Source organism: Eschrichtius robustus, chromosome 8 (genome assembly GCF_028021215.1).
Source record: "Eschrichtius robustus isolate mEscRob2 chromosome 8, mEscRob2.pri, whole genome shotgun sequence".
Lineage (NCBI taxonomy): Eukaryota > Metazoa > Chordata > Mammalia > Artiodactyla > Eschrichtiidae > Eschrichtius > Eschrichtius robustus.
Window position 1 is genome coordinate 118,879,231 of NC_090831.1, and position 72,089 is coordinate 118,951,319.

Here is a 72,089-nt window from a genome sequence, read left to right on the forward strand (position 1 = left end):
GGGAAGTCCTTCTTTTTTTAAATATAAGTTTTCTTTTTCTTTTTTGTTTTTCTTTTGGTTTTATTGAGATATAATTGACGTGCAGCACTATATAAGTTTAGGGTGTACGGCATAGTGATCTGACTGACATACGTAAGGAAATGATGACCACAGTAAGTTTAGTGAACCTCCATCGTCTCATATAGATGCAAGGTTAAAGAAATAGAAAAAAATTTTTTTTCTTTGTGATGAGAAGAGTTAGGATTTACTCTCTGAACAGCTTTTGTGTATCAGGTACAGCATGTAAATTATCTTTATCATGTTGTACCTTACATCTCTAGAACTTATTTGTCTTATAACTGGAAGTTTGTACCTTTTGACTGCCTTTCTCCAATTCGCCCTCCTCCCACACCCAGCCTCTGGTAACCACGAATATAATCTCTTTTTCTAGGAGTTAGTTTTTGAAGTATCATTGAGCTACAACACTGTATTAGTTTCCTGTTACATAACATAGTGAGTTGATATTTCTATACGTTTAAAAATGATCCCCTTGATAAGTCTAGTTGTTGTCTACCACTGTACAAAGATATTACGTAATTATTGACTATATTCCTCACACTGTACGTTTCATACCTGTGACTGATTTAGTTTGTAACTAAAAGTTTGTACCTCTTAATCTCCCTCACCTCTTCTGCACCCCCACCCCCCTCTGACAACCACCTGTTCGTTCTCCGTGTCTATGACTCTGTTTCTGTTTAGTTTTGTTTGTTCATTTGTTTTGTTTTTTAGATTCCACATGTAAGTGAAATCATACAGTATTTGTCTTTCTTGTCTGATTTATTTCAGTTAGCATAATACCCTCTAGGTCCATCCAAGTTGTCAAAAGTGACAAGATTTTATTCTTTTCTATGGCTGAGTAATACTCCATTGTGTGGGGCTGCAGGGCCTTGGTGGTACCAGGGCTAGTGCTGGCCTACTGGCAGGTGGGGCTGGGTTCTGGCCTCTCTGTGGGCAGTGGCGTGTCCTGGGGTGACTGGAGGTTCAAGGGGTCCTATGGTAGCTGGCCTGCTGTCTGCTGGGGCTGTGTTTCTACCCAGCTAGCTACTTGGTCTGGGGTGTCTCAGGACTGGGCCTGGCTGGCTGGTCGGTGGGGTCAGGTCCCAGTTCTAATAAGCTAGAGGACAGGTCCCCAAATCGCACTTGCCAACCCCAGTGCTTCATGGTGGGATGAGCACCCCAAAATGGCTGCTGCCAGCATCTGTGTCCCCAGAATGAGTCCCAGTTGCCTCCTGCCTCTTTTGGAGGCTCTCTAAGATCAGTAAGCAGGTCTGACCCTGGCTCCTTTCATATTACTGCTTTTGCCTTGGGGCCCAGAGTGTGTAAGATTTTGTGTGTGCCCTTTAAGAGTGAAGTCTCTATTTCTTACAGCCCTTTGACTCTTGCGAAAGTAAGCCCTGCTAGCCTTCAAAGCCAAACATTCTGGGGCTTGTCTTCCCAGTGCAGAACCCCCAAGGCTGGGGAGTCCCAGTGTGAGGCCCAGACCCCTCGCTCCTTGGGGAGAACCTCTGCAATTTTCATTATTCTCCTGTTTGTGGGTCACCTACATGGGAGTATGGGTCTTGATTGTACCGTGAGTCTGTCCCTCCTACCCCTTTTGTTGTGGTTCCTTCTTTATATCTTTAGTTGTAGAAGATCTTTTCTGGTAGATTCTGGTTTTTCTCATCAATCCTGGCTCTACTATCCTTGTAAATAGTGTAATTTTGGTGTGGCCGTGAGAGGAGGTGAGCTCAGAGTCTTCCTGCTCCACCGTCTTGGCCAAACTCCCCTCCAGGGGTTTTCTTTAAGGTTGCTCGATGTGCAAAACTCCCGCCTACCAAAGTGCAATTTCCTTCTCCTAGAAAATGACTCTTTTTTCATATCTTAGCTCAGTCATCACTTCCTTAGGAAAGACTGTCCTAACCTCCAGACTATACTAAATCCTCCTTCTGATAAACCTACACCAAATACCTCTGCTCCTCTGTTCTTACCCAGGTTGTAATTTTACATTTATTTGTATATTCATCTGATTAATGTTGTTCTCTCTCATAGGCTCTCATGGTATGAGTGTAGAGTCTGTCTCCTATTTGCCCACCATTGATTTTGGTTCATTTCTGGAATGTAGTCTCTTAATAAATACATAAATGTAGGTTGAATAAATAAGTATATAGTGAATGTTCAAGAAATGTCTATTGAATTGGTGAGTAAATAACTAAGTCTTTGGAGGATTAGTGCAAACCTGTAAATAACTAAGTCTTTGGAGGATTAGTGCAAACCTGATTGGCAGAGAACCAAATGCAGTCATGTTTCAGAAAGAAGGAGCATGGCGAAACCTATACAAGGAAGACAGTTTGGATAAAACAGCTCAGAATTTCCGAATACTTCAGGATGGAAACCCAGTGTGAGGTGAAGTTAGTTGAGTTCTTGGTCTCATGCCAGCGAACAACTGACCTTTGAGAAGCAAAGTGGGAAACGAACACTGAGGGAGGGTCAAGCAAGTTCCATGTCAGTGCTGAGCTCAAGATCTCTTTTGTGAGTTTGTGCTCTTAGGTTTTAACCGGTTTCTACCTACATCAATCTCAGTCTTTATGGTAAAATACCATATTTACTTTACCATATTGTTCTAAAAGAACGCCTGAGACTATTTCAGTGTTGATCTAATAGAAGAAGGGATTTCAAACAAAGGTGATTTTTCCAGGGTCAGAGAGAAGAAGCAGACCCACCATCACTAACGTACCTGCCATTTGGCAGCAAGGGTTGGCTAAAGAATGGAAACAAAGCAACATACGGCACAGCATAAGGGTCCATTTAAAAAAACTGGGAAATGAAAGATGGTGACCAGCATGGATGTGACAAAGGATCATTGCTCATGTGAAGGTGTGGACCCCCAGGCCTTTCCTCCTACCCAGGAGAACACAGAAACTAGTCCACGAAAGTCAGCATATTTTCACGGGGCACATATTCTGTGAGGCACTCTGGGAGATTACGGTGATACTGTGGTCAGTAAGTCGAGAGAAGAGAGGAGACACGAAACAACTATAGTATCAGATGGATTTATGTAGGTGCTGAATTGGCTGCAAATTAAGTGCAAGGGAACAGAAAGGAAGAAGCAATTATTTCTAATCAAGATATCAGAGAAGAACTTACAGAGGTAACACTAAAACTTAGCTTTGGAGAAATATGTATGGTCTTTGTGGGCAGATGAGAGTGGCAGACATTACAAAGTGAGGCTATGTCATAGTCTGCAGCATGAAGATGTGAGTGTGAAAAGCTTGGTTTGAGAAAGAGAAAATGTTCATTGTGAGTGAAGCTTGTTAACAAGACTTGTATATATAGTGCTAGTTCTATGAGGCATTTGGGCCAGATTTTAAGGGACTTTGGCTGGTATACTAAGGAGCTTGGATTGTAGTCTCCAGTTTGTAGAAAGGTTTTTAAGAAATGCCATGTAGGAAACACTGAGGTTACCTCCTCAACATCTATTTTCTACCTCACCTCTCTTGTGCTTTCTAACCAAATCCCAATTTTGTTCAGATAATTTACCTCTCCCCTACGAGATTCAGGGGGAAATGAAGCCATTTCCAGTTCCAAGGGTAGATATGAGCCAAGCATGCTAATCCATATCCTTTGTACTGCAACGACGGGCTCTTTTTGAGTTATAAATAATGTAATAATTGTTTAGCATATGCGGTAAGCTTACACAAATCAGAATTTTCATTGTTACTAGTGGTACATCAGTCCATTTTTGTCAAATAGAGGAAAATCTCTGCAGTAATTCCAGTTTTTCACTAAGCCAAATGCAGGGGTTACTTTATACACATGCTTTCCAACTGTGGGCTAGCATTAATAGTCACTGGCCTCCTTCTTCAATTATTTTTAGTTATGAGTTAAACTTAATGTGGTCCCATATAGTCTTTCCCTAAGGGGCCTCAAGAATCTGGAAAGGATTAGCCACACTCTAATTTAGGAATAGAGATGGATGAATCCACCTATGTGCCTGTACTGGTATGAGTCACTGGTGAGGTTACCTAAGTCACTAAGATGATCCAGAACAGGTGTCTACAGCTGTTTTAAGAAGGAGTGTTTTTGTGGCTATGAAAATGCTCGGCTCAGATCTCCAACTGCAGGGAGTGGGTATGCAGCTGACAGACGGACCCAGCTGCTGTGCTCTAGAATCCTTGGCGCCAAAGCCACGCGGCCCAGGAGCTTCTGCTGGCCAGTGATTAAGTATGGTGGGGGCACTAAGGAGACATGGGACTTTTTTGGTGGGGGATTTTGGCTCACGGACTCTCCAGAGGCCTTGACAAAACCTTCTGAGACCTACAATGCAAGCCATTCCCTCTTTCACTCTCTCCTTCACAAAGGTTAAAACTACATCGCAGTCTGATGGCTCTTCCAGCCCCCTCTGGGTCTCTCTCCATTTTCTCTCACAAGTGTTTCCCTTAATAAACCTCTTGTACACCTGACCTCATCTGGCTTCTGCCTCTTGGAGGACCCAGGCTAATATAAGTACCGTTATAATTATATCTCCTAACATTAAAATGCTCAAGTGTATTCATTAAAATTGTGTTGTAGTGGGAGTAAAGAGCAAAGTCATCAACTTGAGAGTATTTAGGGAAGACTCATCCACATTTTTCATTCTGTAGTACATGTATGATAACCTTTGTTCAAATTATGGCATGGTCTATTTCCAGGGGCAAGTTCCTGCCTGCATATTTATTTAAAGCAATAAGCTGGAGTTTGCTGGCCATCTCGACAGGTGGCCAGCCCTAATTCAGAGTTATAAAAGTTTTCATATTCTCCTTTGGTGTATTTGTGAAATTAATGTGGGGTGATATTTTCTTTTTTGGGTTATAAGTGTATGGAATATATATGGTAGGAGCCAGTAATATTCCAACCACAGAAGATGTCTTGGAAAAAATCACTGCCACTCCAGAGATTTCCAGGCTGAAACTCTCTCCCTCCATTGATGAACGAGGGAGGGGGCTTCTTACATTTTTAAACTCCTCCCATTTCCAGGTCAGACGTAAACTTTGGTTTCGTACCAAAGATTTCAGCCATCTGGGAACCAGTGGAGCTGACTTAGCCCAAGGCTGAGTGGATGTTCTTCCTCCAGCTCTGAAATATCAGACCCAATGGGTAGGCACACAACAGATCCAAGTTCCTATAATTGCACCTACACCAGTGTGGTTTATACATCTTCACACACAATCCCACAAGGGTTGCAAATATCAAGATGCCAGAGGGGCTGTTGTATGGGGACTGGGAATCATGGAAGGTCACATATCTCCATAACAAAATTCCTACAGAGGAAGAGTGTGTCAAAGTTCCTAGTCTTATAAAGACCAGCAACATAATTTTTTTTTCCTGCAAATGTAACATTATTTTTTTTTCCTGCAAATGTTATTTCAAAATTTATTCTGAAGTTCCTGTGACATGAAGGCCTTCCTTTTTAAGTCTTTCCGTTATATATTGAGACTTGTGATCCAAAGTGTCTTTTAATTTGAACTGAGGTCGAATGGACATCATTCAGCTTGGGCAGGTGGGGGAAAGGGGGAAGGGTGGATATAGAATGAGAAGCCAGGAATAACTGAGTCTAAGGTTCCCACTACTCTCTACACATTTGTCGTGATGGGCATCAATATGTAAGACTAAAACTTTCATTGCTATGCAAATTTTGTCAGTTGTTTCCAGATCAATTTTCTCCGTATGAATTTGGTTCCAAATTCTACTTACTGGATCCATCGGGTCATTGACAGGGGCCCAGAAATTAGTATAGAAAAGTATAGAGTCATGTCTCCATTCAATCCCTTTGGTAGAGGCCATAACAACTACTGAGATGAGCCCCTCTTTCTTTTTAGTCAGAGAAATTTCAGAGGGGAGCAGCTGCAAAATTTATTGTGAAATGTGGCTTGACTTTGAAGTTTGAGGACAGACATTCAAAAGTTACAAGTGTCCATTAGGTTAATGGCCCCTAATATAATGTTAAGGTCAGAAATCTGTGGTCAAGACTTACATCTGAGAAAGTAGCTATTGACTATTCTAGGGATGAAACTCATGTCTGTCTTGCTGCTCTCAATATGCCAAATATAATTTTACCTCTCTTTGCCGTGAATTATCTGCAAGGTTTGCTCCATCATTTCCTTTAAGAATTTGCTCAAATGTCGCCTTATCAGAGAGGCTTTCCTGGACCCCACTATCCGTTGTCTGCTCCTCTATCCCAGAACACTCTCTTCCCCATCCTTAGTTTTATAATACTTCACAGGACTTATCATACCTGATACATGCTTATTTGTTCATTTTTATATTCTAACTGGAACATGGGCAGGAGCTTTATTATGTTTACCTTGTATTTCCAGACCCTGTAACAGTAAGTAGCATTGCAGTCGGTGTTCAATACATGTTTATTTAATGAATTTTTAGGTGACTTGATGGCTAGACTAGAAGAGGATGCCCAAATGTGGGAAATGCATCTTTCAGAAACCAAAATTTTATACTGGTTTTATGAATGTTTAAGAAACATGTTATGAATGTTTCTTAAAAGAGGGCAGATAAAACAAGAAGGTTTCTAATTTAACTTGGAGAAGTGTTTCTCTAGTGGCTTCATCTAGTTTAGTGCTAAAAAAATATTGAAAATCTGGGTGAGGCCATGGACCTTTACTACCTTAATCTCCTATCCCAACAGAGATTGTAAGTTTAGCAAGGGAAGTTTGAGCACTGGGGAAATGGTTTCTGCTACACTTTCATCCAAGCTTTATCTATCTAATGGAAAAGCATCTTCCAGTTTCTGTTTTAACTTTCATTTCCTTCTGTGTGCCCCAATTATAGCAGTTAGCAAATGAATTTACATGAACTGTAAAGGTATATTGTTATCCCTCCTAGGTAAAAGCAAACTGCTACTCTCATGACTGCTTTCTATTCCTCCTAGGGATGGCCCAGAATCTACATTTAAGGAGTGGGCATGTTTCAGACAATAAGTGAGTGCCCCTTGAGTATTGAGCATGGTCCCAACTTCATTTTGGTTTATAACCAAGACTAACACCAAGTCTAGGGGATCATTAGGGAACCATCCTTTCCCAGGATATCTCTTGTGATATTAATTGTGATATTAATTTTTTTCTAACTTATCCCTTATGCTCAGTCAAGAGAAGTACAGTTTTGAATTTTCTGTAAGAGAAATAAAGGCTCTTTCTCTATTCTTTTGCATTAGGAAAGAAAAAAAAAAAGCAGCCCCTGACACCCAGGAAGTTGTCTGACACTCACAGCTAGAACATGGCCATGTTTGCCCTGTCGGACATAAACAATTTCACAGAACACTGACGTCAGACAAGGTCACTCTGAGACTATGATAAATAAAGTTAGATGGAAACAAGATCTCCGGGCAACCACAAAATACCAGACACATCTCTCTCTTGTCTAAAGTGAGTAACTGCTGTTTTTTTTAAAAAAGCCAATTCCAGCTTTAAGCTCACTTTAGTCAGCCCTCCTTAAGAGATGAGATTTATTGAGAAAGTCAGTCATAGACGTGCCACTGCTTCTTGAGAGCATCCAATCCAGAACAAAGCCTTGCTTCCTTAGACCCTCCCTTAAACTACCTACCCAAGCCCAAATCCTGTAACAGGTTCTTTCTAACACTCTTTTACTGAGACTCGCACAGTTCCCTATGGTGTGCATTTCCCACAGCTGCAATAAGTAATACATCCAACTTGTTCAACTACAGGTGTGCTCCTGATGGTCTTTGGCTGGAGGGCATTAACACCATCACCTGCTATACCTGAGGATATTCTCTCCTCCCCACCCCATCAAAGGCCCTTCTTTATCCAGTACCAGAGATCCACTAGGTTTTATCCAAAGGTCACTCAAACAATACTGATATGAGTCAGCTCTTTGCCCTTTTATAGTTTATCTCAAAGTTTCCCTGTGAGGACCTGAGATGTAAGTCTGCTCTAAGTTTTGATTAAGTTTGTCATCAATAAATAAGCTTATAGTGCCAATCGTCCTGTGATTAAATGTCAAAAGCCTTAACTAAGGCTTGTTATTGTTTGCTTTGTAACAGTTTAGTTCCAAGGCTACACAGATAGCAAGAAAGGGAGAAACTATTAAAAAAAAAGTTGGAGTTTCCTCTCCTGTCTCTATTAACCTTGACAAAGGGTGAGGAATGAGCTTATGATCTTTTCAGGTTCTTGGCTCCTGTTTAAATCACAGACACTTCACAGATGAGAGGACTAGGCATAGGTAGAGCCTGCTATATTGTTGAGAAGCGGAGAGGGGTCTTCTGTGTCTCTGGGGCCTCTTCCCAACCACTTGACTTGTTTTTATACTGCACATTTGATCATTTTGCCCTCCCTCCTACCCCTTCAGCACTATCTCAGTTCTCAGATTATACTAAATAACTTTGGCAATCTGTGAAAGTGCCTATTATGTCCAAATTTAGGTAGTTCATGCAAAGAAATTTTTAGTACCTCCACGTACATATTTCTTAACCAATTATATGAGTTCCTATATAGTGCAGATGAACAGGATTAACTTTCTGATGGCCCTCAGGTGCACATATTTGTATTAACATAATCCTTGGCTCCTGACACTGTCATCACTGGTCAATGCATACCTTGTTTTTAACTTACTCATTCATTTATTTTATTTATTTCTAATATAATGAGCACCTATGAAGCCAACCACCGAACATGCATGACACTAGAACATTGGAAATAAACTGCTCAAGCTTTCCTATCAAAGAAACGCTTCTTTTTATAGAATTTAAATCACAAGAATCCAAATAAGTAACATTTCTGTAACTCTTGAATTAGATGTGGAATTGTTTTTGTGTATCTGTAGCTAGATGTCTAAAAAGTTAAGGATAACCTCCACCCCTTCTCTACCACACTTGGAAGACTGACTCCAATTATGTGGGTCAATGAAAGAAATCTGTTTCAAAATGGAAGCCAAGTAGGGGTCCAAAATCTTTGAAGGAGTAAAGAACATAGGTGTGAATTAGTCTTGAAAGAAGGGTGTGTTACTTTTGTCAGCAAGAATAGTCAATATCTAGGGCAGTATTTGATTACTTACTGGCCTGTTTAGTACATATATTAGGTGAGGTTGTGACACTGGGTGGGGACATTGGTTTAGGGACTAGGTAAATCAGAGAGTGATCTTAAGAGGAGATAGGAAGGATTTCCAATAAATGCAGTTGTTGAAGATTGGCAGTAAGGTCAATCAATACTCATTAGAGAGCTCCAGTTGGCCTTGGAAGGTAGACAATAGAAGAGAGTAAATTAATGAAGAAGGAAGAGCCACCCAGAAACTAGGCATAGCAGGACACATGAAACTTGGGAGCCTGAAGATGTCCACTAGATAGCTGGCTGTTTCTCCCAACTACAGGGAAAAAATAGCTGAAAATCGATTATGATGTTGAGGCAATTTGGCAAAGAACATACCAAAGAGACTAACAGATGGATAGAGATCCTCTGACATCACCTGGTCTCGTATATGACTAAAACTTATCAAAACTGTCAAATGAATAGTTCAGGAAAGCTTACATCACGGTCTTGAAATGCTCCTGGAATAGAGACAAACATCATGTGCCTTCTTGGGAAAGAACACTAGTTGGTGATTTTCATTTTCCTGTTGCACATTCATTCACTCAACAGATACTGAAAACCTGCTAGACAGTAAGCTTAATCAGCAGACACATGGTGAGATCAGGACAGGATTTGTTTTCTGTGGAACACCTGTAGAAACAAGAGAAGGGGAAGTGTGTCTGAATAGCTGGAGGGTATTTAGTGTGGTTAGAACTAGAGAGTAATGGGGAGATGCGATGAGCCTTGGACACACTGGGTGGATCCAAATACTTGAGGGCCATTTTATGTGTTTTGATTGGACTGTATCTTAGTCAATATGAAGCCATTGAAGGGTTTTTATTTAAGTTTATTAAAAATTTTTCAAAGTAATACATGCACAAGGTAAAAAATTAAATAGTACAGAAGGACTTAAAATGAAAAACACAGTTTCCCACCCCACCCTTTTAACCCTAGTCCCATACCCTAGAGGCAATGCATTTAACAATTTCTATTTTTAGATATTCTGTTAACTTCCTAACATTAAATAATATGTTTGAACAATAATTTTTTGACTTATTAACTTTAGACAATCTTTAATAATCCCCCATTACAAAAGATAAGGATTTAACTTACACTATTCCCACCTTTCATTTGCCTATCCTTTTCCAAATTTTTGACAGATGTCATTTTTAATACTTCTATTGGTTTAGAGTTTTGAACAGTAACAATCCTTTAGTCCTTGTTCCATTAACTGTAGACTTTATGTTTTCATCCCCATTTTGAATAGGTAAGTAATTCTACTCTTCCTTCCACCTCTCTTCCCCCAACTAATTCTCAACCTCTTTCTGCTTTCTTTTTCCTTTTCAGGATTACTTACTTTCCATTTCATTTCTGAATAAAAGATTAAGCCTTTCATGTTTTATCTGTAGGCTGATCAGAACACTGAATACCAATAAATAGTATCTACATTATTTTGGCTTTGTAAATACTGTTTACTGGGAGCTAAGTAGAAGCTAGGATATTTTCTTCTAAACATATCCAATGTCATGATTCCTGTGTCACTTGAAATGAAATGTACCTACTGCCAATGTCAAAACGAGTCTCTTCTTACATTCCATGAGTATTTTTTTATTATTGTCTCATAACTGAACCTGAATTTGACATTTTTGTTTTCTTTTTTGTTTACTAAAGAATGTATCTCCTCCATATTCTCAAACATTCCAGCTTCTCAAGGATAATATCTACGGCACAGAATGCATATGCTCCCCAGAGAGCCTGAGACTGTGTACTCTCATCTGAAGTGGGTCTCTTGGATAACTGTCACCCTAGAGTGAGCCATCCTATTGGATAACGTCACTCTGGAGTGAGCCATCCTGCTGGATAACTGTCACTCTAGAGTGAGCCTTCCTGTTGGAGAACTGTCTCTCTGGAGTGAGCTATCCTATTGCATAATGGTCACTCTGGAGTCAGCCATCCTGGGTGAGGTCCACTGTTTTCTGGATTCCATTTCTTTCTCTTTCCCGATTTTCATTCTCATTTTGCTGGAGAACTTACTCAGTAGGTGAGAGAGAACTTCCTTTCCAGGTGCTAAGAGGGTAGACTTTCTGAAAACTTGCATGTCAGAAAATTTCTTTCGACTTGACTCTTGACAGTTTGGCTTGCTATGGAATTCCGGGTACAAAGATTTTCCATGTATGAAGACACTCCTCTATTGGCTTCTAGCATTGTGTTGATGATGAAAAATCCACTCCCAGTCTATTTCTCATCCCTTTTTAGTTGAGCTAATTATGATGACCTAATTTTATTTTTTTCTCTTGGCACTTTCAATATCTTCGCTCTATCCTTAATATTCCAAAATTTCACAAGATTATGTCCAGATGTAGGTTGTATAGGGTCCCTCTCAATCTGGAGACTTATTTCTGTTCTTTTTCTTTTTCTTCACAACATTTTCTGTGTTCTCTCTTTCAGAAACTCCTAACAGTTAGATATTGTCTATGTCTCTTTCCCCTCTTTATATATATATATATATATATATATATTTTTTTTTTTTTTGCTCTATATCTAGGGAGATTCCCTCAACCTTATTTTACAGCCTGTCTACTAAATATTTTTGGCAGTCTTATTTCAATTTAAGGGCTCCTCTTATTTTCAGGGTTTCCCCTTTCTTTGTAGCATCCTGTTTTTATCTTACAAATGCACCTCATATGTCTCCGAAGATACTTAAGTCATTTTCTTCCATGTTAACTGTTTCCCCTAGAGTTTGTTATATTTTTCAAATCTCGTGGTTCTGATTGGTTATTTTTCTCACATGCTGCTCCCCTGGTCCCTCCCCCAACCCCTACCCCTAAGGCTCAATGTCTGGGAATTCCTAGCTGACCATTTGCATTGAAGAATCAGTATAACTGTTTTTATAGGAGTTGTTGTGGCTTCCCTCTGCCATTGTGTGGTCTGTTTGCTTCTGCAGTAAGCTTTTCTGTGACTGAAATCACTTGGTTACTTGAGTAGGGATCTTAGCCATATGTAGAGAATTAGCTAATAGGCTAGGGGCTCACTTATTTCCACAAAAGAGAGAAATTTATTTTGGAGCACCAACTCCTGCCTCTCCTCAAGCAGTTTATTCGATTCCTTTACACACACAACAACAATAACAACAGACTTAACAGAAACCAGTGGTAGGTTGCCTGTATTCTGTGCAAAGGTTGGGGTAGAATGAGATTGGGTTCAATTTCACAACTGACATAATTCTTTAGTAGACAGACTTTTCAGGTGCCCAAATCTCTTTGGGGTTACGTGTTCAGATCAGCTTATATTCCGTCTGAAAGGAGCTGCACTCTTTCATTATCACTTCTTCCACTTTCTCTCTTCCAGAAATGTGTTGAGATCTTCTTCACTTATAACCAAATTCCTTCAGTTTTCTTTGCTGAGATGTGTCAATTCTCTTTTACGTTGCTTGACTTCGGTTTCAGTGGGGCCTGGGGAGGGAGGGAAGTAAACTTACATGTTCAGTTCATCATCTTAAATTCAAAGTCCCATTGGAAGCTTTTAGACAGGGGAGTGACATGGATAACTCGATATTTTTAAAAGGTCCCCGGGGCTGTACTGCTGAAAATGGACTAAGGAGGGCAAGAATGGATATAAAAATTGTTCTAAATGACTGAGGATCTGATTTCCTTTCTGAAAACATGCAGTGTCTGAGACTTTTGGGAGTCAGACACTTTACCAAAATAGCCCATCGTTCAAAATCCAATAAGCTAGTAGAATGCTTTCATGGTGCCCTGGAGATAAGGACTGAAACCCAAAGATCCCGGAACCCAGATGACTGGGACGATACTAAAGGGATCATCCCAGCACTGTCCATTGGGAAGCACTTCAGGAGCCTACCTCAAAGTCTTCCTTTGAACTGGCATTTGGGGTAAACAAAAGGACTTTCTGTTCTGATAAAATTAGATGAGGGCTAAGTAAAAACAGCCAAAGTGCTGGCAAGGAGGGACATAAAGGTCCTTCTATTTGCTGGTTCATTTCTTCATTTACTCATTTATTTGCTTGTTCAAAGCACTGTAGTTACTAACAAACACTCATTTGTATTCAGAATGCCTGGGTTCAAATCCCAGATCTATCACTTATTAGCAATAAAGGCTTAGGCAATTTACTCAATCTCCATAAAATTCAGTTCACTCATTTGAAAAAATGGGAGCTGTAAGTTTCCATTCCATAAGGTTACTGTGAAGATTAAATGAAACAATCCATATACTTGGCACATACTCAACAACCCACTAATTGATAGCAATTATTGTCAATGCTGAATGAATATTTAACATCTGTGTTTAAAGTACTTGGATGATAGATATTCATGAAATAAGGGAAAATAATTCTAGTATTAAGAAATGACACAATAAAAGAATCGAAAGAAAAATATTGTCTAGGTCAACTCTTATTGTCTATGCATCCACCCAATTCCCAATTAAGCAAATAAAACAGTGCATTAAAGCAACTAAATCAAAAGAAGCGAGCTAAAGGAAAACTGGCTGGATGTACCCAGCATTAATCCTGGAGCCCCAACTCTAGCTGAAACTACGAAGAATTGGGAGGTTCTGAATAAGATTGGAAGAAAAGTTTAAAAAATCTCTGAATGTACTGTAATTAAATGAAATTTGGGTCAGTTGCATCCAGTTATCTTTTTCCAGTGTAAAGATTCTATTTGTGCACGGACTTTGTCTGCCAAACAGCGACAGGAATCTGTGTCACTACGGAAATATAAACACCATCACTCAGCCGGATCCTCCTTGTTTGCTAAGGATGAACATCCTTATGGAATTGTTCTGGTTTTTCAAGCGACTTCCACTCTTGATCAAAGAAGGGATTTTACCTGAAAGATGGACTTGAAGAAGGAGACCAAACCCCAAGCAGCTTTTAAAACCCCACTATAAATATACAGACCTTCCTTTAGATCATAGGGCAATATACCAGAATCCTTTCAGGGTCAGTGTATGAAAGTGTAGGATGGAATAGGATTAATTCACTGCATCTGTAAATGCCATCTGAAAGTGCAGTCCTGATCTAAAATGATATTGAGTTAATTTGACAATAACAGTGGCAGCTGACAATTTCTCAGTACCTACTAAATGCCAGGTACTGTCACTTTTAGAGGTACTAAAATTTAATCCTCACAATAGTCCTATGAAATAGATCCCATTTTATAGATGAGGAAATTGAGTCACAGAGAAGTTCAGGAGCTTGCCCAGAGTCATATAACTGGTGAAAGAACCAGGACTTGGATGTGGTAAGTCAACTGAGAGAGATGATGACCTTAACCCCTGGGCTGTGGGAAGAGAATGGGGAGTAGGAAACTCACTACTCTGTGGACCAGCATGAAATAAAACCACCCCTTGGAGAGCATGCCCGGTATCCACACTCCTCCTCAGAATCACCGGTCTGACTCTTCACCCACAACCCTGTGAGGCAGGGATCTTTACCCTCACCTTACACACAACGAAATGGGAGTTCAGAGATAAAACGACTTTCCCAAGAGCTAACCCTAGTTATGGGCTCTTCGTAATACACCAGACAGCTTTTGGAAAACTACCCAAGACATAAAATATGTGAGTCATCAGGGAGCTGCCTGAATATCATGGTAAATTAGTATTTCAGTTGGGTTCTATGGTCAGGTTTTTGGGGAAATGATCAAAAATAAAAGCCCAGGGAGTCCTCAGGGTGAGAGCCACCCTCTATGGGCTATGGCCCATGATGGTGAACCAAGGGCTGGCATAGGAGCAGGGGCCAAAGCTCTCAGCACTGGCCCAACACTGGGTCAGGAGGGCACCTGATGGCTGAGAGCAGAGGAATGAGCTGATAAACAGAAGGCTTTGCTCCTGAGGAATGATGATTCCACTTTTTTCTGTGTTCTGAACCCACTCCCCAGAGAAATGACTAAGATCTAGGGGCAGTGAGCTTGAGAGGGCAAGGCTAGAACCTAAGAGACAGAGGTCGAGGAGTGAATCCCCATCTCTGCCTAACTCCCCAAACCTCTCTACCTGCCACCTCGCTGGGCACTCCTTACATCTGTGTGAGGAGGTACAATTTCATAATATTTTCCTTCCACTCAGGCAGATAGGCCAGGCTGGTTGCCACTTCCTTCTGGATCGGCCAGGCCCAGGCCTCAAAGAACGGAGCCAGATTCTTCTGCACTTGGTGGGAGAACATCTTCACCCACAGATTCATTTTGTCGACATTGTCTGTGGGCAAGTTGGTCTGGTTCCTATACTCAGTGAAGAGACGGATGAACGGCTCCCACCCAAAGGCCTCCTGGAGCTGGAACGACAAGCAAGAAGGAGGATGAGACATCTGATCTACAAAAGACCCAACAAACACTCTAAATGAGTTAGTGCATCTCACCCCTTAAACACCAGTTTCATATCTTATCACTGACCCTCTGCTGTTTTACCTGCCCGCCTCCCGTGCTACTCTCTCATGTTCTGACGATGAGAAGGGCCTCTGAGCCGGCACAGGGCTCAACACAAAGCAGAAACGCGAGACAGCTGTGGTAAAAACTGCAGTGATTAATATCAGGATTTACTACCAATATCATTATTCATCTATCTCACTAGATCATGAAAGTAGTCATAGGATATTACAAGTGGATTTAAAATTGGTTGAAGTGAAAAAATCCACTGTTTTTCATAGTTGCAAAGTTAAACCCCAACAATTAGGGAACTCCCAGCCCTATCCTGACATAATCCACACTAACTGTAGGTCTATGTCCATTTGCAAGGCGACCAAAAACGGCCTTTGGGAAAAAAGGTGAGTCCAGTAGAAGCAGAAGACGATGTAGAGTCTAGGTAGCTAGAATTAAGAGTAAGGCATAATTTTAGGAAAAGGCAGCCATCCCGAGGCTGTTGGAAACAGCCCATGTTTATTTCTGGCTGCGCTGGGTCTCTGTTGCTCCATGCGGGCTTTCTCTAGTTGCGGCGAGCGGGGGCTACTCTTTGTTGTGGTGTGAGGGCTTCTCATTGCGGTGGCTTCTCTTGTTGTGGAGCATGGGCTCTAGAGCACGGGCTCAGTAGTTGTGGTGCACGGGCTTAGTTGCTCCGCAGCATGTGGGATCTTCCCGGACCAGGGCTCGAACCCGTGTCCCCTGCATTGGCACGTGGATTCTTAACCACTGCGCCACCAGGGGAGCAGTTCCAACCTCAACTTGATTTCACAGAGGAGGAACTTCTGTCCCGATGACAAGGTTAAAGCAGTCTCCTAGCAGTGTCACCGTCATTCTTGTGGCGGAGGGGATCTGCAGTGAGAACTCCAGCAGGTGGAAGGGCCAGAATAGAGTGTGGCTGGCCTGAGACTGAGTTCCAGAATCCAAGGTGATGAAACTCTCCACAGTGAGCTGGGAGCTGATCCAAGGACTGGGGGGCTGGAACTGGGGTGTTGCGTGATGACTAAAAGGCAAAGGCCACCCCCATGTCCAGGCCAGTGAGGAAACCTGGCTTGCTTATAAGGTGGAAACTAAGGCACAGCCAAGTCATAATGAGAAGACGGTTTACCCACCTAGGGAAAAAACAGCTCCTTTCCCACATATTTTGTGTGTGTGTGCGCGCGCGCGCGCGCACGCACAAGTCGGGGCGTGTTCGGCTTTAGGGAGCTATTTAAACAGCGCAGTTTGGCTTCAGTCTCAGGTATGTCTAGGTTTAAAGCCAGTGACAGCAACTATGTTCGTAGTATCACATTTGCCTGCACCAATTTTTAACCTTTCTCAGTGCTTTCTGTCTACTCTCAAAAATCTCTTCAGAGTCCTGGGGTGAAGGGTGGGGCTGAGGCAATTAAGTCCACCCTAGGGCCATGCAAAGTGATGCCCCGAGAAGCATCCTCAACTAGCACCTTCACACCTGGGCGCTGTCAGCACCTCCCCTGCCTGGTGCGGGAGGCGGGTCAGCGGGAGGTCCCCCAGGCACCACGCTACCATCTGCTCAGGGTCCCCACTGCGGGGCTCCCACCACCCCCCGCGCTGGCCCAGCACCTGTAAGTACGTTTCCAGGGCCGTCCACGCGTTCCAGTTTTTCACATTGGGACCCTTGCCCAGGTAGATTCTGACTCTCTTCTCCCGAACTGGGGGCCACAGAGCGATATTGGCTCGTCCTCGAGGGATGCCCAGGACCGTCTCGTGCACGTAGACACACCACAGGTTGCAGGTGGCCTCGGTGGTGTGCGGGGGGAACTCCCACTCCTGCCGCTGCTGGTTGCGGCCCAGCTCGTGCACAGGGCCCCACAGCCCCTTGGTTCTGATGAGTTTCTCACTGATGAGCTCCTGCACCGACTCCAGGTGACACATGATGGGGTAGCCTGCGTGCATCCAGCCTGGGAAATGCAGGAGGGGGAAAAGAGGGTTAGAGCGCTCCCCACCCATCTAACAAAATTATTCTCTCTATCGTGTCTCCCAAGACACCCAGTCCCCGCCGACCCCATGACTTCCAGAACCCTGTAATGCTCAGAAAGGCAACACCCAGACCCTCCCGGGCCTTCCTCCTTATCCTCTCATTCTGTAATAACGCTTTCATCGCCACTCTGACTGGCTATGGAGCCGAGGCAGGTTACAGATCGCCGTTCATGTTACTATTCAATTTTTCTATTTCTCTGGGAGTGCTCTGTCCATGTGAACCCATCATTATACTCTTTTCTCAAAATTAAGAACTTGTGGTTCTCATTATTTAGACATGGAATTGCCCACGTCGACACTACCTTATAGTGATCATCTACATAAGCCAAGAAAACTAAGGTCCAGAGAGATTTCCTTGGTTCTTTAATTTCTATACACCCTTCATTTTTCAGGCCTCTTGACCCTCTGGCAAAGATCTCTTTATTCAGTGCTTTCTCCCAACACCTGTGACCTAGGAAGAGGCCCTCGGTCGGTTTTATCCACTCCTTGAAGTCCCCTGATGGAAGTCTGTGCAAACCCAGCATGTGTTTCCTGCACCATTCCCACTGTTTGATAACATCTCTTGACTAAAACTGTTACATATGTTAACATACTGTGTACATATAGTTCTACGGCCTGCTTTTTATGTGTCACATAACCTCATCATATTTCCTTATGCCATCAAAATATCACTTTAAATGTCTTCCTCAATGTCCATTGAAGGTATACACAATACATTACTGAACCATTCCATAACTGTTGGGCACTTAGGTAGTTTCCAATGTTTTGTTGGGGGACACAGCCGAGTCTTTTTTTTTTTTTGACACATTTTTTTCCCTTTCCATTTAAATAGCAAGGATTACATATTATATGTCTTGCCATAAGAACACTTCTACCTTGCTGGCTGCCCACTGCATCACTGTTGCAAGAAGGAAGGCGCTAAGGGCGGGGGGGGGGTGCAGCACGCACAGAGGTTCGCCCCAGGCACCCACCGACTGAGATCTGCACGTCGGCAACGATCCTCTGAGGCAGACGCAGGGGGAAAGGCTCAGCCCCCAGCCGGGCCACGGCCTGCATCACCTCGTCCCAGAGGCGTAGCAGTGGCTCAGGGTTCTCCAGAGTGCGAAGGTTTGCGGTTGGCACTGTCAAAATGATGTTGTCTGTAGCCAGCTCTCCCCAGGGACCTGGATTCTCCTGGATACGCCTCTTCCATTCCTCCTGGGATGTCTCCCCTGGAAGACAGGCCACAGCGCTTGAAACTTGTTTCCCCAAATCCCTGACATTAACACGTTCAACTTGAACCCCAGCAGGAGAACACCAATGCCATGAACAGCCACATACCTGCTCTATCCTCCTTCTACAAAGGTCCCAGGGATGTGATACAGTTTGGTCTTTATCCCCTTAGCCTCAAAGCTGACTATAAGGAAGCTTACCTCCCTTCCCTCCACCAGTCCGAATCTCTCTCCTCCTGTACCAGGCAGCCCAGATGACCTCCTCACCCCCAGCTCTCCCTGTCCCTCGGGGTTCGCGCCAGGGCGTCCACTCACCTAGCCTGTAGTAGGGAGCATGCACAGCCCCCTTAACCGTGACGGGCACAGAGCCCAGCTTGCTGCTCTGAGGCACAATGATGTACAGGAGGCCCCCCCAGAGGCAGGTGATCGACTTTGTGGGCTTGTCCAGGCAGCAGCGGTTAATCACAAGGGGGCCTCGGAACAGCTTGCTGGCCCTGGTCAGGTCATCGGTGTGGCAGCCAATCTGTACCTGGAGCAGAGAGATCCCCCACCTAGTGACCCTGGGGCATACACGAGCCGAAGGGGAGAGCGCCCAGGATATGGGGACAGGAAGGGTCACGGGGCCATGACCCTAGGCAAGTCCAGGCATCCCACCATTTATAAGCCCTGTGCGCTAAACCCGTGAAACTGTATCATCCCTCAAGGTCGTATGGACCACATCGTGTAAATTCACTCTCAGGGCGGGTCAAACAGCTCCACAAAGGGTCATGCTGAGACGCCGATGTAGGGGCACCAGGTGTGACCCAGATGCTAATTCTGAGGTGGGCGACTCCCACACCTCGGTGTCTCTGTAACAGCCCGAATCCTAGGCTGCCTATTCCCCCGTGGTGATTCTGGCTTTGGGAAGGGGCAGAGGGGATCCTGCCTTTTGACCTGAGAGGAGGCCCAGTGGGAGAAAACGTGACCGGTTGCTGTAGTGGAAGGTTGATTCAGTTCCACCTGTTCTCCCAGGCCCCTGTTCCTGCGCCAGTGGAGCCACCCCCGTCCTCAGAGGCATCCTGGGACTGTTCTCCCGGGTTTATGCTCAACAAGTTCCAGGACAGATACAGGCACAAAACAGATGCTAACCATCACGATGACCCACAAGGGGGACAGAGCAGGACGGCAGCTTAATTTTGTGAATAGGGCGTGTGTATGTGAAAGTGACAGGGCTGATGTGGACTGGGCAAGCTAGGAACAGTGTATGGTGTCACCGGGAAGAAGCTGGAATCGAGGACCTCGTGCTTCGAGGTGAAATGTACACGGGATGGAACGTGGACTGAGATTTACTGGACTGTGTGCTAGGGCACCAGCCATCTGGGACCTTTCTTATTCCCCACCCTGTGACATAAGTTAAAAGCACAAACCTTGAGCCAGAAGTTGGTTAGGTTTGAGCCCTGGGCGCTGAAATGTATCAAATTCATACATTTAAATTAATCAGTTAGCTGTTCTGCACCTTAGTTGCTTCATCCTAAGCAACTAAGGGGGTAGAAGTACATGCCCTGTATTGCCAGTTGGTTTTGTAGGAAGGTCAGGTAAGATGCCCACTACGAAAGCAAGAGCATTTGGCTTCCATATTTGGGTTCCACGTTGTGTGGTGAGATGGGGCATGCCTTACCTTCAGGTCAGCAGAGGCAGCAGCTTCAGGCAGCGAGACCTCTATAATCTGCCTCCCGGGTATGTAGAGCCCGGTGCTCATCCAGCAATACCTGGTGCCTGCCAAAAGCAAAGGAAGAGTAGACATGACCCTTCCTCCATGATTCCATCGCCACCCAGCTTCCAGAGTCCCTTCACGAGCTCTGCACGTCTTCCTGCCTCCATGCTGCCCTGGCTCTACTCTTCCAAACATCACCTAAAACCTCAACCCCTATCTCCTTGAGAGTACACGGCAGAGGATGGAGATGGCCCCCTGGGGGTGATCAGATCTGGAGCTAAGCTGCTGAAGTCATCACGACCCACTGCCCCCCAGTTCCCCCCCACCAGGCTCCCACCCCTCATTCCTTACCTGGATTATTGCAGTTGACCTCAACAGTGATAGGAGATTCCGAGGGGCGCAGGTAGGGGCTGCTGTACATATCTTCAATTTCTGGGACTAACAGAGAGAGGTCACTTCCAGAGTGGGCCAGCCCAGTGGCCAGGGAGAGCATAGCACCCCTACAGCAGTCGTTGATGACAGGGTTCTCTCGGGTCGCCACTGGGAGCCGATAGCGACTTAGCAGCTTCCTTAGGAGCCGATGCACTGACGTGTAGGCAGGGATCTCTTCTGCGGGGATCTGCAGGAAAGCTGCGCCATCCGGTCCCAGCTTTGCCAACCAGCCCTTTTCTACGTTCCCTCTCTTCCTGCCCATTATAACCTGGAACTCGGCCAGGGTGGAACGGAAATGATAGGTCCTTATCCCTGCCTTAGGAGTACGAAAGGGCCCGGGGTTGAGGCTTTGGCTGGTAATGCTAATGCCAAAGGGGTTGAGGAGGAGGTTTCCTGGGAACCGAGCCAAAGGGGACACTCCTGGGTTCTTGAAGGCCCACCACCAGGCTTGAGCTCCAACAAACAGGCCCCCGCCCTCTGCTACAAACTCCTGCAGCTCCTTGACTCCCACATCACTCACGGGCTCAAAGCAATAGACACTGGCATCGCTGGTCAGATTGGGCTCGATGCTGCTGTCTATGCCCCCCACTGCGAGCAGGCCGCTCAGAGTCCTCAGTTCTGTCTGCACCACGATCTTGCCTCTGCGGCCCGCGTCCAGCCAGCGGACAGCATTGAGCAGAAAGGGGCCCAGTTTACCAACGGTGAAAAGGACCTTGTGGCCAGTCACGACCACCCGGCCCCGGCCGTAGCGGGCAGCCGCTATGACACAGCCGTGGTAGGAATCCAGCCCCAGGGGAAAGGCTAAAGCCCCGTGCACTAGCAGCTGGGACGGGAAGCAGTCCGAGTTGCTGATGTCCAGCTCAGAAATCCCGTGCAGGAGTTCATCTCTGTCCTCAGAGAGATCGTCTTCACAACTGCAAAAGACACACGTGTTCTCTGTTACAAAGCGCTCAGAACAGCACCCAGCATAGAGCAAGTGTCAGACTTACTAATACCATTTTTAGCTCTTACAAGGGAACTGGGAGAACAAAGTGGGCAGACCTGGCCTCACTGGGTATGGAGACTTGTTTGAGGGAGGACAGAGGCACTCAGCCATTAATTCTGCTCTGCTCATTCTCTGTGTACAAACCCTCCAAAGGAAATCTCGAAAGAAGTCCTGCTGGGTATACCCAATACTGTATCTTAAATATTCTGGATTCAAGGGTTTGTTTCAGCCTTTTCAGCACTATACAGAGAACTGAATGGGAAATCATGGTTTCATTCTTATAAGGAGGCTCGCTTATAATTTCATGCAGCTGATTTTCTACAAATAAAGTCAACAGAGAGCTGAGTGAGTTAGTGGCGCTAGTGAAGAATCACTATTATCTCAAAAGGTGGGGCAGGGAGCTGACCGGCCTCGACTCTAGTGGGACCCTCCTGTTACGTGAACCCAAGAGAATTGACTGCCTACACCCAGAATCCCACACGTTCATTGCCGGCCCAACAGGAGTGATACACATCCGTGCTATAAGGTTTTTCTCATCACCAACTGTTCCTATCTAAGGGTAACAAACTCCTATAAGACTTCAGGACACCTATAACCCCCAAAATGGGGGATGCAGCCCCAGGTAGTGGGATTATGAGGGGGTAAGAGGTAGAGTGATCTCTAAGCTTGAGGTCCCAGAGCTGGTTAAGTCACTCTCGTTAGGTAAATCTCTGGCAACTGTATGGTCAGAGGCAGTTGTAAGGAAAAACGGGGGTCAGGTAGGTGGCATATTTACAGTATTTGTATTGTACTCTCTGTGGTTGGCAGAGCTGTAATTAACTGATGGGGAAACTATAGTCCTCTTAGCAGGTGCAAACCTTTCCTGAAGATAAAGGTATCACCCTGCAAGATGACTCTCCACCTCCTCGAAGCACTAGCCATTAAAATCATTCAACTAGCTGTTCTTGCTCTGATTCCAAATTTACCAAACCACCTTGTGATAATAATAGTACTTCCCAGGACCATCTGCCTAAAGAAAGAAAGTCACTGGCCAGGACAACCAAAATCTTCTGTTTTTTTTGTGACATTTATATTTCTCTAGCAACATCTTAGTGTATCTTTAATTTGCTGATTCTAAAGCAAAAAACATTCGTTTTTAAATTTAAGTACTTTATGCATACAAAATTAAATAGAAAATATTTTAGTTCTTTTTTTTTTTAATAGATCTTTATTGAAGATGTGGCACATATATACAATGTAATATTACTCAGCCATAAAAAGAAACGGAACTGAGTTATTTGTAGTGAGGTGGATGGACCTAGAGTCTGTCATACAGACTGAAGTCAGAAGAGAAAAACAAATACCGTATGCTAACGCATATATATGGAATCTAAAAAAAAAAAAAAAAAAAGGTTATGAAGAACCTAGGGGAAGGACAGGAATAATGACACAGATGTAGAGAATGGACTTGAGGGCTTGGAGTGGGACGGGGAAGCTGGGGTGAAGTGCGAGTAGCATCAACATATATACACTACTGAATGTAAAATAGTTGGCTGGTGGGAAGCAGCAGCATAGCACGGGGAAATTAGCTCGGTGCTTTGTGTTTTAGTTCTTATCACGAGTTCTGTTCATAAATTTCATGCAATTAATTGTTTTACAAGTGTAGTCAGCGAAGAGGTGATTTACGTTGGTATCAAGGTTTACACGTTAGCCTGTTACAAGATGAGCGATACTGAATGTGCAACGTTGAGACCCAGACACTGCGTCACTAGCAGGGCTTCATCAGCAGGACCCTAGATGCTCCCTGCTGAGCCGGGAGCGTCGTCAGAGACCTGTCTGTTGTTTCTGACAGCCATGGCTTATGTGCAGGGGGAGATAAATAGTTGTTCCATAAAAAAACCCGAATTGGATTTTTACTTTTCTTTTCCCTCTCTGTTCTGAAATGAAACAAAAGTTATTAAAAAAAGACAATAAAATCATGATAGCACTAGATTCACTATATTTCAAGAAGGGTGCAATCAGCAAGCTGGGACAGGAGGAATTTATAGGAAATATAAATCAAATGAAATCAGACTGATCAGAAACCCAAGAGAACAGAAGAATCTGTAACTGCTCATATGTGAAAGAGAAGACCAAGAAAACAAAAGAACAGGGATTAATCATCATTCGTGGAAACAGCTATCCTTCCTTGCCTTGTTCTCAGTCTCAGGGTATTTCACCATTAAGTTCTTAGCTATAGGTTTTTCTAAGAGAACTCATCACACTGAAGAAGTTCCCTTTTATTTCTAGTTAGCTGAAATTTTGTCATGATTTGACACTGAATTTTGTCAAAGGTTTTTTTTGTCTGTGTACATCTGTTGAATATATATGGTGTTTCTCATTTATTCTGTATTAACAGAATAATTAATTTGATATTTGAATGTTAAACCAGCCAAGCATTCCTAGAATAAGCCTTACTTGGTCATGATGTATTATCCTTTTTATATATTGTAGTCTACTTACAATATTTTATTAAGAATTTTTGCATCTATGTTCATGAGGGACATTGTTCTGTAGTTTTCTTGTCTTGCAATGTCTTTTTCTGGTTTTAGCATCAGAGAAATAATGTTTTAATATGTTACGAAAACTTTCCTCCCCTCTTACTTTCTGAAAGCGTTCACGTAGAATTAGCATCAAAAAAGATACAGTCCGAACTGTAAGCAGTGATTACCTCTGGGAAGAATTAGTAAGCGGCAGAGGTGGAGGCCGAAGATCTTTCACTTCTTACTTTGTATACTTTGGGACTACTTCTCTTTTTTCCAGTAAGCATATATTTTGAAATTGAAAAAAGGAAAATGTGCATAAAAAGGAAAAGAAAACTGAATTGTGACTTAGCAGTTTCTCTTCTAAAGTGGCATATCTTCCCACTTGAATTCACTCTCTAAAAACTTCTAAAAAAAAAAAAAAATTAAAAAAAAAAAAAAACACAAAACTTCTAATTTATTTTGTGAGAACCAGTTAATACAATTCTACTATACATGGCTAGGACTGTAGTAAGCAGCTCACAGTTAGGTAGGTATGCTCACCCCATCTCACAGGGCCATGACCCTGACCAACATCTGCAGTTAGCATTCTAGCTATCCTAGCAATGACCTCCAAAGACTTGTGGATCCTTGTTACAAATAAGTTATTAATATCTGTTCAGATATTTTTGTTTTCCAAACTACTTGGGGAGTCATATACATGTTGACTATCTTCAGGAATTTGGCAGTTTTCTTGTTTCATTTCGGCTCATTTGAAGTAGATAGTCAATTTTCAAAATCCTGAAATCGTCATCATCTGAAATTCAAAAGACTTTTCTATATAATATCCCTTGGCCATCTTGCAAAATGAAGTGGAGATGTCTATATACATATACATATGTGTGTGTATCTATCTATCTATCTATATATGGCATCAATTTATATAACGTTTGCCAATTCAGGTTTCACAGGGGTGTTTTCAAGCCAAGGAATTTGGAGCATGTGGACATTTCAGAGCATGACCACTGTTCGACATGCTTTTCTCTGCCTCTCTGATGACTGTGAATATACAGGGATTACTGAAGACTGAAAACCAGTCTCAATGGAGTAATAGCTGAAATGAGGGCAAGGACCTTCTGCTCCAGCACTTCCCATTTAGAGGGAGAAAGAGTTGAAAGCACACGCTAAGGTCACGGCGTGCAGTTGCTGGCAGCAAGCCCAGGTTTCCAGGTTCTACCGAACCTTGCTATCACAAGCCCTCTTCCTACAACAGTTACTTGGTTTTTGTGATTTCCTCCAGGCCTGGTTATTGGAGACGTTTCTGCTCTTCTAATTCTCAGATCTTTGGAAATCACTTTTTTTGAAATAAGAAATAAAGCCTGAGACATAGCATATACCGAATAAATTGCTGGCTAAGTGAATGGATGAATGAACACACATAGAACTAGAACTCTAACAGAAGCCTGAGATTTGTGTTAAAATGAGACAAGGGCCTTCTTATCCAAAAAACAGAGCAAACTACTGTGGTGGATTCTCGCCAAACCTCCCTCAGATCGGTTATCTAATGATATGTTTAATCAGCATCAAGTCCCTTTACTGGTAAAGCCAATTCAGTGTCTAGTCCCTGTTTTGTTAAATGTAGAAAGAGGGTAAAACATGGCAATCCACCATGATGCTGCTGCCTCAGTTTGGTGGATGAAGTAGGAAAAATACCAGTTAAAATATCAGTAGCTTATACAACTGGAGAAACGTACATGACTTGGGGCAAAGCAGCATAATGATGGCTGCCAAGTCATTTTCAATGTTTGGAAATGATATTCATGACCTCACACGCTGACATTACCACAGCCTGAAGGCTGATGTCAAAATAATTAAAGTGGTTCAGGTACTCTGAACATGTTTCTTAATTCATTTCATCCTCACAACCACCCTTAAAGGTAGTCATTATTAATCCTCCTTTAGAGGTGAGGCTTACTCATGGCTCAAGGTTTTAGAGCAAGCACCAGACAGAGCTTGGGAACGTATTAAATTTGGCCTCCGCTAAAATCTGTGCTTTTCCCAGTACATATGAAATCTCTTACTAGAATCCTGAGTCTTGAAATGAGGCTGTGTTTATGACAATGGATCCAGTGTTTGCTCAAATGAAATACTTAATAGAAAGAAGGTGGGACTGGTTCTGCATTTAAAGTACAATAGCCATTGCCCTCAGATCTGGAGATACAGCGGAGACCTCCGAGGATAAGCGGATGGAAGATTAGAAATTGTTCAGGGAACAGAGTACAGGCGGTGTGGTCATACAGACAACACGGTGGCTAGTGCTCTAAGTGCAGATCATGGTGCCTGCCAGGCAGGAAGTGAGGGCAGTGACTATGAGACTTGTGTCCTGCTATCTGCAGGTATTCTCACCAGGCTAAAAGTAGGTCATCTGGTTTTATTACTTAGGGTTTTATTTTTCCATCATAAAAGTAGTAACTTCTTCTGATAAAAATTTGATTCATCTTGATGAGACCTGTGGACAGTTTATTCTTAGAAGGTTCATCCCAGTATCTTATTTAGAATTTAATTTAGTAAGAAATGTGCAAGTAGCAAGGTTAAAGCTATCTTAATTCACACTCGCATGTTCAAATGTGGGTTTAAAAATAAATAACAAGATATTTGGGCAGAGTAACTAAACCCACAGGGGCTTTCAATGTGAACCTGACAGCCTGTGATGGAAATAATCTTCCTTCTTGAATTCTAATAGAAGCATGTTGGTATCTAGTATTGCTGAAAATGCGTTGATGATATGTTATACAGTATTACATAATTACAAGAAGACTGAAGAAAGATCCAAATCTTCAACAGTGGGCAAATGATTAAATAAATGACGTATATACACCGGCATTTGCATAAAATGAATCAAGTGTAACTTTAAAGATTACATAGAATGAAAAATGTTTATGAGCAGAATTCAAAATAGCATGTATACTAAGATGACAAGGGAGTAAAATTATGAATGAGTGGGGAAAATAATGTGCAAAGGTGAAAAGAGAGTTGTATTGTGGGTTTATGATTTAATAATTTTAAAATGAAAATGAAGAAATAAGAGATCCAGCAATGTTGAAAAAGTAATCTAAAAGAGTATCCAATGAAGAAGAATCATAATTCAAAAGTACAGTTGACCCTTGAACAACATAGGTTTGAACTGTGCAGGTCCACTTCTACACAGGGTTTTTTTTTCAGTACTAAATACCACAGTACTGCCCGTTTCGCAGTTGGTTGAATCTGAGGATACGGAACCGAAGATACAGGGGGCCTACTATAAGTTATACGTGGATTTTCAACTGTGTAGATGGATGACCCAAACCCTCAAGTTGTTCAAGGGTCAACTGTATTGGCAACACTGCATGTGCATGTGTGTGTGCATGTTTCAGAAATATTAGAAAGGAAAGTGGAAAAAAAAGTGATTAAGAGAGTTAAGAATTTTAAAAATATTTTCTGCTTATTAAATAAAAAAGCATTTGTGTGTCATAAAGATGTGGAAGATTTTTAATGTGATTTCTGAATTGCATGTGAAGCAAGGTAATGAAATATATGCCTTCTTAAAAAATTTGATAGGAAGTTTGAAAATTAAAGTTTATAACTGAAAATCACCTATCAGTATCCCACAATCAAGAGATCTACCTATTACTGATATTTTGGGCTTTCTTCTTATGTAATATTTTCTACACATAGCTATTTTTTTTTAACAAAATTGGGAACATATTGAACCACAATTAGTATCCTATTTTATTTCACTTAATAGTATCCCCGAAGATTTTTTCCCTTGTCCTTAAATATTCCTGGAAACATAATATGTTTAATGGTTAGTTAATAATCCATTGTATAGTGTTCTATAATTTATACTCTTCCCAGTAACAAACAATGCTGAATTGCAATCCTTATACATGAATCTGATTATATCTCAGTTTATTTTTTAAAGTCCTATTTTAACAAATATATTTTCAAAGGTTAATCGAGATTTAATTTACATAAAGTAAAATTCACACAATTTAGGTTTATAATTAATGAATTTGGATAAATGTATAGTTTGGTAACGACCACAACAGGAGGCAGGAGAAAGATAGGCTGATGTTGACCTTTCAGCATTGTTTTGATTTTTTGAACTCTGTGATTATATTACTTTGTAGCAGGAAGGGAATAAGGGATGAGCAAGGGAGAGGGAAGGAGGGAGGGAAGGAGGGTTGGATGGAACGCACATACTGGGTGCTTGAGAGCTAATATTAAGGAAACTGCGGGGTGAGGAGAGGTTTTTCTTTTCTCTTTTTCCCTACTCATCTCAACCTATGCATAGGTATTTCTTAATGTAGATAAGTTAAGAAATGTATATATGTGACACACACACACACACACACACACATATATTCTCTTGTACCTTTTCCTTCTCTTCACTTCATCTCAGCCAATTAACTTAGGAAATCATTGCTGCCATCTTCAATCCATCCACAAGTCAAAAAATGACCCTTATAACATATAAGTAATTCTATGATATACCTACCTGCACAAGCACAGAGTCAAGAGTTGCGATGCAGTCTTACCTAGTGAATAACCGATGCTAATAACCCATAATCTCCACAGGAGAGTCTACGCACTTCCCTTATTAAGTCTGATTTTTCCTCCTGCGTTAGCCTTCAAGTTGATTTCCCACGTGCACGCATGCACACACACACACTCACATGATTTAACCAAAAAAAAAAAAAAATTCAGATTCAGTGATGATGAGATGATATAGGCATAGCCAAAGAAAAAAGAGGTATGATTTTGATAGAGAAAAACATCTTTTAAGGCAACTAAAGGACTACGCTGTTAAGAAATAGAATTATGCCCAAGTTTTACCTTCCTGTTCCTTAGAATGAAGATCACTAGTAAGCTGAAGTTTGATCAATCTGATCAGTCACTGTTCCTCTGAACAACTCTTTCCTCACTGCACATATGAGAATGGAGCTGTGGGGTGTTCCAGGAGTTCCATGCCAAGGAGAGGCCACAGCTCATCCCCTAAGTCTCTGTACTAACCCCGGTGTACCCTCCTCACTCAGCTCTACCTCATTCTGCTCCCACTGGACAGAAATACCAATGCTCTTTGCTCCAAGGATGCTGAGAGTTTTCATGCACAATATAGGGCGTGGCCTGGTGTGATTTTTCTACTTCTGGGACTACCCCAGCTTCTCATCTCTCTGTTCATCCATCCAATCATCCATCCAACACATGTTTACTGAGCACCTACTAACCTGCTCCATGTTCAGCACCATATGTGAGCACAATGTGAAGGGAACAGGCTGGGCAAGGCCCTCAAAGAACTTTCTGTGTAGCCTATCTCGGCACCCATCAGCTGCCTCCTTCATCCTCCATCAGCAGGTTTTTTGCTTCCAGAGATAAAAATCATCTCTGACTCCTAGATTTAAGATCTAGCACACAGAACTCGTGCCATCTTTCTGGTATCTCAACTTCTAAATCCTCTAGTTTTTACTTCCATCCTAACCCTATCTGGCTGGACATTTCAAAACCTTTCGCACAGCTCTCTAGACTCTGTCTCACTGGACCCCTCGTGTCCATCTTCCTTTTCCTTACATTTCAGCTGCAAGCAACCTTCACCTGTCACCTTCCTGGATTAGTCATGTGAACCCTGGGATTCAGCAATATATCTTACTAAACAAGATGCTGGGGGACATAATGGTCACTAAGATGTTTCTCCCCTCAAAGAGCTAAGTGATCTGGTCTGAGGAGGCAACAGGGATCCTGCCCCTCCCACGCCTCAGGGTATTTTAATACTCTGGTTGATTTATGGCGAATCCACGTTGAGTGCCAGATTCTCTTCTGTTAGCCTGGAAGTAGCCTGAAGACAAGAAGCACCTTCTGCTTTTTAACCTGGGACCAACTCCCCACTGGGGTAATGCACTCACCTAACTAAGACGGGGATCTTGGGCATCTTCTTAGAGACTTTAAAGAAACTCGTGTCCCCTTTATTGTCGGTGAAGTACACGCCGGCCACGCTGGTCACAAGGTTCCCAGGGAATGTGAACAGAACCCTTTCATCGTCGCCCTGGTTGGCCCAATCCCAGGCTTGGCCTCCAATTAGCAAGCCCCCTCCACGTTTCATGAACTTGACCAACTTTTCAGTCATGGTTTCGCTGTAGGCATCAATACAGTAAACCCCCAGGGAGTCTTTCACTTCTGGTTCAACCTTTGCCTCTACACCAGAGCCCTCAAGGATTTTGGCCAGAGGTGCCAGGGATGGGTGTACACCAACAGGAGCCCCAGGGGAAGAGCAAAGCCAACCCACTGCATTGAGGAGAAAAGGGGTGAGCTGGGCCTCCACCAAGTAGTCCTCGTGGGACACCACCACCAGGCGGCCTCGGCCATAGGAAGAGGCAGCAATGAGGACCTGGCCCATGTCATTCACCATCACCGGGAAGGAGGCCTCTCCAATTAGAAGCAGTTCACACGGGATGGCATCTTCGGGGACATCCCAGCTTGTCACTCCATTCATAAGGGCCTCAAAGGCAGCAGACGGAGTCGCCATGGCTGGATCGGCTATCTGCAGAGAGGAAAGCAAAGACTCAGCCTGGTGAAGAATGGATAAACAAACAAGCAAGCCAAGAGTTCACTCCTCCACTAGCTGGGGCAATTCTTCCCATTAAGCAGATGAGACTGACACTGTGAACTGACTCAAGCACTCATCAGGGCCGTCAGTGTCTCCAATCCAGGAGACCCTGCTGTGCCCTGTCAGCTAACATTCTCATGGTCAAACTAAACAAGCTCGGCATTTTGCATCACAGAAGGAAGCAAACAGAAGTGAAGAATTCGGGCAGAATTGCGTCTCCAAAGACATATATTTAAGTACTAATTCCCAGCACCTGTGAGTGTGATCTTATTTGGAAATAGGGTCTTTGCAGATGTAATCAAGTTAAGGTGTGGTCATACTGGATTTGAGTGGGCGCTAATCTAATGACTAGTGTCCTTATAAGAAGAGGATATTTGGACACAGACACAGGTACACAGGGGAGAGACACACAGGCTACAAGAACATGTAGGCAGAGATTGGGGTGATGTCTCTATAAGCCAAGGAATGCCAAAGATTGCTGGCACACACCAGAAGGTAGAAGAGAGGCGTGGAACAGATTCTCCTTCAGAACTTCCAGAAAGAACCAAACCTGTCAACAAATTGGATTTCAAACTTCTAAGCCTCCAGAACTGTTAGAGCAGGGGTCCCCAACCCCTGGGCCGCGGACCCCTACCGGTCTGCAGCCTGTAAGGAACTGAGCCACACGGCAGGAGGTGAGCGGCGGGTGAAGCTTCATCTCCCGCTCCCCATCGCTCCCCATCTCTCGCATTACCGCCTGAACCATCCCCGCGCCCCCCGCCGCCCGTCCGTGGAAAAATTGTCTTCCACGAAACCGGTCCCTGGTGCCAAAAAGGTTGGGGACCGTTGTGTTAGAGAATACATTTCTGTTGTTGTAAGCTACCCAGTTTGTGGTACTTTGCTGCGGTAACCAGTGGAAACCAACGCAGTGGTGTAGCACGCTATCTCCCCAGCCCCACTCCTCCCCATTCGGCTTCCACACTGATAGTATTAATCTCAGCTTGGGGCCAGAATTTCAGTCTGAAAAGTCTGGGTCCTCATAGAGGGTTCTGTGGTCACAGTCATAGGCTGGGTAAGAGGAAAGCAGAAGTCCTCTGGCTTGAGTCCAGGTCCCAGACAATCAGAAGCCGAGGTTAACAATTTATGAACTTACGGCAGATTCTTACTTGCACCTGGACATAGCAGAGAAAGGTGTGTGTGTCTGTGGATGCGTACTCACAAAAACCCTCTGCTTCTTCACCACGAGCTCCCCGCTTAAGGTCTCTCTGCAGTCTGAACTCCTCTGTATGCACTTCACTGAAGCACTTCCCTCAAGGACAGACGTGTTTAATAGTCAGGACATCCAGGCCTCACTGACCACTCGGTGGGTCTGGACAACGCTGCTCTCCTGGTCCTTGAGGCTATTACCACCTCTAACCTTATGGCCTGAGCCAAGCTCATCATGTGTAACCTCTCAAACCACTTCATTCCTATCCTTCTCTCCCCTCTTCTGAAAATGCAGATATTCTTTAGGTGTTTATCTCTGGCCCTTACTGCTGTTTTCCCTGTGAAAGAATATGCTCACTCAAGGTACTATGGCAAAGCAATTTCGAGCTTAGGCTCTGAAGTTAGGCTGAACTTAGCTTCCTCGTTCATTAAGTAGGGATAATACTATCTACCACATAGGACTGTTCTGAAGATTAAAGGAATAGCATAGGTTAAGTGCCTTTCCATTATGTATTATATATGGATCTATAGATATGTAGATATATACGTGTTCAATTATTATATATCTTTCCTTAAAATTACTTGGTTAAGAATAAGCTATTTAAGTGTGTGCAAAATAGGGAATTATTATAAAGCGAAAAGAAATCTAACCTAATGTTAGAGTTTACCAACACTGGATTAAGCATTTATTGACTCTGATTTTACAGGTTTCATATTTTGGAGCCAGTACTAATACTGATGATTATATTTCGTTCTCAAGGATTTCTATGGGCCCTTGGCAGAGGCCTTCTCTGTGCCTTCCCCAGGCCACAGATGCAAAGGCCCTGGTGCTGACATAAGTAGTAAACTCAAGACCCCTATTGAAAGCACACTCTGCCATTTGTAACTGTCTCTAAAACTAAAAAGTCTTAAATTTATTCTTTTCCCTCCAAGTTAGCTCCTCTTGGGTAAAAACATAAGCTCGAGGTCCCTAGTTGTTAAAGAGGGTAACCTCCACCCCAGAGAACTACTGAGAAGATACAATCAGCAAACAGTTGGTTAATAAGAATCTGTCACGTCCCTGGCTCCTCCTGGGGTCCACAAATAGCCAGGACAGCAAACGGCAAGGAGTCACAGTTGTGTCCTTTCTCTCTTCTGCTCCATATCCAGCTGGTCACAATGTCGTTTGTCCTTCATGGTTTCCAATCACACTGCCGTTAACCCAGTTTGGGTCCTCAGTGATTCATTCCTGGACTCAATGGACCCAGCTTCTAAGTCACCAGCATCTGTTCTCGCCTTTATTCTTCCACAGCCACTGATTGTATTATTTCCCAGAAAAGAACCCCCCAGAGGTTCGCCTTTGCCCACAGGGGAAAATCTGAGCTTCCTCTTGGGGTTTAAGGCCTCCAGGGCTGGCTGCTTCTTACTTTCCAGCGTATCTCTTGCAGCTTCCAGGATACTTGGCCTTCCTGGACATGCCCTGCTTTCATTTTAGGTTCTCTTTCCATTCTCTTTCTTCCTGTACCCTCTCCCACATCTTTCAAGCCACTGAAATCCTACCTTTCTAAGAGAAGATATTCACAGAAAAGGAAACTTAATTAATCTATGAAACTATGCTCAATATCACTAATCAGGCAATTGAAATACAAGGTACATTGCCCATAAGATTGTCCAGAAAGAAGGGGGCAAAAAAGAAAGAGGAAGAGGAGGAGGAGGAAGAGGAGGAGAGGAAGGTAAAGGGAATAATGTCCAATGTCCCAAAGGCTGTGGAAACACTGGCACAGTCTGTTAGAAGGACTGAGAATCTGAAAGCAATCTGACGGTGGCAACTCAGTTTCAAAGGTGTGCCCATCTTAAGATCAGCAAGCCTACTAATAACCTTTCTTACAAAAATAAGAACAGCAGTATTAAAGATATATGCACAAGGATGGTCACTGCCAAACAAAACTACAAATGGAGATAGATAAGTGAAAACCTAGACAGGGAGATAGACAGATGACAAACAATATTTCCTAGAACCATTTTTGACTCCCGTGGGTACAGGATCTCTAACCCAAAGTCACAGCTACCCAACTTCCATGTATCCCCCGGATAGGCCATGGCACCGAACCTGAGACCCTGGGGCACAGCCCCCAGGCGGCCGCCCATACACACGCTGTAAACAACTGCCATGCTGTCGCCAGCGGTGGTACTCCAAACACACCTAGAGCAGGGAGCTCGTAGTTCTGTCTCAGTAGTTGTGCTCTGAGCTAGTTCATGGGAGAAGAAATATCTGGAGAGAAGTGACGAAGGGATGGACAGGTGGCTTGGAGATTTGAAAAGTAGGGGACAAGGGAGAAGAGGGGTGCTTTTCCTGCTGAGTCTCCCCCCTGGTTCCTGGGCTTGACGGGTGGCCTGAGGTGAGTGGGGTTTGGGTGGAACCACCTGAGCGCCCTTCTCTCTGCCGGTTTTCCTTGTTCCTGTACCGTGAGTGAGGCTGCCCTGTCAGCCTTAGTCTGATAGCAAGGCTCTGAGTGTGGCAAGACAAGCTTTGAGAAGGCGAATGCTTGAGAAAAGCATGATAATCTGTATTACAGAATATCATGAGGCTTTTATAAAGAACAGCGTTAAACCTATTTTTCTTCTACCTAGAAGAATGTCCTAGATGTATCTGAAGTGAAAATTTCAAATTGCTATAATATGTAGGACAAAACCCCACCTTTGTATGGATGAAGATACTAACAATAGTAGTACTAGTAATTTTAGTAGTAGTGACGACAATATAGTGCTTACCAGGTTGCAGGCATCATTATAAGTGCTTTACATACATTATTTAATCCTGACAATAAACCTATAAACCTGAGGTACGTACTATCACTATCCCAATTTTTTAAATGCGCAAGACCAAAAAACAAACAAAACAAAAAAACCTGATGGCCAGAGAACTTGTTACTTGCTTAAGTCACATAGGTGGTAAGTGGATCCTTCATTCAAACCCAGGAAATCTAGCACTGGAGTCCACGTTCTTAAGTACCAGAAATACATAAGCCTGTTACTAGGATTTTATATAAACAGAAAACTATGGAGGTCACATTTCAACAAGCTAACACTGACTGCATAGGAAAGGAAAAGGTGAAAAGTATTCTTTCTCTTTATATAAGCCTGCACAACAATCCTTTGAATTGTTGCATGTATTGCTATTACAATTAAAAATAGCACAGGTAATATAAATTCAATCAAGTAAACACATTAAATGATTGAATATATAAATGATCGGATTCATCAACTGATCCTATCTCACTCATTCTAAAATGTCTTCCTTCATCTCCCAAGTTGTGCATTTGTCCACCAATAAACGTGAATTCCTCCTCTGTGGAGGTTCCCTGAACTTTGTAGCCGGTTCTGTCCCCATTTTAACCAGCTATCAATGACTCCCACGCTCGATTTTTCAACCAAATGCTTCTTCTTTGTGCCCGAATCCCTGTTTGCCCTCCTAGCTTGGTGAGCGCAGATGGACATAGCCTGGGGGAATCTCTTATTTCTCCCCTTAAGTTCTTCATCCTTGGTTCTCCTTCTGTGGATCCTGCTTTCTCTCCCCAGGCCCGCTAACTACTGGAACCCAAGGCACTTCAGGAGTAGAAGGCACCTCAGGCACGACCTGTAACTCAGGGAGAGAGCTTTACAGATCCCTTTCCCCTTCCACAAAGAGGCCCCATGGTACCTAAACGGGGTCTCCCTTTAAGAGACATATCTAGAAGGGAAGAAGGTAGTGGGCCTGCCTTGGATATTGCACCACATCCTGCACTGTAGCTTGATTTGAAATCACCAAAGTAGAGTAAGTATCTGAGGTCAGGGGACGTGTTTTATATATCTGGATTCCCCACAAGAATGAAGAGGTGCTCCACGGATGGACGACTGAATCATGGATGTGGATGTAAGGGCAAACCTGGGATCGATTCTTCAGCATATAGCTATTCGGGCCTTGAAAAATGATCCATATCACAGACACCCAATCCTATAGGTCTTCTCGTCTTCATGCCTTTTTTTCCAGGAACGCTTTGTTTATTTTTCCTTATATGTCCAGTATCTTTTCCAATGTCCACCATCTTCTGTTAATAATAGCCAGAATTGGGGTGGGTTCATACCAGCCCAATCTTACTTATTTTTCACTTAAAGTGGTTTAATTCATACATTTAAAAGAATATGTAATGCACGTGGAAGAATATGGGTGGTAAAATAATAATAAAACGATTTAAAAATTAAACAAACTTCCATATACCAATCACCGAGCTTAAAAAACAGACCATTACTAACATCTTTGAAGGCCCTCTTGTGGCCCTCCAGAATCAATTCCTCCCCCCATCCCCATAAAAATAGGCATGATTCAGAACTTTGCTTTTTCTATTCCTCTAGTTTAATCTTAATGCGCTCCCTTCTTAATTCCTAAGTTCCCCCTGGGCTCTCTGTCTTTCTCTCACTCATATTTGCTCACTTCTCTCACTAGGTAAATCCCAGGAAAATAGCATAATGGAGGAGTATGAGCCCATGAGTGAGACCTGAGTTAAAAAAAAAAAAAAAAATCCAGGTGTTGCCTCTTACTAGCTGTTGATCATCGGCTTCAGAGCGTGTCCTATCAAATGGACAATGTGGGAGAGGGCCGGCCTTGACTCCGAGGGGCTGTCAGGACTAAGTTCTGGTGTGGGATCCCCCTCCCTCCTTTCCTCTCCAGGCCCTCACCAGGCCAGACTTTCCTCCCCAGGCCCAGAGCCAGTCTGCAAAGAGCATGTCGGTGACGTCAGAGGAGTGGAGAGGGGGCCGAGGTGGGGGGAAGCAGCAGAGGGAGGGGTGAGAGGAGGGAAGACAGCGGAAAAGCTCGCGTGCGTTGGCAGGGAATTCTCCAGGCCCGCTGGCACGGAGGTCTGGGTGGGTTGGAGGTACACAGACCATCGGCCCCTCTTAGACACACACACACATCCCCTAGTCTCCGTGGGGGCAATGCAAGTGGGCGAGGGATCTCAGTCCCAGAGAGTGTTTGCAAAGATCAAAGGGCAGTAGGACAGAAGTGATGCTCTATCACCAGCTCCCTGTGTGACCCTGAGCAAGCCCTGCCACCTCCCTGGGCTACAGTAGTCTCACCCGATAAAGCTGCGAATTAGATGCTGTTTCTCTAGGCCATGTTTGTGCGTAACTCGACAACACAAAGCAATTAAACAAACATCAGATGTTAGAACCCCACGAGGAAGAGCAATGCGGCAGGAGGGATGCAGAGCCAGAGAACAGAGAACAATCTCTCACGGGAAGGCGGACACAACAGCGCGGGATTGTGCCCCTATCTGGGAACCGGCAACCCTGCCGCTCGCCGGGGCCCGCAGGTCCGCCCGCGCCCCGCTCGCGCCCCCTCGGCCTCCGGCACCGCCCTCTCCCTACCCAAGCTCAGTCCACGGCCACCCGCCTCTGGTCCAACCTGCGGGGCATTCGGAGAGGGCCACTCACCAGGTCGCCCTGCAACTTCCAAGGCGGCAGCTGGGAGAAGGAGGGCTGGGGGCAGAGGGAGACGCAAGATTCTGCGGGGAAGGGGCGTCCCTGCAAGCGGCGCAGGGCGAGCGAGCTGGGCGGAGACGGAGCGTGGAGGGGGGGCGGGTTCCGGACTAGTCTCCTCCTCCCCGCTTCCTCCTGGGCGGGACCGCGACCCCGAGGGGCGGCGCTTGGCAGGGGACAGCACTTCTTTGTGTCGCCGGCCCTGTCGCCTTGGCATTGCGGTGGCCCCCATTCTGGCAGTGGGGACGGCCGTCTAATTAAAGACAAAACGTCTCTGACTAGTCATTAGTAAAGGAAATGGCTGAACAAACCATAGGACACAGTCTACAGAGCATTATTCAATTCTCATGAAGAGGTTAGATCTCCATTTCGTTGGAGGAATGTACTTGACATATTGCCTAGGGAAAAATAAAAATTGTAGAAGTTGTTGAATATGCTTTCATTTTTATAATAAAAAACATCCCTCCATATATTTGTATCATGGTGGTGAAAAGATAGCTACATCTCTACCCTACCTGCTAATATTGTTTAATTTGAGGAATAGCGCAGGGCAACTTTTATATAGCGCTGCATCGTTTGCACTGTTATTTGTGTTGTTTTGTAAATTAAAAATAAGAATATATTATATTTCAAGCAAACAATAGGTGGCTAAAATTTATTCTTCTGTGTACTTTTCAAATCCTCTTTCTTTCCTAAAGTCCTTTCTGAAGACCAGTTGACAGTTGCTCCTCCCTTCTCTGAATTGCAAGTTCCTACTTTGTGTGGTGACTTCACCTAGCTCAGGTGCTACGGTAGTATAATGTAGGATAATGGTTAGGAACTCAGACTGTCACCAGATAACCTGGATTCAGATCTTAGTGCTGTACTTTACGGGCTGAGTGACTTTGCACAAGTTACTTAATTCCTCTGTGCCTCGGCTTAAGCCTGGTGAGTGAATACAAAGTTCTTAGATCAATGTCTGGCATATACAGTAAGGCTGTATGACTGCTTGTTAAATAAATATTCCGGTCATCCTAAGATTTAATAAATATGCTTCAAGAAAATGCATACTTTTTCATCTTGATTAGGATTTTGGTCCAAATTCAAGTCATATTTCCTTTCTCCATCTCCCTTCAATCCCCTTTCCCCAAATTGAATCATATGAACAATATTCAATAGGAGCATGTGGGCAGGTGAGCTCACTGGCAGGGTTTACATAGAGGAAATGCCAGGAACAGTAATCAAGAGGACCTGAATTCAGGATCCTGCTCGGTGAAGGAGTGATGGCCAGGATGTCTTTTATCTTCTCCAGGGGTCAGGGTCCTCTGCTAAACAAAGAGGGCTGGTGACTTGCTTGCTAAGACCCTTTTGGGTCTGAAATGCCAAGACTAGTAGCACCAAGGTAAAACCCTGAAACACTGTTTCATGAAAAATTTAAAATTCAAAACAAAAATGCATATACTGCATACATAAAAATAAATAATAGAAGGACAAAAATATACATGGGAGGGATACAACCTAACTTACCTCTCAGGATGGTGGCATGAGACTTGGTGGGGAAAAGGTTTTAAATGTCAGATTTTGTTTCTTAAAAAGGAGGAGAGACACACACAGAGGGAGAGAGGGGGAGTGACATTGAGATAGAAAGAGGGAGCTGAAGGAAAGGTGATAAAATGTCAACATCTGATAGATCTGTTATATTATTTTCTGTACGTATCTGTAGCTTTGAAAGATTTTCTTGTGAAAAATGTTTAGAAAGGGCAAGAATGCATTAGACTTTTAATGGTTACCTTCCTGGAGGAGAAGAAATACAGAACTAAAGAAATAAAAGCCAGAGTGGTAGAAAAAAAAGCAGAGCCAGAAACAGACATGGAGAAACCGCAGGGAATCCTCTTTGAAAGACATCTGCCTCCTTAGGCCCAATTGGTCTCAGACCAAAAACCCGACCACTTTCTCAGTCCCGCTGGGCCCACTCCCCTGGGACCCCGGCCGCGTCCCTCCCTCTCCCAGCCCGGCCGCAGGGAACTCGGTTGGTGCTCCGTGGCCTGCTCTGGTCCCAGAAACCATCTTTGTACAAGACTCACCCGTAGTCCAGCAATAGCCACACCCGCTACTTCAAAGGGGGAAGGGACTCCTCTGCAGAGACGTGACACGGAGAGGGGGGCACACAGCCCGGGATTTGAAAATTGGTGGAGGTGGTGGTGGAAGCTGCGGGTAGAGGTGAGCAGCGGTGGGGGTGGGGGAGGGAGAAGGCGGCCGTCGCGGGAGCTGATTGGCTGACGCAGCGGTGGGGGCGGAGCCTGGCCGGCAGCCCCCAAACCGCAGAGGCCCCGCTTTGTGTCAGTTTCTGCGCGCAGATGCCCCCAGCAAATACAGGACGGCGAACCCCCGCCCCCGCCTCGGCATTGCGGCAGGGCAGTTTGCGGAAAAAGAAATTCGTGAGACTATTTACCAGCAATCGAGTTGGTGGATAGTGATAGTTCTTTATATAAAATAATACAACTATTTCCAAGGATGTGTTAAATCTATATATATTTGCCAGGAGTTTGGCTATATTTATATTTTTAATAAACATTTAACGTGGTAGTAAAACGGAGAGTTTGCATTTTTATGCAAATAAATCTAAAAATATTTTTATATGCTTATATAAGCACAAATTTTATGGAAGACATACATCAAACTATAAGAATCGGACAGTAAAGAGAAGATTACTTGTACTTTTTCTTCATACACCTCATTAACGTTTCAACGGTAATGTATATTATTTTGTGGTAAAAACAGATAAATTTAATCAACTAAGAATAGATAAAATATCCTTGCTCAAGCAGCCGGTAGTGACCCTTCTATAAATATGATTTCTCCCTGTGTATGGGTTTCTTGAATTTCGTTCCTAGTCCTGACTCATTTTAATCAAGAAAGAGTGGGATGCAACACTTGACTTTTGAGCCAGGATCTGGCTTTATGCCTGACCACGTACTGTCTTGAATCAGCTGTCTGCTCATCTAGCTTGGTGAGCTCAACATTAGAAACCAGGGTGACATATATACACTACCAAATGTAAAATAGATAGCTAGTGGGAAGCAGCCGCATAGCACAGGGAGATCAGCTCGGTGCTTTGTGACCACCTAGAGGGGTGGGATAGGGAGGGTGGGAGGGAGGGAGATGCAAGAGGGAAGAGATATGGGGACATATGTATATGTATAACTGATTCACTTTGTTATAAAGCAGAAACTAACACATCATTGTAAAGCAATTATACTCCAATAAAGATGTTTAAAAAAAAAAAAAAAAAAGAAAGAAACCAGGGTGAAAACCACAGCCCCTTTTTATGGCTGGCCCCAAAGGCCTACAAGATCTGTGGGACCTCTGTATACTGTCCTGTTTCCTCACCCCTCACCCATCACCAGCCTGGTCCCTATACGCTGGGTACCTAAGAAGATGTCCCCAGACCAAACTATCCTCAGGAAGAGACAATTTTAAAGCTTTCTCCCCTAGCACAAAACAGTGTCCAGGCTGGACCTTCCACAGGAATGTGGATTCAAGGTAAAGTGGGTAGGGTACCACACCTTGTACTACTTCAGGGTTTCATTACAACTCCCCAAACTAGAGTAAGCACAAGCCAAGAACTCTTTCATTCTTCTGCAGGTTCTCCACTTCATGTGGCCGTAAACAGGTGCTCCATGATGTCCAATTGATGGTTGAATGGACAAGACAGATGATTGTGGGGTGAGGAAAGCAATCCTAGGATCACTCCTCTATGAAACAAATAGGACCGTGACATAGAAAACTGACCAAATTACTAATTTTCTGTATTGTAAGTTTTCTCCTCATCTTCGTGCTCTTTTAATTTTCTCCCTTAAGTCTTTTGTTTTCTTTTCTATGTCTCCCAAAATTTCAACTGGTTCTATCCTCTCCTTCCCTGTTTCAGACTCCACACCTCACTAGCTCAATTATAAATCTTGTATCCTTTCTTATTTCTACTTCTCCTAGAGGTTCTGTTTTACTTTCCAGTTTCTGCCCTGAGTAATAGAGACTGCCATGAAATCCTGAAAGCACTGAAATAACTTTTGAGATATTAAGTTCTGTAGATACTCAGCAACATAGGAATGAATGAAGAAGTTATTAACAGTCCATACTACAAAATGTTACGCAGTTTTTAAAAAGATGAGCTCAAGTCAAACCTTGAGAAATGCTCTCAACGTATATTTTCAGTGAAAAATTAATGATCCTACTTTTGTGTGTTTCTGTTTATCTAACCGGAAAAATAAGGATATATTTGGCCACCTCAGGAAGTGGGAAGGGTTGACCAGTAATTTTTTCTTTAGATATTTTGTATTTTTAAAATGTTACAAAAATTATTTTGAAATAAAAAATAAGACTATTCAGTAATACCACTCTTAAGTATATACCCAACAGAAGTGCATACACACGTCACCAAAAGACATGTACTAGAATGTTCAAAGCAGCACTATCCTTAATAGTCTGGAAGCTACCCCAAAGCTACCCTCACTGCTTTCTCCTCCCTAGTGCCACCCCGGCACTACCTTCTTTAAACTACTTTTTATTTTTTGGCCGCGCCGAGGCATGTGGGATCTTATTCCCCCACCAGGGATGGAAGCTGCGCCCCCTGCATTGGAAGCACAGAGTCTTAACCACTGGACCGCCAGGGAAATCCCCTACTTTCTATTATAAGAGTCTTAAATGTTACTTTCAGACCCACAAATATTGAGAATTTATTATCAAAAGGTCTGCTTTAACAGAAATTCTAAAGGATACATCTCAAGAAGAAATAATCTTAGATAAATAATCTGAGATGTAAGACAACATGGTGAGAGACTTCCAATTCTGTCATTGAGAAAATACCTTGTTTAGAACAACGCTTCCACTAAAAACAGCAATAAAAGTTGGATAAAATGTAGGAAAGGGCTTCCCTGGTGGCGCAGTGGTTGAGAATCTGCCTGCCGATGCAGGGGACACGGGTTCGAGCCCTGGTCTGGGAAGATCCCACATGCCGCGGAGCAACTGGGCCCGTGAGCCACGACTGCTGAGCCTGCGCGTCTGGAGCCTGTGCTCCGCAACGGGAAGGGCCGCGATAGTGAGAGGCCCGCGCACCGCGATGAAGAGTGGCCCCCGCTTGCCACAACTAGAGAAAGCCCTCGCACAGAAACGAAGACCCAACACAGCAAAAATAAATAAATAAATAAATTTTTAAAAAAATGTAGGAAACGAGGGAAGACTTTGAAGAGCAAACAATATAAGCAGGATGAGAGAAGCTACAATCCTGAGGGAAGGAAAACACAGGACATGAACTGCACATTCACTGTGGCTTCTTCTTTTGGGGCATTTTCCAGTTCACAATGCAGGATAACTGAGGCCAAGCACGAAGTGTCAGCCTTACTGGTTCAAGATTACCAAACCAGTTAAAACTCAAAGGGGTGAAATTTCAGACAAGAAGAAACCTCAGAGAAGTGAATCTAAAAATCTATGTACAAATTCCCCTTAAGTCACTGGCTGACTCCTAAGCTATGCATGCACAGGGAGAGACCCAAAAAGCTTGCAGAAAATAACGGCTAAAATGCCAATCAATTGAGCAGTCATTTCAGTAGCTGTACTACTATGGAAATATGGAGGTCAAGTCCCACCAAAGTAACTGATTTTTATCAACACTATCTGCTTTCAGTTGAGACATGAGAAAAACCATGGCATATGAATAAGAGTAATGCCTGAGAAGTAAGGTCTATGCTCTTGGATAAAGGAAAAACCTGAAAAGGACCAGTTCTAGGAAAGCTTAAAGCTAATCTCTGATAGTATTAAAGTAATCTGCTGGTACTTTATCTGTCCCCCACCCCAGAAAAATCCTCTTTGATAAACAATAACATCAACCAGAACTTTCTGATTTTTCATTCATGACGTCCTGCATCCAATCAAAAATTTAGAAGGAGGCCAAAAATAAGGATGAATTATCAAGAACTCAAGAGAAACAACAAGAAATAGAAACAGACAAGTGGTTCAGACATTTGAGTTCTTAGACAGGGACTGATTTTAAAATAACTGTGATTAATGTGTTCAAAAATAAGAGAAATAGGCTGGAGAATTCCAGTATAGAATTAAAACATAAATGGAAATTTTAGAAATAAAACATAATCATTGAAATCAGGAATTCAATAGTTGGTTGTAATACCATATTAGACACAAGTGACCAAAGAATGATGAACTGCAACAAGAATCAGTAGAAAGTATCTAAAAATAACACACAGAGGAAAGAAAGGATGCATAAGGAGATGAAAGGATACAGTAAAACTATAATAAGAATTATGAGACATAGTAAAAAGTCTTGACATATGTGTAATTAGACTCCCAGAAGAAGAGGAGAGAGAGTGAAACAGAAGCAATATGCTAATAATTAATGACTGAAAATTCTCAAGAGAGGAAAAACATCAAAACTCAAATTTAAAGAAACCCCTCCTCATTCCCTAAGCAGAATAAATACAAAGAGAACTACACCTAGGCACATTATAGTCAAATGCTAAGAAACAAATTCAGAGAGGAAATCTGAAAGTCAGCGAGAAATAAAGGATACTTTCCATTTAGAGGAACAATAATACATCTGGCTTTTCAAAAGAAAATGATAGAAACCAGAACACAGTGGTATTGGTTAGAAAAAAAAAAAAAAAAAAGAAGACAATCTGCCAACCTAAAACTCTATGCACAACAAAAATATCCCTCAAAAAATGAAGGCAGGGGCTTCCCTGGTGGCGCAGTGGTTGAGAGTCTGCCTGCCAATGCAGGGAACACGGGTTCGAGCCCTGGTCTGGGAGGATCCCCCATGCCGCGGAGCAGCTGGGCCCGTGAGCCACAACTGCTGAGCCTGCGCGTCTGGAGCCTGTGCTCCGCAACGGGAGGGGCCGCGATAGTGGGAGGCCCGCGCACCGCGATGAAGAGTGGCCCCCACTCGCCACAGCTAGGGAGGGCCCTCGCACAGAAGCGAAGACCCAACACAGCTAAAAATAATAAATAAATAAATTTTAAAAAAAAATGAAGGCAAAATAAAGACAATTTTAGATAAACAAAGGCTGAGAGAATTTGCTAGCATTATAGTATAAAAAGCAGTACTTCAAAATTAAGAAAAATGATCCCAGATGGGAGTACATAACTATAGGAAGGAATTGAGAATACTGGAAAGAGTAAATACCTGGGCAAATATCAATATTGATATTTAAATAAACAAATACATCTTGTGGGATATAAAAGCATAATAAATATACAATAACAATAGCACAGCTGCAAGATGGGGGTTAATGAAGATAAACGGTTTTAAATTTATTGCATTGTTTGAACCTTACCCATACCCTGACACCAAAGTCAGACAAGGAGACTATAAGAAAGGAAATTACAGACCAACATCCCTGATGAATATAGATGCAAAAATCCTCAACAAAATATTACCAAAGTGAATTCAACAGTACATTAAAAGAATCATACACCATGATCAGGTGGGATTTATTCCAGGGATGCAAGGATGGTTCAACATCTGCAAATCAATAAATGCGCTACCACATTAACAAAATGAAGGATAAAATCATCTCAGCAGATGCAGAAAAAGCAATTGACAAAATACAACTCCCTTCCATGACAAAAAATTGTCAACAAATTGGATATAGAAGGAATGTACCTCAACATAATAAAGGCCACATATGGCAAGCCTACAGTTAACATCACACTCAAGAGTGAAGGTTGAAAGCTTCTCCTCTAGGATCAGGGACAAGATAAGGGGTCCCCCTTTCACTTTTTTTCAACAGAGTATTGGAAGTTCTAGGCAGAGCAATGAGGCAAGAAAAAAAAATGCCATCCAAAATGGAAAGAAAGAAGTTAAATTGTCTTTGTTTGCAGATATCTCTGTTTGCAGATGACTAACTTCTTTTCTTAAGCTTTTCTATGTATAAATTTGCAGAGACAATTCAACATTATTACTTCTTCCGATCCATGAACAGAATATCTTTTAATTTGTGTCTTCAGTTACTTTCATCAGTGTTTTATAGTTTTCAGTGTACAGGTCTTTTACCTTCTTGGTTAAATTGGTTCCTAAGTATTTATTGTTTTTGATGCTATTGTAAATGGGATTCTTTTTTTAAATTTCCCTTTCAGGAAATTGCTAAACTGCTGTTAGTGTATAGAAACACAACTGATTTTTGTAAGTTGACTTTATATCTTGTAACCATACATTCAACTGATCTCTGACAAATGTGCAAAGCACACACAATGGGGAAAGGATAGTGCCTTCAATAAATGGTGTTGGAGTAACTGGATATCCACACGCAGAAAAACGAAATTGAATTCTTCCCTCATACCATATACAAAAAGCAACTCAAAATGCATTAAATACTTAAACATAAGATCTGAAACTGTAGAGCTACTAGAAGAAAACACTGGAAAAAAGCTTAACATTGGGCTGGGAAATAAATTTTTGGATATGACCCCCAAAACACAGGCAATAAAAGCAAAAAAAAACAAGTGGGGCTATATCAAACTAAAGTGTCTGCACAGGGAAGGAAACAACAGAGTAAAGGGACAACCCACAGAATGGGAGAAAATATTTACAAACCATATATCCAATAAGGAGTTAATAATATCCAAAATATATGAGGAACTCAAACAACTCAATAGCAAGAAAACAAATAATCCAATTAAAAATAAGCAAAGGACCTGAATAGACATTTTGCAAAAGAAGATATTCAAATGACCAACAGGTATATGGGAAAGTACTCAAATCCACTAATCATCATGGAGATGCAAATCTAAACCACAAGATATCACTTCACACCTGTTAGAAGGGCTAATATCAAAAAGAGAAAAAATAACAAGTGTTGGTGAGGATGTGGAGAAAAGGAAACCCTTGCACATTGTTGATGTGAATGTAATTGGTACAGTCACTATAGAAAACAGTATAGAGATTCACCAAAAAATTAAAATTAGAACTACCATATTATCTAACAATCCTAGTTCTGGTTATATATTCAAAGGACATGAAATCAGTAACTGGAAATAATATCTGCACTGCCATGTTCATGGCAGCATTATTCACAGTAGCCAAGATATGGAAACAACCTAAGTGACTAACAAATGGATTAACGAATAAAGAAATTGTGGCATATATACACAATGGAATTTATTTAGCCATTAAAAAGAAGGAAATCCTGCCATTTGTGACAATATGGATGAACCTCGAGGCATTATGCTAAGTTTTGAAATAATTCAGAAAAAGAAAGACAAATACTGTACAACTTCACTTATATGTGGAATCTAAAAAAGTTGAACTTACAGAAGCAGAGAGTAGCATGGTCGTTACTAGGAGTTGGCGAGAGGCTGGAAATGGGGAAATATTGAGCAAAGGTTGCAAAGTTTCAGATATGCAGGCTGAATAAGTTCTGGAGCGCTAATGTATAGCACAATGACTGTAGTTAACAATATTGTATTATATACTTCAAATTTGCAAAGATAGTATATCTCAATTGTTCTCACCAAAAAACGGTAAACTATGCAAGGTGATCAATATGTTAATTAGCTTGATTGTGGTAATCATTTCACAATGTATACATATATCTAAACATCACATTGTACACCTTAGATATATGCAAGTTTTATTTCTCAATTATACTTCAATGAGTTAAGTGTGCTATCTACTAGAATTACTGCTAAGACATTTGACCTAAAACATTAGAACATGTAACTTCCAAATAAGAGAAGGAGTAAAATGGGGAATAAAAGAGAAAAAAGAAAGAGTGGTTAGGAATGAAAGAGACAGATAAAGCAGAAAAAATTAAAAGCAAATATAAGATGGTAAAAATAAATCCAATTGTATTACTAATCACAGTAAATATAACTGGATTAAATTATTCATTGATAAGTTATAAATTGTCTAACAAAAATTTTAAAAACCTAGGATTTAAAAAAATACACATACGTTTACGACATATATGCTTTTTTATGTATCGGTATCTCATTGTGGTTTTTATTTCTTTATTTTTTAAATTTTTATTTTACATTGGACTATAGTTGATTTACAGTGTTGTGGTTTTTATTTCTTTATTTTTTAAATTTTTATTTTACATTGGACTATAGTTGATTTACAGTGTTGTGTTAGTTTCAGGTGTACAGCTAAGTGATTCAGTTATACATATATATATATACACCTATTCTTTTTCAAATTCTTCTCCCATTTAGGTTATTACAGAATATTGAGTAGAGTTCCCTGTGCTATACAGTAGGTCCTTGTTGCTTATCTATTTAAAAAACAGTAGTGTGTATATGTCAATCCCAAACTCCCAATCTATCCCTCCCCACAACCTTTCCCCATAAATTTGTTTTCTGTGAGTCTGTTCTGTTTTGTAAATATTTTCATTTGTATCTTTTTTTTTTAGATTCCACATATAAGCAATATCACAAGATATTTGTCTTTCTGTCTGACTTACTTCACTTAGTATGATAATCTCCATGTCCATCCATGTTGCTGCAAATGGCATTATTTCATTCTTTTTAATGGCTGAGTAATATTCAATTGTATATGTGTACTACATCTTCTCCATCCATTCGTCTGTCGATGGACACCTAGGTTGCTTCCATGTCTTGGCTATTGTGAACAGTGCTGCAATGAACACTGGGGTGCATGTATCCTTTCAAACCATGGTTTTCTCCGGATATATGCAAAAGGAGTGAGATTACTGGATCATATGGTACTGTATTTTTAGTTTTTTTTTTTTTAACTTTTTGGGTTTATTTATTTATTTATTTATTTATTTATGGCCATGTTGAGTCTTCGTTTCTGCGCGAGGGCTTTCTCTAGTTATGGCAAGCGGGGGCCACTCTTCATCGCGGTGCGCGGGCCTCTCATTATCGCGGCCTCTCTTGTTGCAGAGCACAGGCTCCAGACGCACAGGCTCAGTAATTGTGGCTCACGGGCCTAGCTGCTCCGTGGCGTGTGGGATCTTCCCAGACCAGGGCTCGAACCCGTGTCCCCTGCATTGGCAGGCAGATTCTCAACCACTGCGCCACCAGGGAAGCCCTATTTTTAGTTTTTTAAGGAATTTCCATACTGTTCTCCATAGTGCCTATACCAATTTACATTCCCACCAACAGCGTAGAAGGGTTCTCTTTTCTCCACACCCTCTCCAGCATTTATTGTTTCTAGACTTTTTGATGATGGCCATTCTGACTGGTGTGAGGTGATATCTCATTGTAGTTTTGATTTGCATTTCTCTAATAATCAGTGATGTTGAGCATCTTCACGTGCCTGTTGGCCATCTGTATGTCTTGTTTGGAGAAATGTCTATTTAGGTCTTCTGCCCATTTTTTGATTGGGTTGTTTGTTTTTTGGTATTAAGCTGTGTGAGCTGTCTGTAAATTATGGAGATTAATCTCTTTTCGGTAGCATCGTTTGCAAATATCTTCTCCCATTCTGTGGATTGTCTTTTCATTTTGTTTATGGTTTCTTTTGCTGTGTAAAAAGCTTTTGAGTTTTATTAGGTCCCATTTGCTTATTTTTGTTTTTATTTCCATTACTCTAGGAAACGGATCGAAAAAGATCTGTGATTTATGTCAGAGAGTGTTCTGCCTACATTTTCCACTAAGAGTTTTATAGTATCTGCTCTTAAATTTAGGTCTTTAATCCATTTTGAGTTTATTTTTGTGTATGGTCTTAGAGAATTTTCTAATTTCATTCTTTCACACGTAGCTGTCCAGTTTTCCCGGCACCATTTATTGAAGGGACTGTCTTTTCTCCATTGTATAGTCTTCCTTCCTTTGTCATAGATTAATTGACCATAGATGCATGGGTTTATTTCTGGGCTTTCTATCCTGTTCCATTGATCTATATTTCTGTTTTTGTGAAGTACCACACTGTTTTGATGACTGTAGCTTTGTATTGTAGCCTGAAGTCAGGGAGCCTGATTCTTCCAGCTCTGTTTTTCTTTCTTAAGATTGCTTTGGCTATTCAGGGTCTTTTCTGTTTCCATTCAAATTAAAAATTTTTTGTTCTAGTTCTGTGAAAAATGCCATTGGTAATTTGATAGGGATTGCATTGAATCTGTAGATTGCCTTGGGTAATATAGTCATTTTGACAATATTGATTCTTCCAATCCAAGAACATGGTATATCTTTTCATCTGTTTGTGTTAGCGTCAATTTCTTTCATCAGGGTCTTATAGTTTTTAGAGTACAGGTCTCTTGCCTCCTTAGGTAGGTTTATCCCTAGGTATTTTATTCTTTTTGATGAGATGGTAAATGGGATTGTTTCTTTAATTTCTCTTTCTGGTCTTTCATTGTTAGTGTATAGAAATGGAACAGATTTCTGTATATTAATTTTGTATCCTGCAACTTTACCAAATTCATTGATGAGCTCTAATAGTTTTCTGGTAACTTCTTTAGGATTTTCTAGGTATAGTATCATGTCATCTGCAAACAGTGACAGTTTTACTTCTTCTTTTCAAATTTGGATTCCTTTTATTTCTTTTTCTTCTCTGATTGCTGTGGCTAGGACTTCCAAAACTATGTTGAGTAAAAGTGGTGAGGGTGGACATCCTTGCCTGGTTTCTGATCTTAGAGGAAATGCTTTCAGCTTTTCACTGCTGAGTATGATGTTGGCTGTAGGTTTGTCATATATGGGCTTTATTATGTTGAGGTATGTTCCCTCTATGCCCACTTTCTGGAGAGTTTTCATCATAAATTGGTGTTGAATTTTGTCAAAAGCTTTTGGCAAATTCTATCAAACATTTAAAGAAGAGTTAACACCTATCCTTCTGAAACTCTTCCAAAAAATTACAGAGGAAGGAACACTCCTAAACTCATTCTATGAGGCCACCATTACCCTGATACCAAAACCAGACAAAGGTGCCACAAAAAAAAAAGAAAATTATTTACAGGCCAATATCACTGATGAACATAGATGTAAAAATCCTCAACAAAATACTAGCAGATCAAATCCAAGAATACATTAAAAGGATAATACACCATGATCAAGTGGGATTTATCCCAGGGATGCAATGATTTTTCAATATTCACAAATCAATCAGTGTGATACACCACATTTACAAATTGAAGAATAAAAACCATATGATCATCTCAATAGATGCAGAAAAGCTTTTGACAAAATTCGACATATATATTTAAAACATAGATTTAGAAAGATTTAAAGTGAAAGGATGAAAGAATGATAAATGAGGTAAACACCAATCAAGAAACTCTTGATTTGATGATATATGAACAAATTAAGAATTCAAAACAAAAGCATTAATATTTTATTTTATTTTAGCCATAATATTTTATATCCCTACATTACGATAAAATTTTCAATTTATTCCAATTCCCTAATAACATTGCCTCAAAATATATAAAGTAAAAATAAACAGATCTACAATGAGAAATTTTAAAATTCACCATCATAGTGAGAGATTTTAATGTATCTATTTTTGTATTGATAATTTAAGCTGATAAAATTGGTGAAGATATGGCAGCTCTGGATTGCATAATTCACACACTTGTTTTAAAGGTATATACAGGACATTATATAATTAGAGACTACACATTATTTTCAAGCACACAAATAAAACTGACAATGTGCTAGGATATAAAGCTAGATTCAATAATCCAAAGGAATTGGTATCATAATTCTCTGAATTAATTATAAATTAGCTAGGCAACATTTATTAGAAGATAATAAAATATTCTTTATGGAGTGACTGGAAATTAAAATACATATTTCTTAAAATTTCATGGCTCAAAGAAGAAACCATAATAGAAATGATAAATATTTAAAGTATGACAGCAAAATATTCATATCAAATCTTGTGAGATAAAGCTAAAGAGCAGTGACACAAATTTATAGGCTGAAGAGTTTATGTAAGAATGATAGCTCAAAATTAATGAGTTAAGCATATACCTTAAGAGCTTAGAAAAGAAATAACAGAAAAATTCTAAGAAAGCAGAAAGAAGTAATAAAATAAATAATAATGAAGAAAACAAACAGTTTGTGTGTGTGTGTGTGTGTCAAAGAGCTAACAAAGTAGTCCAAGTTCTGGCAAAATTAATCAAACCAAAAAGAGAAAGAAAATATACACACATTAGTAATGAAAAGGGGGCCATAATAATAGAAAATATTTAAACAGATAATGAGAGAATATTGTGAACAAGTTTGTTCCATTAATTTTGGTTAAATATCTTGGAAAATGCAATTTATGAAAACTGATTCCATAAGAAAACCTAAATAGTCCTATAATCTTTAAAGTAATTGGACCAACAAGTTTAATATCCTCTGACAAACTAAACTCTAAACCCTGAGTGTTTTGCTGGTGATTTGAAGTAATATTCGACCAGATAATTCCAATCTTGCACAGATTCTTCCAGAGAATAGCAACAGTGAGAATACTACTCATCTTATTTTATGAAATGATATTAATGACAGATAAAGTTAGTACCATAAAGAATATTTACAGGCCAATCTTAATTCACATATATAGATACAAATATTTAATGCTTATCCTTATATCTATATCTAAAAGTTATTAGATATTTATCATAGAGAATTTATTCCAGGAATGTAAAATTGATTTAATATTACTTTGAATAAAACAAACTTCACCACATTAACATACTTAAAGAAAAAAATCATATGAGAAAATCAATAGCTATAGGAGAAGCATTCAATGAAACAGTTACTCATAATAAAAGTGCTTAGCAAAAGAAGAACTGAAATTTCTTATCATGGGACAAAGCATTTACAAAATAACCATCATGAATGCAATATTTAAAGTTGATATAGTGCAATCTTTTTCTCTATTATCTTAAGAATAAAATAAGACAGCCCTCCCTACTTTTATTTAACATTATGCTGGGGTTCCTAGCCAATGCAGTAAGACAGGAAAAAGAAATTAAAAGTATAAGGATTAGAAAGGAAGAAACAAAACTGTCATTATTTTCAGATGATATAACTGCCTTTTTAGCAAATCTGACTCTATAGGTAATTTAGAATTATTAATAGAGGTTATCAAGTTTGATAAAAATCAATATATAAAAGGCAATTGGATTTCTATACACCAGCAACAAACAATAAGCTACAAAATGTAATTTTTATAAAAGAAAACATTTACAATAGCAATAAGAATATAATGTACTTAGAAATAAAGTCAACAGAAACGAGCAAAAGGAAAACAATGAAAGATATTATAAAACATTACAAAACATTAAAAAATATTAATGGTAAGCTAAATAAATGGCATTATATACCAAGTTCTTAGATGGAAAAATTCACCTTGAAGAGAACATTTCTCCCAAAATTGAAACATAGAATTAATTCAGTATCAATAAAAATTCCAGCAAGTTTGTTTCTTTGCTTGTTTGTTTCCTGTTTTGAAGAACTTGACAAGTTTATTTAAATATTTATATGGAATATCAAAGGTCCAAGAATTGCTAAAAAAACTCTTGAATTAGAATGAAGAGGTGGGAGAATCTTTCCTACCAGATTTAAAGACTTATTATAAAACTATAGTAGTTAAAAACAATTTTGTATTGATGTAGAGTTAGACAAATAGATAATCAGAGAGAGTAGGGAGCTTAAAACAAATTCATGCATATATGAAAAACTTGATTCATGCAGATCACTGGTGCTGGGACAGTTGATTATTCATGTGGAGTAAACAGTATAACAGAAACTTCCAGGTGGATTAAGACATTGCCAAATACAAAACTTTAAAAACTTTTAAAGGAAAGTATAGTAAAATTGAAATTAAAATTCAAAACTTAATTCATTGGCAGAGATAGGCAGACATACGGAGAAAGAAAAGCTAAGCACCAAACTGAAAGCAGATATTTGCAGCATATATGGTTAACTAGGGATTGATTAGCATCCGGATTATGTAAAGAAAGCATTCCAATAGACAATAAGAAAAATACAAACAACCCAATATGAAAATGAATGAGAGGAAGCAGAATTTCTTAGAGAGAAAGGAAAATAGCTCATCATTATATGAAAATACGGTCAGTTTCATTAGTTATCAGAGAAATGTTAATCAAAATCAAAACTGAATGCTATTTCATGCCTGCTAGACTGGCTAAAAATGAAGTTTGATAATACCAAATTGTGACAGGTATATGTAGAAACAGGAACTCCCATCTGTTGCTGGAGAGAGCGCAAACTGGCTCAACACTTTGGAAACAGTTTAGCAATAACCTAAGAAAGTTGAACATACACAAATCTTAAAACCCAGTATTCTACACCTAGGTGTACCCTCCAAGGAACCAGAGTGAATGGGTGCACGTGAACCAGAGGGCATGTACAAGATAGTTAGAGGACATTATTTGTTAATATCCCCAGTAGTAGGCAGCCTTTAAAATGGCCCCCAATAATCGCTGCCTCCAGATATTCATGGTCTTGTTTAACACCCTCCCTTTGAGTGTGGACTGAACTAGTGACTCACTTCTAATGAACAGAAGACGGCAAAAATGATGGGATGTCACTTTTGAGATCAGGTTACAAAAAGTCTCTGGCTTTTGTCTTTCTCCGTCTCTGGAAGCCTTCACTCTGGTGGAAGCAAGCTGCCATGCTGACCCTATACAGAGGCCCATATGACAAAGAAGTGATGTGTCCAACCAAAGCCAGTGAGGCCAAGAGGCCTGCCAACAGTCATGTGAGTGAGCCTTAAAGGGGTTCCCTCCACCCAGCCTTGAAATGACTGTAGCCCTAGCCAATACCTTGCTTAGAGCCTGAGAAAGACACTGAGTCAGACTCCCAGCAAAGCTCCTCCTGGATTCTTGACCCACTGAAACTGTGAGACAACAGGCTTTTTGTTTGTCTGTTTTGTTTTAAAGCTGCTAAGTGTTGGGGTAATTTGTTACACAGCAATAGATAACTAATATAAACCCCAAAGGAGCAACAACCAACAAATGTAGAATGAATGAATTATAGTAGACTCAAGCCATAAACAGTGAAAATGAAGGACTCATCAACTGGTGTGAACCTCAAAAACTTAAGAATACGTATGGTACAATGCCATTAATACGAAAGTAAAAAATAGGGAAAGCCAACACATATATATGTTTTTGGAACATACACACAAATGGTAAAATTATAAAGGAAAGCAAAGGGATGATTAATACAAAAAATCAGGATAGATGTTATCTCTCAGGGAAGGGAGAAGGATAGGCATGACCTAGGATACAAAGGGGCTTCTAGGGTACTGCTATGTCCTATTTCTTGACCTAGGAGATGGTCAGGCACTCACTTTATTATCGTATATACCTTTCATTAATAAATTTTTAAAAAATCAAAGAAAAAAAGAAAGCAAAGTATTGAAGTGAAGTCAATTCACAAATAAATATTTTGGGGTACAGAAGGATGGATAGATGGATGGATGGTCAGCTAGACATATGCTCTGTCTTTTGTCTAGTTAGACTTGCACTTCCTCCAAGAAGTTTCCATGATTATCTGATTCGTAAATTCTTTTCTCCTATGCGTAAGGCCTTCTCCCTCCATTTCAGGTTGAACCAAGTCAGGGGCCAGCTCGGGTCTGTTTACCTGGGAACTGTTCAATCCAACCCTGACTGCCTCAGGCCAAAGGCACTGCAGACTAAAGAGTCCGCCCGACTCCCCGCACCCACTCTCCCGCACCTTGCCCCTCACCCCCCCACCGCAGACACACTCAGAGCCTGAGGGCGCGTAGAGCACTTGGGGAGGAAAGCACTTGCACCTTGCGGGCTCTGCAGAAGCAAGCCACCCCCAAAGAATTCAAGAGCAAGTCCCTGGGAGGTGAAATGACATCGCCTCCACGGTTCCTTTCAGCTGAAATCTCGACGGCTCCCTGCGGAGCGCAAAAAAGCACAAGAAAACAGGGGGTCCCGCGCCTCCAGACCAGCAAGGGTGAGTAACAACGAAGCAAGAAGGGAACAGAGATGGAGCTGCAGGCAGACACCAGACAAGGAGCCGAGAAGTAAACAGCAAGCAATCCTCGGTGGCACTCACCTGCTGCCTCCCCTTGGGTACCGCAGAGGCCCCACGGCAGCCCTCACGCCTCCCGGGCCCCACACAAACGCACGTCCCGGGCATCCGCATCGCCCACGTCGCCCGTCTCCCCGCCCGGCCACCCGCGCTCCGGACTGTGGCCTGTGTCACCGCCAGGCCTCTCCGGTCCAGAACCCATCGCGGGCCCACACTCACCCTTAGCCCAGCTATTCCCTGCAGCGCGGGTTGGGGGCAGAGAACACCGGCTAGGAGGGGGCGGCGGCGGTTCCCAAAGGGCAGGAGCTCCTCAGGCGAAAACGAACTGGGCCGCTGACTGAGGACTGGGACGTAGAAAGGACGGGGTGGGGAGCCTAAGAGGGGGGCGGTCCCGGGATCTGATTGGTGGCCGCGGTGGTGGGGGCGGAGCCTGGCCGGCCACCCCAATCGCAGAGGCCCCGCTTTGTGTCAGTTTTTGCACGCAGATGCAGCCTTAAATTCAGGATGCAAACCCCAGCCCCTGCGCTGGGAGTGCAGCAGGGCAATTTGTCGAAAAAGAAATCCGTCAGACTATGAACAAGTGAGCGGTTGAAAATAATAATATATTTTCATATAGTATAATGCAAAATTATTTCCAAGGACGAGTTAAGTCTATGGGTCCTAGACGTATTTTTAATTAAAAGAATGAAGTTGCCTTAAAATGGAGGGTATGGTTACGTGCTTATATAAAAAGAAAACAATCTCACGGTGCTTATATAGGGCGAAGGGCTAAGAATGAAGAAGTTGGCTATTGATACTTATCTTCATAACCACTGAATTTTTAAAAAATATCACATGTATTGTTTTATAAACCAAGTAAAACAGGAAGGTGTTAAAATTTTTTTCTGACCAACAAATAGGTGACAGATACTGGGCATGAGGGAGAGATAGAAAGGTGTAGCTGTTGAAAGCCTGAACTCTGAAGCCACTGCCACATCTTCTACTTACCAGCTGGGGAGTGCATTCCTTTCCTATGGGTGCCGTAACAAATGACCACGAACTTCGTGCCTTGAAACAACACATTTGCTATCTTGCAGCTCTGTAGGTCAGAAGTCCAGCGAGTGAGCATCTCACTGGGTACATCAGGGTGTAGGCAGGGCTCCCAGCTCCTTCCGGAGGCTCTAGGGGAGAATCTATTTCCTTGCCTTTTCCAGCTTCAAGAGGCTGCCCAAATTCTTTGGCTTGGGCCCCTTGCTCCATCTTCAAAGCCAACAATCTCATCCCTTGGATCTCTGTTTCTGTCATCACATCCCATTCTCTGCTTCTCCTCTTTCATTTGTTTCTGAGTGAGTTTGACCTGTTCCTTTGTGTCCTGGACCCAGCAGGCATCCCTCAGTTCTAAATCTACTGCCCTTTTTATGCTCATTTCCTTCGGTCTTTCTGTTCATCTTCTCCCTTTTACGTTGTTCATCTTTGTCCCCCAGATAATTTAGTTTTTTACGGGTAGGAAGTGTTGTGGGTAGAACATCTTATCACCAGAACACTTGCGTTGTTCTACTGCTGCTGAAAAGTCTGCTGCTTCTCAGAGTTGTTGACATACATGTGACATGTGTGAGAAGGACGTTCTAAACTCCCAGGGGCTGTCAGGTAACTTCCCAGTCTTCGTGGGCTCCTCTCTCCCTCGTTTCCTCTTCAGGCCCTCCCCAAGGCCAGACTTTCCTCCCCAGGCCCAGAGCCAGTCTGCAAAGAGCATGTCGGTGACGTCAGAGGAGGAAGGGCGAGGGGCCTGTGGGTGGGGGGAGGCAGCAGTGGGAGGAGAGGAGCTGAGCAGAACTGCCTGGTCCCCACTGGCAGGGAATTTGCTGGCTGAAGTCCACGTAGTCTGCTTGTGTTTGCAGGCTGGAGGAGGTTCACAGGCTGCACTGGCCTTGTCTCCTGCCAGCCCCCAAAACACACACACACACACACACACACACACACACACACACACACACACACACACTCACAGCAAAGCCTAAAGGACTGGGCCAGTGATCTTGGCCTCAGGGATTTTGTACTGAAACCACTGGAGCCTAATTAGACATCTGAATGTCCAGGGCGTGCTGCATCTCCACCTGTGTGCACCCTTTCTGCTGCCTGTGTTTCAGTATTCCTTTTTTGATAAAGGTGGAGACTGGAGGAGATGTTTTAGCTCTGAAACTCTGTGACCAGTTGCACAGCAAAAACAACCCTAGCTGAAAATGGTGAGCTCTGCTGCTGTGTCTGGGAAGAGAGTGTGGGCAGGCAGGCATGTACTTGCCTTCTGACTGTCAGTTTTTGAGAGGAGGAGGGATATGGCAAGAGAGAAATGCAGCTGTCTTGGCAGAGAGAACGAGAAAGAGAGAAAGCTCAAGGCCAAGGAACCCAGGTCTTTTAGCAACACTCAGTCTGCAATCCCTCAACAGCCATCTGCATCCACTGGGTCCCCCAGGATGCCCCACTCAACTGCACAAACATTGGCTTTTCCCTTCACCTTCAAAGGACTTTGTAGTCAGAAACTACCCCTCTGTGCCTGGGTTGCCGGGTTGCTCACTTCTGGAAACCTCTGAGAAGTGAACCCCGTTGTCTGCCCTCCGATCCCAGGTCAGGCCTGGTAGGGTAGTTCTGAGGGAGATCAGACTTTGCAGGGAAGTGTGGGGACTCACGACATGCCGGGGTTTCGAGTAAAGGAGGCATGGGAGAAGGGAGCAGAGGTTGTGCTATGAACGCAAAGGCTGACCCTCCCCTGAGTAAGAGGGAATTCTTCCTGCCTTCAAACTGGGATGTGGCCTTTTGTCCTGCCTGCAAACTCCAGCTGAACCATGGGCTCTTCCTGAGTGTTGTGCCTATTGACCTTCAGACTGGAGTTACACCCTCCACTTTCCTGGGCCTGCAGCTTGCAGACTCACCCTGCAGATTTTGAGACTTGCCAGCCTCCATAATTGTGGGAGCCAATTCCTGATAATATCAATAAATCTCTCCCTATCTATCTATCTATCTATCTATCTATGTATCTATTCATCCATCTATCCTGTTGGTTCTGTTTCTCTGGAGAACTCTGACTAATGCGGCCCCCACCTTCTCCTGGGTTATTCATTTGGAACTTGCTGACCAGCACTATGTGCACCCGCCGTGCCCCCCGCACTGCTCCCAGCCTCTACATGGCTCTGCTGCTGGTCACTCCTGTTAACTCCTGAATACAAGCCCCTCACAGGGGCTCCTCTTTATTCACAGAAGCGAAGGGTGAACTCAGGACAGGCCTTACTCCATGTGTTTCCTCGTGCTTTTTTTCTCCTCACCACCCGTTAGAGATCTATGTTGTATAGCAAACGGACTTCCATTGTGGAGGGGGGAGATTTCAGTACACTGATTGTAACTCTTCACCCTAGTCTGGGATAAAACCCCAAGGGAATCTGCTACAGGAGAGTCTTTATGGTTGCTTCCTTCTCTCCCCATTTTTTTCCTCATCTCCTCATACGTCCCTCCCTATGGACTTTTATAGGGACTAAAATAGATGTTTAAAATGGAATTATTACAAACACCAACGCAAAGAAGAAAATTTTTAAAGCTCAAGCTTGGAATATTTTGTGTTTGGAAATCAAGTTTGCTCAGTCTTAAGTAGGAAATTCACTGAGAAATAAATATAATCAAATTAGGAACAGTGGGAGGATGGGAGAAAACTGGAGGAAGACTGATTAAGCTGGAGAATTTTTTTTAAAAAGAAAGGTTAAATGCTATCTCTTTTTTTTTTAGGATAATGACTTCCTCATTTTTATGAAAGCAATAAATGCATAAATAGATGGGAAAAAAGGAAAAACATAAAGAGGATCATACTGTGCATACTATTTTTAATTTAAAAGGTATCTGTCTTAGATAGTTTGGGCTGTTATAACAAAAATATAGACTGGGTGAATTAAACAAGAAATATTTCTCACAGTACTGGAGGCTGGGAAATCCAAGATCAAGTTGCCAGCAGATTTGGTGTCTGGCAAGAACCCTATTCCTGGTTCATAGATGGTGTCTTCTTGATGTTCTCACATGGCAGAGAAAGAGAGCTCAGATTTCTTCATCCCCTTCCTAGAGCACTAATCCCATTTTTGAGGGCTTCAACCTCATAACCTAATGACCTCCATCACATTAGGGTTTAAGATTTCAACATATGAATTCTGGGGGACACGTTCATTCCATAACAGTATTACTTTTAAGCTAACTTGAATTCAACAAAGAAGATGAAGAATTGCTCAGGTAAATGTTTCTCTACAACAAGAACATCTGAAATAATGTTAAGTGTTCTGCACCAGGGTTTTCTCCACTGGGCTGGGTGCGTCCTCTACTCATGGCATGATACTTTTGAACGCTGGGAAGCCATGAGTGCTGCAGGTTTCCCTGTTCTCTGACAAGACCATGATGGAGGTAGAAAGAAGTTTCTACACCTGAAAGATTGTACTCTGACTTTTTCCAGGGCTACTCACCATGTCATTCCACTGTCTCAGGACTGGATGATAGCAGTGAGAATTCTTAGCATTTTATACACTCACCTTCTTCCCTCAGTACAATTTCTCAGCCTCTGCTGGGGCTGTTAGCAACATGAGTGAGGGTAGTGTTTAAACATTATTCCAGGATGAACCAAAATCTAATTTTTTGTAGAGGCAGAATCTGGAAGCTGGCTTCAAATACCCATTTTTATATAAGACATGGCTAGAAGAGAGCCTGGTATATAGCAAGGGCCATGCATTTATTATTAAATTATATTCACTTTCAGAAGTTTATGAAATGAGGTTGTGCCCCCATTCCTTCTTGTACTGATAAGAAATATTTCTTTTGCGCTTTTACACCTTTCTTTAAATTAATTTCATTACATATTGATGGAAGGGAATTTTGTGATCTGGCCTCCTTCTGCCATCTTTACTTGGAAATTCCTACAGCTGCCATCTAACAGAAGTAAGCATTTATGCTAAGCAACACGTTTCTGGAAGGATTTCATCTATTTTCTTTTATAGAATTCTCAAGTGATCACACTTTTTACATTAACTTAAAAAAGTTTTATGGGTCATTTTTCTCCTAGTCTCTCAAATAAATAGTCTCTCTACCCTAAATCTGCAGTCTCTTTCTTTTGCTCTCTGTCTGTCTGTCTCTCTTTAAATTCCATTTAGAAATTCAAATAAGGTGTTTTGAAGAAAGAAAAAAAAATAACCTAACATCCTTCTAAGGGAAGAAAAACAATCTATTTTAAAACAGGATCCAAAAAAAAAAAAAAACGTCTTGACACTTTTTTTGGTCCAGGCTCAGGCTGGGACACTCTTGGGGAGACACTCTGAGACATTCCTTGGCTTATAGAAGTTACTGATGATGGCACTACCGGAGCCTGGGGGCATGGGAGACTCCAAATCCACTCATTTTCCTCTAGCTAGCTTCTTCCCAGGCCCCCATTCCCTCAGATTCAGGGCCTGGATTTTAGGCATGTGACCCTGGGCAAGTCAGATTTAGGCTGGCCATTCCTGGGGGAAGCTCCTAGATCCCGAAGACACTAGGGGTCTGCCTCAACAGAGCTTGGGGCAGGGGAAGCCTCCCAACTCATCCATCCATCTTGAGCCAGCCAGCTGCTCTACCCTCATTCCTTTCAACCAGGACCTGAATACTAGGCCAGCAAGTCCCAGAGGGGCTGGAAGCTGACCTAGACTTGTGTGTTCTAAAAGGCAGGAGACTCCAACAGACCCTTGGATGTAAGGGAAGCCTGTTTTCTCAACCCACCCACATCCCTTAAGCTAACTGCAAGTTCTTCCCCGAACCCATCACACTCTAGGGTCTCCATGCCTGGTCTAGTAATGGTCAATCCATGTTCATAGTGACCCTCTTTATCTAGAAGGTATCCTCTGCCCTCAATCTCTGCTGTTGCCAAAAACAAAACAAAACAAAACAAAATCCCAAACCTCTATGTTTTGATTTGCTTATGGATAGAAAAATTAACATCCTCACTAAGTTAGATACCCATGTGGATTAACTAAAAAACATCCCTAAGAAATGGTGCAACCTACCAACGTGACTGATGCACTTCCAATGGCAGGTGCAGCAGGGCTGAAGAGGTCAAACCCAAACCTGGGTATGCAAACACTGTGATTATGTGAGGGTTTGGCTTCAGGGTATAAATCCTATTTATATCCTGCTTTTTTTCCAACTAAAATAGTGTGTGTGTGTGTTTTCATTACATTTTCTGACTGGTCATTGCTAGTCTGAAGGAATGCTACTGATTTTTTTTAAAGAAACTATCAAGAATGATATTAGTTATTGATTTAAAATTGATATAATATTTATCAGGTTAAGGAAATATCTTTTTATTTCTTAGTGTACCCAAATATATAAAATCTGGAATGAGTGAAGCATCTTATTGAATTTCTTCTGTTTTTTTCTTAGTGATCCAGTAGATTTCCAGATTTTAACTTCTTACATTGGAGGAATGTATGTACTTGGTTCTAGTAAATTCTGTTTTCATTAAGCTGTTATACATTTATTAAGCTGTTTATATTTATTTGGAAATGAAACTCTTTTTTTCTGGGATATCTAGGTACAAAGTTCTGTGGAATACCAATTGGGGACAAATTGGTCTATGGGTTTGTTTTCTTGTTCTAACTTTGCCAGGTTTACTACCAAAGCTATGTTAACTATATAGAATCTAGACATGAATAAAGCTTTGTCAATATTTTGGTTTATTTATAAAATACTAAAATAACATATTTTTCATGATTATAAAACTACCACATGTTCATTACAGAAAATTGGGAAAATACCAAAAATCAGAGAACAAAAATATCTGTCACCTATATGTATTCCCAATATTAGAGATAATTGTGGTTAACATTCTAATCAATTTTAATTTATCTATATAGGTATCTATCTTAGATTTATGTATATTCAGATATTTATAAAATTGAAATTATTGTGTGTATTGTGTACAGTTCTATGTCGTGTTCTTTTCGCCATGATTTATATTTTGGACATTTTACCATGTCATTAAATATTCTTTAAACATGTTCTTTTAATAGCTGTATAACAATTCAACCCATTTACTGAAATTATACTTAATTATTTTCCATTTTGAAATTAGGTTATTCCAGAAATTTGCTAGTCAAAATAGTCTGGTTAAAAACATCTGTTTTACTTACATCTTGATCTGCATTCTGATTATAGGATGGATTCCTTGAAGCAGAAGTAATGAGCCAAAAGACATAGCCTTTAGAAGATTTTTGATACATAGTGCCAAATTATCCTCTAGAAATGTTTTATATATTTCAGCTCAACATAAATGTATCCATCTGGACTTCCAATGGACTGAATATCTTCTTTTCTAAACATTATGTAGTATTTCCACATGTTGACTGAAATCCGTTTTCGTATAGTTTGAAACATGTGTGGCCTAATGGGCTTTTCTCTCCTTTCTCTCCTTCCCGGAGTCCAACACATGTAGATCCTAAAATGAGAGAAAGGCATATTTTGAAATATAAGCTAGTGTATGGGGACGTTAGGAAGATTTACTATCTTAAAATCAGATTTGTAGTTGATACATCTGCTGCTCACGACTGCAGATGGTGGTGCCGGGCACAGCAACCTCTGCACACGCCCGCTGCCGCCACCTTGAATTGCACCGTCACGTGCAGCCTCTCTGCACACGGCCCCCGGTCGCCATCTTGGATGCAGTGTCGTTCGCCTCACTTCTGCACACGCCCGCCTGAGGCGAGGTGCTGGCGGCAGCCATTCCGCACTAGGAGCTCCGGTCGGAAGAGCCGGGTGCGAGGCCTCTGCACGGTGACGGCCTGTGAGCAAGTGAAACCGGACTAAGCACAAGGAAAAAAAAAAGGTTAGGCTTTATTTTATTACCCAGATTGTATTTTTATTGTCAGGAAATAGTTAATGGGCTTCCCTGGTGACACTTCTGGGGCAGAACATTGGTTGAAAACGGCCCAGATACTTCAAGGGGACATTTGTGAAGCTGTGCAGTGAGGTGTGATGGGGGATGGAGCCGCCGCCTCTGTCTCCCCAGAGAGGCTCTGTCCAAACGAAGTCATGGTGTGGGGCTCTGCGTTCAGACCTCGGTTTTCTTGGGAGGAGCGGGTGCCGGTGCCGGGGACGGTTACCCGTGAGCAGGCCAGTCTTTTGTTTGCCGTGTTGCTGGGCACCTGGTAGGAGAATGAAGCGAATGGAAATTCCAGCCACACAATGATGTTTTCTCTGTCTAGTGTGTCCTGTTCCTGCTTCTGCTCTGCGACGGAGGCTTTGCTTCTGTCTCGCCGCAGTCCAGCTGGATTGAAAATGAAGGTCACTGTCTCCCGCCCCTTTGCCCTCCAGCTCGCTCCCTCGGGCCGGGTCTTCGGCATCCTCCCCGTGGGCCTGGCCTTCTGCCCAAAGCGGGGATTTGTCCCGAGAGGCACCGGAGCTTACTTTGTCCTTTACTCGTCTTTTATTTCCTGGTGAGGATTTGTTGCTGTTCCCTCTTCCTTTGTCACTTGTCCAGCTTGAAATACATCCCTCGCTGTCATTTTGCAATTCTCAGAACTAGAAAGAAAACCAGTAGGAAAATAGAAAAATGGCATTAACCTGTTATTATCATAATTATTGTTCCTTTTATAGCTAAGTCTTGAGGAAGCATCTAATTGTAACTGGCTTTTGGGGACAGCAGTGAACAAGCATAGTTTTTGTATAGAAATGCCCTTGGTTCTTAGGAAGTTGAGGGTTTGACACCAAGAACCATGGACACCTGCATACAATGGAAGTGACCAAGTGTCCTAATTTTTTTTTAAATTTTTATTTATTTATTTATTTAGTTTTGGCTGCGTTCGGGTCTTCGTTGCTGTGCTCGGGCTTTCTCTAGTTGTGCGGCGAGCAGGGGCTACTCTTTGTTGCGGAGCACGGGCTCTAGGCGCGCGGGTTTCAAGTAGAGCTTGCGGGCTCTAGAGCACAGGCTCAGTAGTTGTGGCTCACGGGCCTAGTTGCTCCACGGCATGTGGGATCTTCCCGGACCAGGGCTCGAACCCATGTCCCCTGCATTGGCAGGCGGAGTCTTAACCACTGCGCCACCAGAGAAGTCCCCCAAATGTCCTAATTTTATTGGGTAAATCCTAACTTCCTTCTGCCTTTGATCCCCCATCCGTTCTATGAGACCCTAGGCAGGTCTCTTGAGCTCTCTTGGCTTCAGGTGAGGCTAATAAGATCTTACCTGAAGTCAGGGGCAGGACCTCATCATCTCTGAAGGCCCCTCAGTGCTGAGATCTACAATTCTGTGAATACTCTTTACTCAAAGATCCCAGAAACAAAGTCACAATCCAGCAAAATTTCAGAATTCCCACTCTCCACAGAAGTGTTCTGAGATAAGAAGAAATGCTAAAGAAATGAGATCGTATGTAAGTCAGAATACAGATCTCTAACATAGAGAGGACTGAGAAAATGCATACCAGATTTCTGTCTGTTAGGCAATGGGCAAAAATTCTAATTACGCAATGAGATTATACAGAGTTTTCTGTAAGGCAATAATAAAGTCCCTAAAAATGTGACCTGGTTCAGCTAAGGCACAGACAGGAGGCATTTAGAGTCAAACACAACTGACTGACTCACTGGCATAACCAGGCTCAGAGCCGTTTGGGGTTCTTTTTGCTAATGTATAATTGAAATGGAAGAGGAGGAAGCCAAAGCCAGGGAGAAATATGAGACTCAAGATAGAACGGCTGAGACTGCATCTTAGACCCAAGCTCAAGTCTCAGAGTATGATGGACAAGGTGACAGGCGGAACTGATGGTGGCTCTTTGCTTCTAAAGGCAGAGAGGACTGAGATGCAGCAAACCCCACCTTGGCCGGGGGGAGGATTCAGGTGGAAAGGACATCTCAACTTTTGTTATTCATGAAGACTGGATGGGCATGAGATCACAAACTTTACTCTCCTGTAGGGATTTCACTTTAGTACTGAAGTTAAACAAAGTGTCTTAATAGTCAGTTGGATGATTTTGTTAAATAGATGTCGGGCATTTGGATCAGAGACCGGCCCAATTCATTATTGATCACACAACCTCCCTGACCTTTGGAGATTCCGTTATCTCCTCTGAAGAATTTGGCACTACCTACCTATGCTTCTAAATGGAATTACCTAGAATGTGTGGCTGGAAGTGGTTTTGCATGCATCTTGAAGACAAAATGAAATGCATCTCCATCTGTGCAAATCTACCTGTATTAGGTCCTATAAAGCACTTGGTTGTTGCTTTACAAGAAAATATGGGAATTTGTGAGTTTTTCTTGCTATGAAGACTTGCTTCATTTATGATCAATTTATACTCCACAACTTTACTTAAGTGTTATTCTATATACAAACACTTCATTTCAATTAAACTTTTTATTGAAAGTTGAATTTCAGAGCAATATCTCTGAAGAAAATTTAACCACAGTTAGGCTTCCAAATTAAATTTAAAATTCAACTGCTTGTGTTATTATCTATGTGAAAAACTCAACAAAGATGGCAAGACGATTAAGGCCTATATTTCAGATGGTTAAATTTACATATGCCCAGGCAATAATGACTCCATCATGATTCACTCCTCTGCCTAGACGACGGTAGGTTCTTTTGATATTGGATACTTTAAAATGTAGAGAAAACCAACTATCATTTTATTAGAAATATAAAAGACAAAGGAATATGTAAAATGGCAACAGGTGTTGCATTTAATTGTCATTATCTCTTTAGTCTTCTTCAGTCTAGAACAGTTCTTCAGTCTTGCACATTATGATCTTGAAACTTTTGAAGACTACGGCAGGAATTTTATATAGTTTCCATTTGAATTTCTCTGCTGTTTCCTTGAGATTAGTTTCAGGTTATGCATTTTGGCAAGAGTATCACAGAAGTGATGCTGAGTTCTTAATTCTATTGGATGTTACATAATTTCAACTTATCCCTTTACTAATGATATTTATGTTCATTACTTGATTAAGTTGGTGTCTGCCAAGCAGTTGAGAAGTTGTTTCATTTTTTTTTTAAAAGGAATTCCTTTATTTTTATTTATTTATTTATTTATTTTTGGCTGTGTTGGGTCTTCGTTTCTGTGCACGGGCTTTCTCTAGTTGCGGCGAGCAGGGGCCACTCTTCATCGCGGTGCGCGGGCCTCTCACTATCGCGGCCTCTCTTGTTGCGGAGCACAGGCTCCAGACGCGCAGGCTCAGTAATTGTGGCTCACGGGCCCAGTTGCTCCGCGGCATGTGGGATCTTCCCAGACCAGGGCTCGAACCCGTGTCCCCTGCATTGGCAGGCAGATTCTCAACCACTGTACCAGCTGGGAAGCCCTTACCTTTTTTTTTTTGATATGCAGTATCGCTTGTTCTCAATTTATATGTAGGAACATTGTACCGTTGGTTTCTAATATCTCACTTTGAACATACAAATTAATGTGCAGAAAGTATATTTCTTCAAGTTTATACAGCCGTTTATAAGGAAGACTAATTGGATAAATCCTTTTATTCTGTATAAAAACAAAATATATGTGTTAGAATTATTTGTCTAAATTAGGTTGTTAGGGAATCATATATAAAATGCAATTTTGATTTTCAAGAGAGAAGAAGGACTTGACGGGAGGGTAGGAAGAAAGTGAGATGGCAAAAGCAGACGGGAGAGGAAAGCTGCGTCCACATCTGCCATCGTGAGTGGAGGCTGCACCCGGGTCTGGATGCCACGTGTATGAGTGCTGGGTGGCGGATTACCATCTCCAGTCCCTCCAACATGTGTAAACAGGGGGGTGGGTATACTCAGCTCCAGGGGCTATGTAGCAGAAAGAGCAGATGGAAGGTAGCAAACTTGGGAACTCCTGCCTGTGCTCCATCCTTAATTCCTTTTGTGATGCTGTCCGTTTTCTTCTCTGGACCTCAGTTTTCATGCCTTGTGGGGAAAAAAGGGATATGTCAGGACTGTGAAATTCTGAGATGAGAAATAAGGCGCAAGAGTAACACAAGTGGAGTACAATAGAAACAGATAATCATCAAGAAAACTTTTGCCCACTTTGGGCTTACAGCCTCTAACCCAGAGACACACCTTCCTATGTTCCACACATTCACAAAGGTCCGAGATTCCAACCACATGAGTGCTCAAAGACTGCTTTCCTCCCCACCCCCACCCAAGGAACTTTCCATCTGTCCTCTCATGCTTGACACCTGTTAAGCTAAATTTGCCATATTCCTGAAACTCTTAGAGGTAAAATCTCCCTCTTTTGTGCTGCTCTTCCCACTCAGAATGTGCTTAGAAGGAGATTCATTGTGAGAGAAGTGATGAAGAGACAGATAAACAGCCTGCAGTTTTAAAAAGTAGGAAAAGAGAGTTATTATCCATAAAAGCCTCTTGTTCCTGCCGGGCTTCACTGGAGGCCCGAGGAGGGCATTCTCTGTGGAGACGCTTCTGATTCAACAAGATTTATAGACACAGCTCTTGGGGCTCCTATGCTTAAGAAACTCATAAAGCTGGATGCAAAGAAATTACAGAACTATTAAAAAATATTTTAATCTTATTAAAATGTGATTTTTCTTCTTTTAAAGAATCAAGTCTGACATAGCTTTCTCACTGAAGTGCTGTCAGAGACATTCTGCACAGCTGGAGGTGGCGAGTTCCAACAGGGTTTTGAAAATTATCACCAAGGGGCTTTCAGGTAAAGGAGCGTACAGGAGAAGGAAGAAGGTTGTTTTGCATTAAAATACATACATACATACATACATACATACAATTAAAAAGCTGAGCTGCCTTCTAGGAATGGAAAGAATTAGTCATGGGCGTGGGCTCTCCAATGGCATTAGGAACACCATGCTTTTACCTGCCCTCAGAACTTCTCTGTTTCAGGGGATCGGGCAAGCAGAAAAAATTTCCTTTAGTCATACTAACACAAAATCAAACCTGTTCTTTCAGTGAACTTCAAATACCAACAAGACAAATAGATGACTGTATTGGCAGAGGAAGGAAAGCGGCTTAAAAAGGCTGTCTAAAGAGATTATAATTAACAGCTTCCCTAATTATCCATGTGGCTCACCATGTTCCGTGGATGGTCTTTCACCTTAGAGCAAATTTGGGGCTCAGTTTAGGGGCTAGGGGTGAGGGAAGGTTGATATCTTTAAATTTCAAAGATTATTTAAATGCCTCCTTCTGTGGTAGGAGACTGAAAGAATATCTAAAGGAAAAATAAAGGTGTGGACCAAAAATTAAAGCCGAAAGTGAAATATTTCCATTAAGAATTTAAACAGATAGGCAGAAAGATAAAAATAAACCTCCCATCATTACAAGATCCAAAGAAAGCTACTCTTAACCTTAAATATTTTCTTCCTTTTCCTATTTTTAAAAACATAGTTGCAAATTGGGTTTAATTAATTAATTAAATCTTTCAACAATTATTAAAACTTTTTTTTGGAAATACTTGTAGATTCACAGGAAGTTGTAAAAAGATGTACAGAGCGTTTCTGTGTACCCTTCACCTAGTTTTCCCTAATGGTAACATCTTGTGTAATTATAGTACAGTATCACAGCCAGGAAACAGACATTGGTACAATCCACAGAGCTTGTTCAGGTTTCACCAGTTTTATATTCACTTATTTGTGTGTATGTACAGTATAAATAGTTCTGTGCTGTTTTTATCACGTGTGTACATTTGTGTAACCACCACAATCAAGGTACAGAACTGTTCCATCACCACAAAGCTTCCTCATGCCACCCCTTTACAGCCACATGCACCCTAACAACATACAATTTTAATTTTTGCACAGTTTCACTGTTATGGCCCTAGAAAAATATTATTGAACAAGCAAAAGTCCCTGCTCTATTGAGAAGAGACAGAAAATAAACAATTTTAAAAAATGAATACAGGCATATCTTGGGAATATTGCATGTTCAGTTCCAGACCACCACAATAAAGTGAACATTGAAATAAAGGGAGTCACATGAACTTTTTGGTTTCCAGTGCACATAAAAGTTAATGTTTACCCTATACTGTAGTCTATTAAGTGTGCAATAGCACTATGTCCAAAAAAACTACATACCTTAATTAAAAAATACTTTATTGCTTAAAAAATGCTAATCATCATCTGAGTCTTCAGGGAGTCATAATCTTTTTGCAATAGTAACATCAAAGATCACTGATCACAGATCCCCATAACAAATATAGTAATAATGAAAAATTTTGAAATACTGCAAGAATTACCAAAATGTGACACAGAGACACCAAGTGAGCAATTGCTGTTGGAAAAATGGCGCCGATAGATTTGCTTGATGCAGGGTTGCCACCAAAATTTAAATTTGTAAAAAATGCAGTAACTGGGAAGCTCAGTAAAATGAGGTATGCCTGTAGAAAAAAAAAATCAAAAAGCTTTTAGGACTGGAAAGAACTAGTCATGGGTGTTTTCATGATTTTAGGAAAGGCATACCTCTATGAATCTAAGAAGCTGTATTCTGGGTTTCAGGTGGATGAGACAAAAAGATTGAGGAGATTGACAGCAGGAAATACTGAAGATTTTTCCAGATAATGAAGGTAGATAGAAAAACAAACTAAATATATCTTTTCAATTAGCTCTCAATGCTTAAGCTAGGAAATTGACTCTGGCAGGGACAGAAGGCAGGCATTGAAAACTATCAGAGAGGCAATTGCTGACATAGCTTGAAGTAATTTTCCTGATTATCTGTGGTGAATCATCCTTTTATAGGGCAAAGCTGTCCTGTTGGTGCATTCAGGTCACGGCAAGACAGTGAACTGAGATTGGTGCCTTGAAGTTTCAAGGGTTAATCTTTGAGACATTTCTTTGAGGGTCTCCTCCCTGTGGTTATAGCCTGGGCCCAAGCTTTTTAAAGAAAAATCAGATGGACAAACAAAAAAGGAAACTTGCTCTTTTTCTTTCTTCTCTATGGCATTTTAACAGATAATTGGAAAGAAGAAAAAACCCAGTCATTATACCACTCCTGTTATTCACCAAGTTTCCACATATATCATCATCATCCGGTATTCATAGTTGCAAGCAATAGATGTGAACTTTGGCTAATTCAAGCAGAAAACACATTTATTAAGGGGTACAAAATAGCTCACATAGTCTCTGAGAATCAGGCTTGGAGTTGACCAGTGTCATGCAAAACGGTCAAAAATCATTCTGCAGAACTGATTCCATGAGGACACCACCCCAAAAGTCTTTCGTGGGCCTGGACAGTGTAGTGTGTGCTGGACTTGCTACAGCTTCTACTGCCAGCCTTATGACATTTAATTCTGGGCAGTTCCTCCCTCTACCGTTACTGGTCTTTGTGCCAAATTCTGGCACGAAAGCACCCGAGCGACAGAGCTTGGGTCACGCCTGTGCCCCGGCTGCAAGGGATGTTGAGAACATTCTAGCCTCTGATGAGGGAGGATACCCCAAACAGAGAGGGAATATTCAGATGCGGGTTAAAAAACATATTTCCTTCTTACAACCTAACAACTCCTCCCCTGTAAAAAGCTCTCGTCTACCACAATGCACAGCTCAAGTGCACTAGCTGACTTCTCCAGTGGTGTCAAAGACTCATCCATCTCTGAGACCAGAATTCCTGGATGGACCCTACTCCTTCTCTAGAATGTGAAAATCCTCTCTGGATATTCTGTAATTGGTGGGATAATGTGAAAAATGCGGCACCATGAGCACACCCTATATGTAAGAGGGGGAAAGGAGATGAAAGAAGAAAATGAGTCAAATATACAAATGCACACAGGACACATCAAGGAAGAAAATGTGTGAAGATGCTAAATCCTTATTTCTGTGACTGGTATTGAGGTCACAGTACCTGTGACTTTTGTCCACCATCTGTCCCATGATATCTTTACCCTTACCCAGCTTCACTGCTTGTTTCACTTCACCCAGAGAGTCAACCAATGTTCATTCTGAGAAAACAGAAATGTTGAGAGTGGGCATTACCTATGTAGAAACATAATATCGTGTACCACAGAGTCTATCTGTTGACTTCTGTTTTTCTCTTTTTCATTTTGTAGACATTATGTTTTTTCAGGGAGGTATTTTCTCAGCCAGTGCCAATAAATTAAATTCCTCCTGGCCACCTGGAGGCTACAGGCATTCCTAATTAGTAGCTGCTTATGAAAGACATTCTGGGCCTGTAGGCGAGAGGAGAGAGAGAGCTGTCAATACAGGAGCAACGTAAGAGGAAATTCTAAACAATAAAACCATTAAGAAAAAACTTGTTTTTTAAAGTTGGACGCTAAAAATGTTTGAGAATAAAAATCAGATTCAGAATTTAATAACAATAAAGGCATCCTTGAAGGCTGTCTGCAAAGCAAGCCCTTTGGGGATATTTGGGTTTCAAAAGTTGACTTGTTTCTCTTGTGGAATTTTACGTTTAACATCCACAAGCCTTTAGCATAACTGATCACCATGGACAATGATACTTTAACGTGTGTAATTTTAGAACATCTATGAACAGTTATGTCTTTTTGTTAATCAAAAATACCATGATTCTTCTATTTTCTCTATGCATATGAAGGTAAATGAA

At 41.8% G+C, this 72,089-nt stretch overlaps 1 protein-coding gene across 4 annotated transcripts; it reads right to left on the bottom strand.

Annotated features, from left to right (window-relative positions):
• Positions 1-9,915: 9,915 nt before the first annotated feature.
• On the bottom strand, positions 9,916-55,930 carry LOC137768221 (TRPM8 channel-associated factor 1). Of its 4 annotated transcripts, none has more exons than XM_068549602.1 (9): positions 55,796-55,930; positions 30,237-30,871; positions 20,752-21,746; positions 20,365-20,462; positions 19,023-19,236; positions 18,468-18,707; positions 17,080-17,417; positions 15,127-15,377; positions 9,916-12,541 (listed from the first exon to the last, which is right to left on the bottom strand). In XM_068549602.1, the coding sequence occupies exons 2-9, from the start codon at positions 30,854-30,856 to the stop codon at positions 12,532-12,534; spliced, it is 2,766 nt and encodes a 921-aa protein (XP_068405703.1). In that variant the 5' UTR covers positions 30,857-30,871; positions 55,796-55,930; the 3' UTR covers positions 9,916-12,531. The 4 variants fall into 4 exon arrangements, with proteins under 4 accessions (XP_068405703.1, XP_068405705.1, XP_068405706.1 ...); XM_068549604.1 differs by lacking the exon at positions 55,796-55,930 and adding an exon at positions 39,682-39,822; XM_068549605.1 differs by lacking the exon at positions 55,796-55,930 and adding an exon at positions 37,574-37,706.
• Between the last annotated feature and the right edge of the window lie 16,159 nt (positions 55,931-72,089).

Coding starts and splice junctions, on each gene's coding strand:
- LOC137768221 (XM_068549602.1), bottom strand. CDS start 30,856: ATGGCGACTCCGTCTGCTGCCTTTGAGGCCCTTATGAATGGAGTGACA. Junction 20,463..20,751: donor GGTCAACTGCAATAATCCAG/GTAAGGAATGAG, acceptor TGCTTTTGGCAG/GCACCAGGTATTGCTGGATG. Junction 15,378..17,079: donor CCCTGGAAACGTACTTACAG/GTGCTGGGCCAG, acceptor TTGTCGTTCCAG/CTCCAGGAGGCCTTTGGGTG.